Source organism: Pogona vitticeps, chromosome 2 (genome assembly GCF_051106095.1).
Source record: "Pogona vitticeps strain Pit_001003342236 chromosome 2, PviZW2.1, whole genome shotgun sequence".
NCBI classification, from domain to species: Eukaryota; Metazoa; Chordata; class Lepidosauria; order Squamata; family Agamidae; genus Pogona; species Pogona vitticeps.
The window spans coordinates 11,867,341-11,934,228 of record NC_135784.1 but is presented as its reverse complement, the minus strand read 5'-3'; the positions used below and the strand labels follow the sequence as shown (position 1 = coordinate 11,934,228).

At 43.6% G+C, this 66,888-nt stretch overlaps 2 protein-coding genes across 9 annotated transcripts; both read right to left on the bottom strand.

Moving 5' to 3' along the window:
• Positions 1-7,324: 7,324 nt before the first annotated feature.
• LOC140703821 (uncharacterized) lies at positions 7,325-22,471 on the bottom strand. The gene is given in 4 exon segments (XM_078387908.1): positions 7,325-9,515; positions 16,471-16,558; positions 17,007-17,125; positions 19,000-22,471. A coding segment is annotated over 1 exon segment (1,167 nt). The 5' UTR covers positions 16,471-16,558; positions 17,007-17,125; positions 19,000-22,471; the 3' UTR covers positions 7,325-8,348.
• A 14,193-nt stretch (positions 22,472-36,664) lies between these two features.
• Positions 36,665-58,616, bottom strand: LOC140703813 (uncharacterized). 8 transcript variants are annotated; one of them, XM_078387753.1, is made up of 4 exons: positions 58,379-58,609; positions 56,738-56,825; positions 55,102-55,189; positions 36,665-45,939 (listed from the first exon to the last, which is right to left on the bottom strand). In XM_078387753.1, exon 4 carries the CDS (start codon positions 45,937-45,939, stop codon positions 44,221-44,223), a length of 1,719 nt encoding a protein of 572 aa, XP_078243879.1. In that variant the 5' UTR covers positions 55,102-55,189; positions 56,738-56,825; positions 58,379-58,609; the 3' UTR covers positions 36,665-44,220. The 8 variants fall into 8 exon arrangements, with proteins under 8 accessions (XP_078243879.1, XP_078243881.1, XP_078243882.1 ...); XM_078387755.1 differs by having other exon boundaries at positions 58,495-58,607; XM_078387756.1 differs by having other exon boundaries at positions 55,102-55,185; positions 58,495-58,607.
• Positions 58,617-66,888: the final 8,272 nt, after the last annotated feature.

The following is a 66,888-nucleotide window of genomic DNA, read 5'->3' as shown; positions in this document are numbered from 1 at the left end:
ACCAGATCAAATGCTTTTGTAAGGTCTATGAAGGCCACTAAGAGTGGCTGTTGTTGTTCCCTGCATTTCTCCTGCAACTGTCGGAGGGAGAATACCATGTCAGTGGTGGATCTATTAGCTCGAAATCCACACTGTGATTCTGGATAGACTCTGTCTGCAAGCATCTGGAGCCTCTTCAGCACCACATGGGCAAGCAGCTTCCCTACAACGCTAAGAAGAGAGATGCCACGGTAGTTATTGCAGTCGCCCCTGTCTCCTTTGTTCTTGTACAATGTGACAGTGTTTGCATCCTTCATGTCCTGTGGTACTCCACCTTCCCTCCAGCAGAGACAAAAGATTTCATACAGTTCGGTGGTGATGATCTCCTTACCGCATTTCAGCACTTCAACAGGGATGTTGTCCCTTCCAGGTGCCTTGCCAGAGGCGAGGAAATCCAAGGCCGCAGTTATTTCTGCTAGGGTTGGTTCGCTGTCCAGCTCTTCCAAGACAGGCAGGCACTCAATGTTATTTAATGCTTTTTCGGTTACTACATTCTCTCTGGAATATAGCTCGGAGTAGTGCTGCACCCAGCATTCCATCTGCTGTGCTCGGTCCTGGATGATCACACCTGTAGCAGACTTCAAGGGAGCAGATTTCTTCTGTAATGGACCTAAGGCCTGCTTGATAACATCATACATTCCTTTGATGTTACCTCTGTCCACTGCTATCTGTATCTGAGAGCAGAGCTGAAGCCAATAATCATTGGATCATCTCCTGGCAGCCTGTTGGCCTAGGCTACGAGAGGCTCGAAGAGCTTGCAGGCTGTACTCGCTTGGACAGGTTTTGTATGCTGTTAGAGCTCTTCTCTGGCATTAACTCCTCCGAATGGACTTCGAACCAGTCAGCCATCTTTCTGGTCTTCTTGCCAAAGGTGGATAAGGCGGTGTTATACACAGCGGTCTTGAAGTGTTCCCATCGTTCAGGTGCATTTACATTAGCTGGACCTGGAAGGCTTTCCTCAAGTGCTTGGGAAAATTCCTTCACTTTTCTTTGATCGCGAGTCTTGCTGATGTCAATATGTGGTCTTCCTTCCTTCCTTTTTCGTGTGATACAATTTCTTTGTTCGCAGTTTTACTCTACTACACATCAGGGAGTGATCAGTATCGCAATCAGCACTCTGGTAGCTGCGTTTGATCGTAACACTAGGAAGGCTAGAACGTCTAATGAGGATCAAATCGAGCTGATGCCAATGCTTGGATCGTGGATGTCTCCAGGAAACTCTGTGTTGCAGCTTCGTATTAAAGAATGTGTTGCTCACACAAAAACCATAATAACAGCAAAACTCCAGTACGCGTTGGCCATGGTAAGAGGCACAGAAGAGTGGACTAAAATGGGTTGCCTGCTTTTGCTTGTGTCGGGAGTGATACTGTTTCACTGGTTATTGGACCAGGAACACATGGTAACGCATGAATGAGACATGCACACCACATGTTTAAAACAATGGGGAAGGATGTGACTTTGATATATGAGTCTCCAGCCTCTATAAGAACCATGTGTTTGGTGCCAGAAATGATAAATGATACCTCTTTAATAGTAAGTTCATTACAGTACATAAGTGAGGGGGACAGAAAGGAAATATTATTTCAAAGAATACCTGAACATCCGGATAATAATAATAATAATAATAATAATAATAATAATAATAATAATAATAATAATAATAATAATAATAATAATAATAATAATAATAATAATAATAATAATAATAATAATAATAATAATAATATATGGTTAAGGTATACCAAAAACACTAAAGGAATGTGTTTCTGTTGTACCCATCAAGGTACCTGGAATAAAAGAGTGCCAGGATTTAACAAGACTATGGAAAGATATGAACAATTGAAAAACTATGCATATTATAGTAACCACTTTTAGCTTTCTAGTAAGGGGACGATCTTGTTTAGTAATGATAATGGATCAAGTACACATGGCGTGGTGGGGGTGGATGCAAGTAATAGCACTTTGGCTGACATATATCCTGCCTTTCCCCTTTTATAAGCAGATTACTCAGGAACAGGGGGCATTTGTGGACACATGCCACTTAAAGATCCCAGTCTTTGGTTTTTCTTTTCTGGACGGTCCACCAACTATCGTCCAGGGTTTCAAAGGGCGCTTGTGTAGGTATAGGGTTTCTGACTTTCCCAGTACAGGTAATCAAGCCCCAAGAAGGGAAAAGACCAAGACAGAAGATAAATGTGAGAAAGGACCGAAGGATGGGCCCTTTGGGACCAACCTGTAGGGATGAAATGATAATTGAGGAACAATTGTCAGGATCTAGGGGAAGTAGAGAAGGTGGTGTTGCTGTAACAGGAACACTCGCCTTGGGATCTTTGGGATCTTATCCAAGGTTTATAGCACAGGAAAATAGAAGAAGTATCCTGGGCCTTACCTGTAGGTTGGAGAAAAGCATTAATGCTAGCACGCAAGTAGTTAGAGAACTACGAGAAGAAATTGGGAGTTTAAACCAAGTGCAAATGGAGCATCGCCTAGCATTGGACTATTTGTTGGCTAAGGATGGAGGATTTTGTAAATTATTAGGTTCCGGGTATAAAGTTACGTATCATCACATGAATAAATCCATAGAACACTGTGAAGGCTGCGATGATGTCACCTGCCTGTACATCTGCCTATAGCAGGACAGGAGGTGGGACTTCAGAGGGAGGAGCTAAGGAATATAAGGGGGAGTGAATGATGAGTGAGTCAGATAGGGACTTGGTTAGGGTCTGTTTAGGGACTTAGGGCATGTGCATGTTATGAGGTACTGTGTTAGTGAAGGTCTGAGGGAGAGAGTGTATGAGGGGATACTTTATTATATTGATTGCCTTATTTAGTTAATACAGTGATTTACTATTACTTATGCTGTATCAATAAATAATCATTTTTATTTTTAAAATCCATACCATTGTCTGAGGAGTCAGATATGTGTGTGGTTGGTGGCAGCGTGTAAAGTGTGTATGTAAGAGTGATGTGACACCTCCTTTGTGACGTGAGAGGAGGCTGTCACAAACACCATTTAAGGAACTTGCAAGATCTAATAGAAGATAATATGATACAAAAGGACAATCCATGGAGTTGGTTCACTTCATGGTTACCAGATATTACATGGCTGAAACAAGTATTTGCTGTTGGAATTCTGCTTATGCTAATAGGGATAATCGCATGTTGTATACAATGTAGTCCTTTAATTGTAACAGGGATAAAGAAATTATCTAAATGTCATAGAGATAATGAACCAATGGTTCAAATGATTCGTGTGGAATATATGATACCAATAGATATTAAATATAAACCCGTTGATCGGGTTGATCCTCTCCTGATAGAGGAGATAGAACTGATTGATGTCTGTATGGTGTAAGAGTTTGAAAAAAACACAAGAAAATAAAAAGGGAGGAATTGATAGAGAACAACGGGTCGCAGGCAACTTTCTTGGTTTTTCAAGACACACGAGACCAGCTGAGCAATAGATAAGGGTGGGGTGTAGGAGCTCCACCAGCAGCAGGTGGGGAAAATTGACGAGGTATATGCTAACATATATGGGGGGAATATGAACTGGCAATGTGACAGAATGTAAGCCTTCTGTCTTTGGCGACTGGCCAGAGGGACAGAGAGGAACAATTGTGTGGTGTTTACTTGAAAAACTTTAGAGACCACACCCTGCAAGGTCGTGCTCTCTCCATGTCTGCAGACATGAAATAAACGCTTGCTGTGTTCATCCAATTTCTGTGCTTCCTTGGGTGCATAAGACTAACTTTTAACTTAACGTCAGAAGAATCTACAATAACTTCAACCAGGTCAATTGGGTTAAATTTTAAAGGGGACTCAGTCCAAGGTAGGCTCAGTTCTTCCTTTAACTTCCCTTCATTCACTGGGGGACTGGTCCAAAACATTCTTGATCGAGAGGGGAAGCAAAGGACGGGGAGCGGGCGGAAGAAATGAGAGTTTGCAGATGTCATCCATCCCAGTATTTTGGCTAATGTGTTTTTTGTTTATGTTTATGCTGTGTGACCTCCTAACTGTTAGAGCAGTAAGACAGTGGCACCCAAGACCTCAAGAGGTGGTGAGCGCTCCAAACACTGGAGGCAGTCAAGAGAAATTTTGACAGCTGCCTGGTAGATATCCTTTGATTTGTGTTCCTGCACTCAGCAGGGGGTTGGACTTGATGAGTGGCAAAGGGATCGCCAGGCTGCTGTTCCACAGAGCCCGAAGGAAACACATGCGTCCTCTCGGGGTGGGGGGCACGGTGAAAATTCCTTCCCCCCGCAACTCAATGAAAAATTAATGTTTATACTTGCACACTCTGATCTCAGTGCAGCACCACGAAGGACTATGAGATAAGGGAACACATCCCAACAACCGCTGGAATCAGCTGGAGTAGACCATGGAAGGATCCCAAGCCATTTCCCTGATTAACACATCACCCACCTCTGAGTTCTCCTTGGTTCCTTGCAATTTTCCTCCACCCATTAATAAAGTCTTTCCCACATCTCACAGAGGTTTAGGGCTTTCCTTTGGATGGCCCTCTTGTTTTCAAAACAAGCGCCTTACATATACTGGAGAGTGTTGGCCCGAGAATGTAGAGAATGTAGAGAAACGGGCCTGTCTTCCATTTTGAGCTCTTTTGAAATTCTCACAGCGTGGAGATGAAACAAAAAGACGGATAGGCAACCCTCATCTGCTTTTGGGAAAAGAAGTGTGCTGGAGACAACAGGTGTTTCTCAAATGCTGCTAACAAATGTGTCTCTATTACAGCTGTGCACACCTGAGATTCTCATGGTGGGATACTGAACAGAACATAGTTCACACACCTGTATCACTTTTTCAGTCCACAATGTCAAGAAGCTTCCGTGGGTCTAAAATGGAGCAGCTAGATTGTAGACTTGGGCTAGTCACAGGGACCACCATACCCCCACTTTGAGCCTTTTAAACATTTGTAGAGTGTTGCAGTCATAGAATGAGAAGGCTGATAGTTTAGGTGATCACCAGATAATTAGGTCAGCAGATCGTCTTAGTGAGAGAAGTTAAGAAGTCTGTCACACACACAGAGTTGTCTGCCACCAGAGTTCTCCATGCCTGCTACGATGCCTTGAATCCTATGAATCTTCCAAATCCTGGCAACGCCCCCAGGAGGACTCACTTCATTTCCTTACAGATTTTTAATAGTATACAGATAGTTGGCAGAATACAGATAGGACAACGGTTACATAATGCCATTAGGATTGGCCGAAGGATGGCTTTGAAGTTAGCTCTCTATCTATGAGAAAGAGGAAAAATGGGTAGACACGCCTCCTCTCAGAAGCCACTGTGACATCATCCAGGAGAGTGTCCTCTGGGACTGTAGAATCAGCCAACAGCTTAGCAACCTTGGGTTACCCTTGATAGCTTTCAATATTATCTTTTAACGATGCAAGCCATCTTCGAGTCCTTTCAAAAGAGAAAATATTTCAAACAAACAAAAAATATAGGAGTAATATATAAGCAAGCTCTAACATATTGAACAAACCTATCCATTCTAAAGGAAATCAAGCCTGAGTGCTCACTGAAAGGACAGATCCTGAAGCTGAGGCTCCAATACTTTGGCCATCTCATGAGAAGACTTCCTGGAAAAGACCCTGATGTTGGGAAAGTGTGAAGGCAAGAGGAGAAGGGAACGACAGAGGACGAGATGGTTGGACAGTGTAATTGAAGCAACCAACATGAATTTGGCCCAGCTCCGTGAGGCAGTGGAAGACAGTATGGCCTGGCGTGCTCTGGTCCATGAGGTCACGAAGAGTCGGAAATGACTAAACGACTAAAAAATAACATATTGATGGAAATAGTTTTAAAAAATGTAAAAGTGGATTTGTAGACTTCACGATTTCTCAGCAATTTTATGAACTCTTCTAACTAATGGGTGTCTCTGTTGCTTACATCGTCAACTTTTATCCATGTAAGGAAACATGGAGTTTGCCTGTCAGTTCCTTGGGATATTATCAAATCTTGCTCCCATGGCAAGCATATGATTTGGAGGGAAGTTCCCCTTAGCTGAGTTCTTCAACTTTTCATATTTGCTCCACTGACACTCAAACCCTTTCCACACAAGACAGACTTATAAAATTGCTCCCATGTGGGTTTTTTAAAAATTAACCTTAAGTTTCTACTCAAACTGAAGCTGTTCCCACATTCTGTTCATTTCAAAGCTTTCCACTTTGTATGAGATCTTTGAATAGAAAGATGGCTGCTTTTATTGAAGGTTCTCCTATTTCTATCACCTCTCCCCTCTATGATGTCTTTGATATTTACAGGTCAGAACTTCACAGGAATCCTACAGAAATTTACAGACCTCCCAGGCAAGGAGATTCTATGATTCCTCAATGTTGATATGATTGCAGAAAAAGTGTGACTCCCACAAAGAAACCAGACTGTGGGAGTTAGGTATTCTCAGACATCTAGAGATGTGCAGTTACCTCTGTGGGCTCCAAGAAAGACAACTGACCCAGCCGGGTCCTGCCAAAAGCCCTCTCTGAGGGGCTGGTCCATCTCCCCCTTTCTCTCTTCGGCTAACTTGCCTCTCTCCTCCCTCATCTTTCTCCCCTCACTCACTCACCTCTTTCTCTCAGCAATGGGAGGGATTCACTGGTCTTGCTTCTCTCTAACTCCTTTCTGCCTCTTCATGAGGTATCATCAAGTTCTCCCACTGTTTGGTCCAGGGTTTCTCCATCCATATCCACTCTCAGCCTTGTGGTAATATCCTCTCCTTCTTGTGCCCTTCTACCTCTCCAGTTTCCATTGTCTCCCTTCTTAATTGTTCCCCAATGTACATTTCTCGTCCCTCCTCTTGTCTTATTCCTTTCTTTTTCTCTTCCACCTCTGCTGTTCCTAAGGTTCCTTTACCCGGTGGATCCTTTCCTTTTCTTAATACACTTTCTAATTCCCTCACTGGAACTTCCACCTTAGACACCCCAGGCTCTTTATTTCCAGACTCTCCCATCCTTTCATTGGTCTCAACCTTTGATTCTTCACTCGGAAGTATCTCTATATCCTCATGTTTTTCTCTGAGACCCTTCTCACCTCTCTATCTTCCCGTTCTCCCCATGGAGGTGTCACTTCTCTGACGGGTCATATGTTGTCTCTGGGGCTCTGTGGGCTTCTCCCTCCTCTCCTCAGGAAAGGACGGCAATCCAGTCAGGATGGGTTCAGCCCAAATTTCTCACTCACACAGACAACCAGTGACAAGGTGGTTGAAGCCCATCTGGGTATCTCATAAGAAGTCTTTTCATTGTTGCAATGATTCCAAGCAATTCCAAAATTTCTTAACTCTGTACAAGTTCATTTATTTACATCATTTCTTGCATCCATACTTAAATAAACTAAATCCAGAAAAGTATGTAAGGCATGAGGAAATAACTGTCAGTACAGATCTTTCAATCCAAACATCATACTGTTATACAAAAAATGCAGGCTTACTTAAAATATATCCTTTCACTTGTAAAAAGATGCAGGAATTTAATTTTAGATAATAGGGAAAACTTAATATGTGAATAAAAAATACGAACACATTAAAACACTGGAGGTCATAATCTAGAAAGACAGAGAATACATCTTCAGAAGACTTCAAATTTTCTAAGAATACAATCAAAAATGGAAATAAGTTTATAATTTTAATGAAAGACATGTAAAAGTATTTAAACATTACAAATAAATGTATACAAAGGAAAAAAGCAGTATTTGGCTCTAAGTGTGTTGCTAAAACAGAGAAAATTTTGTTCTCACCCAGGCAGGTGTAAAATCCATTGCTGGCTGTCCCTGCCTGATAGTTATCTTTCCACTCTTCCACAGACTTTCACCCGGCATCAGTTCCATCCTATGTTGTACTCCATGAAACCAAACGTCTATGGTTCTCCGTTCCTTTCTAATAACATTTTGTGTGAGAATATATATATATTTGTTCATCAAAAATAGAGAATAGAAATTCATTGGTACCCTCTTAAAAACTGTTCTTATTTATGAGGGTAAAGCTTTCTGAAACAAATGACAGCTACTCTCTATTCACTACTTGCTTTTCTTTCATCAGTTAGCCTTAGAACATCCATCTTTTCTATTTTTACACTAATTTTGAAAAGGCGCCTATTGCAAAATATATGTGCTTATTCTCATTTTTTTAGCATATGGTTCCACGTCTATTTTGTGATATCTTTCTGTCAATAAATGATGGAAGTAAAACACGTCACAAGTGGTACTTCAAAATGCACTCCATTTTTTCTCTTTTATTTGTTATTTATTCTTTAAAGTAAAACCAGCACAAAACTGAATGAGCTCCTGGTGCCTTTTTATCAGGAGCTCTGAATATAGCTCTTTCCACATTCCATGCATTTCTATGGTTTCTCCCCAGTGTGACTTCTTTCATGTTTCCTAAGGGTACCACTGCTACTAAAGCTCTTTCCACATTCCATGCATTTATGTGGTTTCTCCCCAGTGTGAGTCCTTTGATGTAACCTAAGGGTACCACTGCTACTAAAGCTCTTTCCACATTCCATGCATTTATGTGGTTTCTCCCCAGTGTGAGTTCTTTCATGTGACCTCAGGCCACCACTCTGACTAAAGCTCTTTCCACATTCCATGCATTTATGTGGTTTCTCCCCAGTGTGAGTCCTTTTATGTAACCTAAGGGCACCACTGTGAATGAAACCCTTTCCACATTCCATACATTTATGTGGTTTCTCCCCAGTGTGAGTCCTTTTATGTAACCTAAGGGCACCATTGCTACTAAAGCCCTTTCCACAGTCTATGCATTTATATGGTTTCTCTCCAGTGTGGGTCCTTTCATGTGACCTAAGGGCACTACTGCGAATGAAGCCCTTTCCACATTCCATACATTTATGCGGTTTCTCCCCAGTGTGAGTCCTTTCATGTGACCTAAGTTGACTACTCTGACTAAACTTCTTTCCACATTCCATGCATTTATATGGTTTCTCCCCAGTGTGAGTCCTTTGATGTGACCTAAGTTGACTACTCTGACTAAAGCTCTTTCCACATTCCATGCATTTATGTGGTTTCTCCCCAGTGTGAGTTCTTTCATGTTTTCTAAGGTTACCAATTGTACTAAAGCTCTTTCCACATTCCATGCATTTATGTGGTTTCTCCCCAGTGTGAGTCCTTTGATGGAACCTAAGGTTATTACTCTGACTAAAGCTCTTTCCACATTCCATGCATTTATGTGGTTTCTCCCCAGTGTGAGTCCTTTGATGTAACCTAAGGTTACCACTCCAATGGAAGCTCTTTCCGCATTCCATACATGGATACAGTCCCTTCCCTTTGTGAGTTATATGATGTCTACTGAGATTACATGCGTTTATGTGGTTTCTCCGCTGCGTGAGTTCTTTTACGTGATGTCCACTCCTGCCCACTCGGATTTTCAATTCTCTGTTTTCTTGTTTGGTTATGAGTTTCTGCCCAGGTTGCCTCAGATGTTGCTGGACAATTCTTCTCCTCTTCATCATCTGGTAGATTAGAAAAAGAAGAGAAACAACCACTTCCAAAATTTGCAGAAATAAGGTGATGTGTTCGGTCTCTGCCTGAGTCATGGAGAAGGAAGGGAAGACAGGCAAGAAGGTGAGGGAAGAGAACCAGGGAGGAGTTGAGGCCGGTCCAGAGAGTTTTACTTTGGGCTTTAGGCTGGAAGGGCTCTCCACTGAGGGACCTTTTGGAGGGAGGTGTAATGAAGGGATGGTCATTTCCACAACCAAAGAAATATGTGAAATTCAAAGTATATTGATTTCTTTTCCTTCTCAAATTCTCCCCAATGACTGTAACTTTAGTTTCCAGAAAAATAGAAGTTGATTAAAGAGGAAAGTTGATTAAAGAGGAAAGTTGATTAAAGAGCAATCAAAGTTGATTAAAGAGAAAACAAATAATTGAATTAAAGGATTGTTTAGCAAAAATGAATAATAAGGGGGAAAACAGGTCAGTGTTAGAAAGGAAAGTGGATGAATGTGATGCAGGTAGATTATTGGACTTGAGAATGGGTAAAGAGCAGTTAGTGTCAATGGCGGGAATTGACAAAGTCTGCAGAGATTATTAAGAACATATCAAGAACAACAAAGTGATGATAGTATAGTAATTAGGACTGAGAGCACAATGGGATGGAATTGTTGGTCCACTGGAAGGAGAAGCAAACAAGCAGCACTTCGTGGGGGACCGCCATATGCAGGTGCTTTTATGCAAATGCCCAAAGATGGGAGAGCTGGAACATTTGGTGGCTAGGGATAACAGTGATATAGTGGCCATAATGGAAACCTGGTGGCATTTGGAGAAACAGTGGGATGATGCAATCCCAGACTATCAACTCTATAGGAGGGATAGGGAGGGGCGTGTTGGAGGTGGGTTGGCCATCTAGGTCAAATGGAGATGGATGGTGAGTCTGACACCATCATAGAACCACTGTGGGTTAAACTACCAGGCTAAGGAGCAATGAGATAGTGTGTTGTGTGTGTGTGTTATCATCCTCCAGACCAAAAACTTCAGGTGGACCTTGAAATGCACAGAGAAATCAGGGAGGTGTCCAAAAGGGACAAGATTGTAATTATGGGGAATACAAATTCTCCTCACATGAACTGGGTCAATGTGTACTCGAGTCAAGAAAGAGTGACTGGGTTTCTTGACTTGCTAAAGGACTGTGCCTTGGAGCAATTCTTCATGGAGCCCAACAGAGGACAGGTGACTCTGGGTCTAATATCGTACAGTACTCGGGACCTGGTTAGGTACAGGAATGTCACTAAATCGCTAGGAAATAGTGACCATGCGGCCATCTCTTTCGCCCTGCATGTTGTGGGGAGAGTGTCAAGCAAATCTGACACAAAAACCCTTGATTTCCAAAGAGTGGACTTCCTTCAGATGAGTAAGGTAGAAAGAAGTTGAAAGGGAAGGTTTTTAAAAAATCTCCAGGGTGCATGGAGTCTCTTTAAAACAACAGTAGTAGAGCCCCTGTGGTAGTGTATACCGCAAAAAAGGGGGGAGGGCTCAACTAAGTTCAAGAAAGTGGCAGAATTGTTAACTACTAATGTTACAGAGATGTTAACAGGAAAGAAGGGGCCCTTCCATAAATGGAAATTCCTTCCAAATGTGGAAAATTAAAAGGTACACAAACTCTGGCAAAAGAAATATAATAAGATTATACGAAGGGCAAAGAAAGTCCTTGTGGAACATATGGCCAACAATATAAGGGGGAATAATAAAAGCTTCTTTAAATAGTTTAGAAGCAGAAAACTTGTCACAGAAGCGGCTGGCCCTCCCGATGGTGAGAGAGGGAAAGGGGACAGAGATTGCAGAGAAATTAAATGAGTTTTTTTGCATTTGTCTCAACAACATATGACTTTGGGCAGGTTCCGCCGCCCGAACAGCCCTCCTTGAATAATGAATTAAATCAGATACAAGTTATTCTTCTCCAGAGGCCTGGAAATGGTCAACAGGGACTCAAATGGGAAGGAGCCTTTTTCCAGCCATAGAGGCGACAGAAAGCTATAAGGACATTCCCATCTTGGCAGAATTTGTATATAACACTTCAGGAGCCACAGACCTCTTGGAGAATGTCACTATGGAGATACAAGCAAAATTAAAGGCTGAAGTAGTTTCCTGGAAGAATATGGCTTTGCAACAGAGGTTAGCCACTGATAGGATGCTCCTGCATTGTGACGGCCTGTGTGCGTATATAAATCAAACACGTTGTATGTACTAGGATGAGGGGGAAAAAGGGAAAAACCTTTTAATGAACCATCTCAACAACTAGTGCAAAATTTATTGATAGAGATAAGTTATCTCTGCCCCTTCTATCTAGAGGGAGGAACTTCACGACACCAAGGGAATTTCACATGAAATTCTTACCACATGGCACATTTGCATGTATGCGATTTCAAAGCTAGAAAATCCTCTCCTATCTCAGAGATATGAGCCACAAGCTCTTCTGTTAACTAGCCCAAAAATCCTCCCCCCACCAGGCCTCCCGAAACTCCCGAATTCCCTGATGAATCCCCTCAAAATGGTCTCCATCAAAACTTTTCTCCCTGCGCAACTTCTAATTCGTCTTCTTCCACCCACTCCCTCCTTTTCCCTTTCTATCCTGCTTTCCAATGCAGATGCTACAGTTTCTATTTCTCCCCACCCTTCTCCCCCTCTCTCCTGCCTTGTGACGCAACAGGCTCTATTCCCACACTCCTGGTCTCCCCCCTCAGTTCACTCCTTCCCGGCTCAGCTAGGCAATTACAGTGGTGCCTCGCATAGCGATCACTTGGTTGAGCAATGAAATCGCCTTGTGACATTGTTCTTGCGATCCCCTATGGGGAAAAATCAGTTTGCGATGATCCCGCGGAAGTGATCATCGCAAAGCCCCCGTTTTCGGCCAGCTAATCGGCGGTCCCAAAATGGCCGCCAGAAAAATAAAATGGTGACTGCTGTTTTGCCTTGCTTTAGAGGCACCCAAAATGGCCACCGCAATAGAGGATATTCGCATAAGGTCAGTTTTTAAGCCCATAGGAACACATTAAACACATTTTAAATAGTTTCTATGGGCCTTTAAAATCCATTTAGCGACGAAATCCCTTAGTGACGTTTTTCCTGGAACGGATTAACATCGCTGAGCGAGGCACCACTGTAGCTGGAACACCTGCAATTCTCCCTCTGCATGCCCCTCCAATCTTCTCTGGCAAGGCAAAGCAAAAAATGTTATCCCCTGAACACCTTGGCAGCAATTCCCAGGGTTTCGCTTTTGTTCCTCCTGGATTTTGGACCAAAGAGACATTGATAATGAGAATTCATGTTTTTAAACAGCATCCCAATTTGAGAAATTCAACTTGCTACTGTTAAAAGTACTCCTGTTGACAAAGCAACTCAGAAGTTGGCAACAGCACATTATGAACCAGGTGCTGTAGATTTCATGTTGAAAACAGACTGGCTTGAAATTTATGCTACTCAACCAGTAAAAGACAGGGAATAATCTGCTTTAACAATCCCTATGTACCACAATTCCCATTCTTCTCACCAGTAGAACGTCTTGCCACAGGAAATATGGAATGCTGGGTATCTAGTCCTAGAGACACCTTGTTTGGGAAACCTTGCATTGTTTACATGTCATTTCATGGATCAAACTTTGTTGGGAGATCAATTTCTCCCTGCTTCTATTTCTCCTTCTTTGACTGCTGTATTTTTCCATGTATAAGATGCCGCATGTATCAGATGCCCCCAATTGTTCTAATCCAAAATTAAGAAAAATAAGTGGAGCTTAGCAAGTGTAGGGGGAAAGGGATCAAAGTGCTGGGGGATTGCTTTGATCCCTGCTTTTGCCTCTGTTCTCTCATCAGCTTCCGTGTATAAGACGACCCTCAATTTTTAGTCTAAAGATTTTAGACAAAAGTATATACACGGAAAAATATGGTAATTGCTTTCGGCAAACAGGTCTTTACATGGCTTCAGAGCAGATGCACACAGCATCTCCAAATTTTTATTAGGCAAGCCAATTCCTGGAGACTACATGTTCCATGTTTTTATCAGGACTACAAACTCCATCACAATTTGCATTGCTAGAAAGGCAGTGATTTCTTGAAAATTTAAATTGGGCTCGTGCATTCATGAGCCTTAGGACACATGATTTCTAACCCCTGTTTGATGCAGTCCAGGGGCCTCAAATTCCTATAGAATCATCCGTTACTCAAATTCATGAAGGGGTTAAACAGTAGCATGGCAACTTCCTCTTTTTTTGACTCTTTGTATCTGCTTATCACACGTACAGTTCAGGCGCTTCTTCTCAAGGCCACTGTGATGCCTAAATTGCTTGACTACTTTAACACTTCTGCTGGGAACGTTTACTCTACGATTGCAGCCCATGTGACAAAGGGAAGCCAGCGTATCAAGCACTTCACAAATTTGGAGTACCTGTTTTACGTGCCTTTCCCTTGGGCCCTTCCCAAGGTTGCTAAGCTGTTGGCTGATTTTACAGTCACAGAGCACAATCTCCCGGATAATGTCACAGCTCCCTGAGAGGAGACGTGTCTACCCATCCTTCCTCTTTCTCATAGTGATAGTGAGCTAGCTTCAAAGCCTCTCTTCGGCCAATCCTAATGGCATTATGCAACCATTGTCCTATCTGTATACTGTCAACTATCTGTGAGCTTGTAAGTTTATTGAAAGAGAGAACTCCGAGAGAGCTGGATCCAGAGGTGTGTATGGAGGACTCTGCTGGCAGACATCCTTGTGTGTGTGGTTGATTTCTTTAACTTTTCTCTCTAGGACAGGGGTCTCAAACTCAATTTACCTGGGGTCCATTGGAGGCAGAGTCTGGGTGAGGGTGGGGCGCATCAGATTTTCCACCATGTGGAGCAAGGGCCTGAGGAACCGCCCATGAGTTTCCTTAGCCCGGCTGGGGCTCCGAGGAGGAGGAGCGTGCAAGCCCTCGTTGCCAGCCACAACCCTCTCCAGCTCCTTCTTCACTACCACCATCACCACCAGCAGCAGGACAAAGAAGTGGAGAAGGGTGGGAGTGCCGGTGACCGCCTATTGGGGGGGAGGAGGGCATGAGATAAAATTTTAGAAAACCCCTCACAGAATCGCCTTTCCAAAGGAGAAAAGCAACCATTAGTACCCATGAAATTAAACAGAATGGGGTGCCCCCCCACAAGTGCAAACATGCATGCACAAGAGGTCTGGCAACCTTCCTCAGAGGCCCCGCCTCAAAAAAGGCACACTCAGCAACAGCAGCTACCCCCACCATGACAGAGGAGCGAACCCAGGCAGCCTCCAGAGCTGAGGCAGCTGAAGCAGGACGAGGAGGAGGGGGAAGCACCGCCAGGCACTGAGACGGCCACTGGCCAGGCTGGTGCTGGGGGTGCCAAAAGAGAAAGAGAGCCAGAGAGTAGCTTCTCTGGAATAGGCAGCGCTGGTGGCGGCTCCTGTTGATAGCTTGGAGGCGCTCTTTGAGGATGGGCCTGGAGCGAGCTCCGCTCTCAGGCACTGCTCAGCAGCAGCTCAGATGCTTGGGGAAAACGGCCAGCAGCATGCCTTGCTCGCTGGCTCTCCCCCAAGACAGCACCTCTTGCACCCCCCATCCGGAACTGCAGCCTGCCAGCCAGCAGACAACCACCACTGCTGAAGAGGCTGAAATTGATCTATTCTATGAAGACCTACAACACCTTCTAGAACTGACCCCAAAGAAAGATGTTCTGCTCATTATAGGGAACTGGAATGCTAAAGTAGGGAGTCAAGAGATAAAAGGAACAACGGGAAAGTTTGGCCTTGCAGTTCAAAATGAAGCAGGGCAAAGGCTGATAGAGTTTTGTCACCAGAACAAGCTGGTCATCACAAACACTCTTTTCCAACAACACGAGACGTGACTCTACACTTGGACATCACCAGATGGTCAATATCAAAATCAGATTGATTATATTCTCCACATCAGCTCCTTATAACAAAATTCAAGGTTAAACTGAAGAAAGTATGAAAAACCACTGGGCTAGTAAGGTATAATCTAAACCGAATCCATTATGAATACACAGTGGAAGTGAAAAACAGATTTAAGGAACTAGATTCGATGGACAGAGTGGCTGAATACCTATGGATGGAGGCTCATAACATTGTACGGCAGACAGCAACAAAAAACATCCTAAAGAAAAAGGAAATGGAAGAAAGCAAAGTGGCTGTCTAATGAGGCCTTACAAATGGCAGAGAAGAGAAGGGAAACCAAATACATGGGAGATAGGTAAAGTTAAAGAAAACTGAATGCAGACTTCCAAAGAAAAGCAAGGAGAGACAGGAGGGCCTTCTTAAATGAGCAATGCAAAGAAATAAGAGGAAAACAATAGAAAGGGGAAGCCAGAGATTTGTTCAAGAGAACTGAAGATATTAAAGGAACATTTTGTGCAAAGATGGACATGATAAAGGACAAAAATGGTAGGGATCTTATAGAAGCAGAAGACATCAAGAACAGGTGGCAAGAACACACAGAGGAATTACACCAGAAAGATATGGATGTTTTGGACATGCCAGATAGTGTGGTTGCTGACCTTAAGCCAGACATCCTGGAGAGGGAAGTCAAGTGGGCCTTAGAAAGTGTGGCTAACAACAAGGCCAGTGGAGGTGAGGGCATTCCAGTGGGAAACCACAGGCTGGTTAGCCTAATGTCTGTTCCACGGAAGGTTTGCCTCTTATCAAGAGGACCTGCCATTGGTGACCATGGGCTTTGGGTTGAGCAGGATTGAAATCTTAAAAAAAAAGAAAACTAAATAAGATGCAAAGAAAACCATACCCCGAAAATCAACACTCTGCACATGTTCAAAGAAGAAGTGTGGTGTTGTGGATGGAGTACCAGACTGGAAACCAGGAGACCTCGATTCAAATCTCTGCTGGGCCAGGGAAATTGAGAGGACAGTGTGTGGCAAGGCTACTTAAGCCACCTCTTGAAATCCCACTTACCTTGCAAATCCTGGAGGGATGTGGGATTTGGTTCTTTGTTTTTGGTCTCCAAAACAGCAAAGACGACTCAGCTCAGTCTCACTCCTTCCTTGGAGAAAAGAAAAAGATCAGCCTGGAGGCTTTATGGATCAAGCAAATCAAAAACATTTTCTTGTGGGATGTGCCTTCGTCATGTTTCAATTGAACGGGGCTACATCCCCATCTCTCTCCCTCCTTCAGGCAGCAGAACAAGACAAACACAAAAGCAGGCAGGCAGGCAGGCGTATCTTCCCTTTGACACATGCGATGAAAAGAGTAGCATACAACATGATAAGTCTCCCACTGTTTACTGAAAATATTTTTACCCTGCCTTTCTCCTTAAAAACGACCCAAGGGAGCATATGTGCATCAGAAAAAGACTTGCTACGGGATGTGGTGACAACATCCGGCCTAGATGCCTTGAAAAGGGGGATTGGAAAGATTTTTGGAAGAAAAGTGAATCACGCGTTACCAGCCATGATGGGTCTGTATAATCTCAAGGTTTAAAAGAAAGGTACCTCAACAGGCCAGTGGTGGCACTCCTGGTTAAACTGCAGAAGGTCACAAGATCAGCAGTCGTAAGATTGAATCCTCGCGAGAGACGGAGCTCCTGTCACTTGTCCCAACTCCTACCAACCTAGCAGTTCAAAAGCATGTAAAAATGGGAGTAGATAAATAGGTACCACCTTGGTGGGAAAATAAAAGTGTTCCGTGTCTAGTCACGCTGGCCACATGATGACAGAAACTGTCTTCAGACAAACGCTGGCTCTATGGTTTGGAAATGGGGATGAGCAGCATGCCCTAGAGTTCGACACGACTGGACTAAATGTCAAGGGGACCCTTTACCTTTACTCTACCTCAAAAGGCCAAATGCAGGGAAGGGTTATCGGAAGACAGGTATCTCGTCATCTCAAAGGCATCAGATAGATCCAATGTGAAATACAGGAAGTTGGATCAGATGGGTCCTTGGTCTGATCCAGCAGGTTCTTCTATTAATTACGTTATATTATATCTTCAGAACCAACAGCCTCTCAACAGGCAGAAGCTGCCAGCCTTCCACTCCACCCCAAAGAAGAGTAAGTTCTCTGATGCCACCATGATGCCTATGGAGGGGGAGACAGCGGACGGCTGAAGGATGCTGTTTCTCAGGCTTTGACATCCTTCACCATAAAACACAAGGAAGGGAGAAGAAGCTGATGTGTGACACCTTTTCTGAAGAGAGATATGGATGTATTCTCTACACCTCTGGGGTTCATAGCCTTAAAAATAAAGGGAAAAAGTTGCCCCCTCCTTTGTGGGGTAGGGCCGATGGGCCACTTATTCACTTTCCTTCTTTGCTTTCTTTTTCAGAGGGTTAGCAGAGTGTTTTGTTTTGTTTTTAAATCGAAAAATACAGATGCCCAGTAACCCTCTTTCAAGATGATCAGAGGGACTTACTTCCAGTAAAATAGATTTAGGATTCCAACCTAAAGATCGGGTCTTTCCCTGGTTGTGCTAAAAGGAGATCGGACAAGAACGAAGGGAGTGAGTTTCTTCATTTTGTTTATTTCAACGGGTCTGATCAAAGCCTGCTCACCAAATAAAGCAGCAGCAGCAACAGAAGAAGAAGAAACCAGAATACCAGCTCAGGTCAAAGTGAAGGAGTATTTTTAACTCTCCAGCTGTTTCTTGGATCATCTGTTAGGGGGAGGCATCAAGCTGTGCTTTTCACAACTGCTCAGAATCCCAGAGGCTCAAACCCAACAAGAAACGTTATGTTGTGTTTCACTTTCCCTCTTCCCATAATCGTCTTCTCCTTCCCAAGGGCATCAGGAAACCCCCCCCCCCAGGCAAAGCCCTGCCTGCCTCCCATCATCTGACGTCTGTTTCAGGCTCGGGAATGAAGTCTTGGGAAGACCAGGCTGAAATGTCCCCCGCCCCCTTCTTACATCATTATTAATTTCTTAATCTGGAATCACTCCCCTGCTTGTCCGGCAGAGGATCCCCCTCAGAGGGAAGGTGCAGGGAGGACCCCCCTCCCTCGCAAACCCCACTGTTCCTGCTCACCCCCCAAGTCCCAGATGAGCCTCCTCCTCCTCCTCCTGCCTTCCCCCAGGGCAGGGAGGGGGGTGCCCTACGCCATTAGAGGAAGATGGGGGGGGGTCAGAGACGGGAGGCAAGTTACTTTCTCTCCCGTTCCTTTGTTTGCATCCATTCCTGTGCAGGAAGGATTCAGGGGAAGGCAGGGTCTCCCCTCCCTCCCGTCGATCAAGCCCATGGGGGTGGGATCTGGACCCCCCACAGATCCTCTCCCCCCTTTGAATTTCCCTCCCCCTTCCTCCGAAATAGAGACAGAGGGAAAACATGCCTTACAAGCAGGTCGAGCACCGCAAATCTCAGCAGGGCACCATCGGCAATACCGGGAGGAGCAGCCCCCCTCCCCCGAGACTGGGGGGGAGCTGGCAACCTCATCCCCCATGCAAATCTCTGCCCCGCACCTCACCCCCGATCTGCCCCCCCTCCGGCGCCCACCTCCGTCCAGGTCCCGATCCGGGAGGCGCCCCAAAAGCCCCGCTTCTCTCCTCCAGGCGCCTTTCTTGGGCCAAAAGGGAAGAGGCAGGCGCTGCAGATCCCCGCTTCCGGGTTGAGTCAAGGGGAGGAGCTCTTCCCTCGTTTTCGTAGCTCTATGTTCCCTTCCTTCCCCCTCCTGCACGAACACTTTGTCCTCATTAATACCCTCTGCTCTGTCCCGCCTTTAGCGCACATCTTTTTTTTTTGTTAATAAATTCCAAAACACAACATGAAACACCTCAAATTGTTTTCCATTACTGTATTTTGAATTCTATCTCCCAAAGTAGCTCAAATGGTTTTTAACATTGCCAAGGAATCTGAGTGACATTCAGAATAAGAAAATTGCAATAGACCTTTCATATAAAATTTAAAATAGTAACAGCTCAAAAACCCAGCAAGCTCAATCAGAGGGGAAGTATGTGGGGTACAGAGTGATTATTTTCCCCTTCTCAATGAATGCACTCCCACCTCCTTGGTTGCTGATTATGCTGATCACGTGACCCGTTCAGGTTTCCTTTAGCTCAAGATGCTGCGTTTCTCCTTCCACCAGAGAAGATCAGGTTGGCTGTTTTCCTCTTCTCTTTCGTCCCCAACTTTATTTTATCCCCTTTCTCCTCCTCCGACAGAATCCCGATCTCTCTTCTCTAACCTTTATACTTGCACTCACACCCTTTTCCAGACCTCCTTCCCCTGATGTATAAGTGGGTATAAACTACCAGATGTTTTTGGAGACAGGGGTTCTCCACAATGTCTTTCCATGCATGTATTTCTTGCTTGTCTTGCATGTAGCCATTGGATCAGGCCGTTTCAGAAACATCCACCCACTTTATAGCGTGGAATTTGTTGATGAATTTCTCAGGAGAGCACAAAACATCTAGACTTGAGTGACTTTAGCTCTCATTTTCACTGAAAATCTAGCACCGGTGGGTCTCACACTAGAATTCCCACAATGTCTTCCAGGAAAGTTGGTGTCAGTACAGTGCCAGCGCAAAGCATATCAGGTAAAATCCAAAGAAATGAAACAAGTTAAAAACATGTGGCCCCTTTCCGCTCAGTCAGACATATAGGAAAACTATGAAATACTGGATGAAAGACCCATTTCACAAGTCAAATGTAACACGTATTCATGGGCTCCTAAGAGTCTTGGGTCTGTGGTTACATCTCACATGCAGTGGTTTCTGGCCTATGTTTGGTGTTAGGCTCTGTCATAAACATTCCTACAGGAGACAGAGAAGAGATGACAGGCACGAGCAAAAGGGAGTGGGGAGAAGATTTGGGGGTGAAGACTATTAAAATCTCAAGGGTGAGTCAACCTTGAGCCGGCTACTTACACCGCCTAGTCTTTGTCATCATGCCAATTGTGGCAGATTTATCCCATGCTCCCTTCAAACAACAGTCTCCCCCATGGGCTGTCCCTAGTTACCTCTGCCTTACTCTGTGAAGGCTGGGCATCCCCAGCAAGGACCTGTTTCCTCTTGTTTTCCTTCTTTGAAAACTTATTCCACATCGTGGCTACCTACTTGTCTTATGGTTTCTATTCTAACAATCATTGAATGCAGCTCACACACCCCACAGAAACACTTGCGCTGTCAGTAGGGGAATCCACCCTGAAGATCGGGGTGCTGATTCTGAGATCCCGCAGTTCATCAGCCACAAAGCCTAGTTGCAGGTTCATGTCACCCTTCCCGATATCAGAATGGAAGAACTTGAGTGGTCGTAATTGACTAGATAGGCGGGATATAAATAAATAAATAAATAAATAAATAAATAAATAAATAAATAAATAAATAAATAAATAAATAACACTGGGCTACCCCAGGAAAAGGTTACGGAACACTTTCTCTCAAACTCTAGCCGCCACTGAAAGTACTCACCAGGTCACAGTCAAATCCCATTCCCTAAGTCTCAAAGGAGGTGCCAAAAAACCAAAAATCAATTGCCATGTTCTTAATCGGGGTTCTTGGAGCATGCAGGAAGAGCCCTGCTAATCGGAGAGACCGACCGAACTTAGTCAGGGTGTGCCTCCCTCCAATCAGCAGCCACCTTTCCCTACTTGCCCCAATTGCGGAACTCTCAAGTTCCCCGGCTCCAATAGAGCGACTTAAATCCCACTTCTGACACGAATTTGTAATGCACCTGTGAGTGGAGGCATGGAAGTATGCCTTTGGAGTGGCACATGTGTTTGGGAAATTGTGGGAAGAGTAGGGTTTGATAAACTCAAAGGGAAAAGCAAAGCGTGCTGCTTATATACCGCCCCATAGCGCTTCAAGCACTCTCTGGGCTGTTTACAATTTAATTATGCAGGCTACACATTGCCGCCCCAGTGAGCTGGGTACTCATTTTACCAACCTCGGAAGGATAGAAGGCTGAGTCAACCTTGAGCCGGCTACCTGGGATTTGAACCCCGGGTCGTGAGCACAGTTTTAGCTGCAGTACAGCGGTTTAACCACTGCGCCACGAGCTCACAATAATAATAATAATAATAATAATAATAATAATAAGAAGAAGAAGAAGAAAATAATAATAATAATAATAATAATAATAATAATAATAATAATAATAATAATAATAAGAAGAAGAAGAAGAAGAAGAAGAAGAAGAAGAAGAAGAAGAAGAAGAAGAAGAAGAAGAAGAAGAAGAAGAAGAAGAAGAAGAAGAAGAAAACCAGTAATGCATGTGAAATTACTGCAGCAAACCCTGAAGCATTGTCAAAGCCAGCGCAGGTGGCAGTTGTTCATGTTCCTGGCCATGTGAAAGAACCTACCATGGAAGCCATAGCAATAGGAGCACAGACACACTTGCTAAGAAGGCTGCCATCTCAGGGAAACCAATAGCACATGTTCAAATGTCATTGATACCAATAGGGAGGGATCTGCAGTATCCTTTGGTATACCAGCAAAAAGAAGTGGCTTTAGAACAGGGAGAAAAATCTGAAAAAGGGAGGTTAGTGTTGTCGGATGGCTGACTTTGGTGTCCAAAAGCACTAACTAGGGAAGTTCTGAAAGCTTTCCACAAAGGAGGTCATTGAAGAGCTGAGGCTTTAGTAGAAGCCTTCTTAGAAAAATATGTGAGCTTGGGGTTATGGACTGAAGCAAAAGGGTTGGTAAAGACGTTTGACTTGTGAAAAGACCAATAAAAGTAGGAAGGAAGCAGAAGGAGAAAGGAGATTGACCGTTAGCGATCTGCCCATTTCAGAGAATTCAAGCTGATTTTATAGAAATGCCACCGGTGGGATGTGTTAAGTATTGTTTGGTGATGGTGGACCATTTGACAGGCTGGGTGGAGGAATTTCGAAATGACAAAAGAAAATGCGGGGAATGTTACAAAATGCCTTCTGGGACAAGTTATCCTGAGGTTTGGTTTGCCAGAAGTAACAGTTTCAGACAGAAGCTCACACATAGTAGTAATAATAATAATAATAATAACAACAACAACAACAACAACAACAACAACAACAAAACAATAAGAATAAGAATAAGAATAATAATAATAATAATAATAATAATAATAATAATAATAATAAGAAGAAGAAGAAGAAGAAGAAGAAGAAGAAGAAGAAGAAGAAGAAGAAGAAGAAGAACAACAACAACAACAACAACAACAACAACAAGGACAAGGACAAGGACAAGAACTAATCAAGGAATAGTTAAGAAGTTAGGGATAAAATGGGAACTTCATACCTCTTGGCATCCACCTTCTTCTGGGAGGGATGGAGAGAATGAATGCCACTTTGAAATATACACTCAAAAGACTGATGATGGAAATTTGGTTATCATGGACTAAACTACAGTGGTGCCTCGCACAACGGTCGCTCCGTAGAGCGACGAATCCGCACAACGATGCCGTTTTTGCGATCGCAAATGCAATTGCAAAACGGCACCTACATAGGGGAAAATTCACAGAGTGAAGGTCGGTAAGCGGTTCGCTTACCGACCTACGCTTTGCGACCCGCCGATCAGCTGTTCTGCGGCTTCAAAATGGCCACCGGAATAGCCGAAAGGGGCCGGGGTGCAGCGTTTTCGCGCCCTTGGTAAGTAAGGGGAGCGCGCGAAAACGCTGCCGGAAGCCCCGAAATGGTTGCGCGCAGCCATTTCGGGGCTTCCGCAGCATTTTCGCGCGCTTCCCTTGCTTACCAAGGGCGCGAAAACGCTGCGCCCCGGCCCCTTTCGGCTGTTACGGCGGCCATTTTGGACCCGCCGGACAGCTGATCGCAGCGTTTTCGCGCCCTCATTCAGCGAGGGGAGGGCGCGAAAATGGCTGCCGGCTATACTGGAACATCGCACAACGGTGAGTATTCGGCCAAATTGGAACGCATTAAACCATGTTTAATGCGTTACAATGGCTTTTTACTTTCCGTAGTGCGATGTTTCACACAGCGAGGGTTAATCCGGAACGGATTAACCTCGCTGTGCGAGGCACCACTGTACTACCATTAGCTTTATTTGGTATTAGAACAAAAGCAAGGACAGGGCTGGGATTGTCCCCTTTTGAAATGTTGTACGGTTTCTCCATTTGGGATATAACTCCAGTAAAGCCCTGTGGGGTGATTCATGAACTAAGGGATCAGGGTTTGAGAGAGTACATACTGGCGATATTTTCTATTCTTACTGCCAACAGGAAAACAAGGGAATAACTGGAATAAAAGAGTGCCAGGTTTTAACGAGACTATGGAAAGATTTGAACAATCGAAAAACTATACATATTATAAGAACCACTTTTGGCTTTCTAGTAAGGGGACGATCTTGTTTAGTAATGGTAATGGATCAAGTATACATGGGGTGGTGGTGGGTGGATGCAACTAATAGCACTTTGGCTGATATATATCCCGCCTTTCCCCTTTTATAAGCAGATTACTCAGGAACAGGGGGCATTTGTGGACATATGCTACTAAAAGATCCCAATCTTTGGTTGTTATTTTCTGGATGGGCCACCAACTATCGCCCAGGGTTTCAAAAGGGTGCTTGAGTAGGTATAGGGTTTCTGACTTTCCCAGTACAGGTAATCAAGCCCCAAGAAGGGAAAAGCCCAAGACGGAAGACAAATGTGAGAAAGGACCGAATTAAGGGCCCTTTGGGACCAACCTGTAGGGATGAAATGATAATTGAGGAACAATTGTCACGATCTAGGGGAAGTAGAGAAGGTGGTGGTGCTGTAACAGGAACATTCACCTTGGGATCTTAGGGATCTTATCCAAGGTTTATAGCACCGGAAAATAGAAGTTGTATCCTGGGCTTTACCTGTAGGTCGGAGAAAAGCATTAATGCTACCATGCAAGTAGTTAGAGTACAAGAAAAAATTGGGAATTTTAAACCAAGTGCAAATGCAGCATCGCCTCGCATTGGACTATTTGTTGGCTAAGGATGGAGGATTTTGTAAATTAGTAGATTCTGGGTGGAAAGTTACGTATCATTACATGAATAAATCCATAGAATGCCATTTAAGGAACTTGAAAGATCCAATAGAAGATAATATGATAAAATATGGTAATATGATAAAAAAGACAGTCCATATATTGCCAACTGAGCAATAGATAAGGGTGGGGTGTAGGAGCTCCACCAACAGCAGGTAGGGAAAATTGACTAGGTATATGCTAACATATAAGGGGGGAAATATGAACTGGTGATGTAACAGAATGTAAGCCTTCCGTCTTTGGCGACTGGCCAGAAGGATAGAGAGGAATAATTGTGTGGTGTTTACTTGAAAAACTTTAGAGACCACAACCTGTGAGGTCGTGCTCTCTCCATGTCTGCAGACATGAAATAAATGCTTGCTGTGTTCTTTCAAGTTGTGTGCTTCCTTGTGTGCATAAGACTAACTTTTTATTTAACTTAACATCAGGAGAATCTACAATAAATTCAACCGGGTCAATTGGGTTTACATTTAAAGGGGACTCAGTCCAAGGTAACATCAGTTCTTCCTTTAACTTTCCTTCATTCCCTGGGAGCTGGTCCAAAACATTCTTGATTGGGAAGGGAAGCAAAGGACACGGAGCGGGGGGGAAGAAAGGAGAGTTTGCAGATGTCATCCCTCCCAGTATTTTGGTTAATATGTTTTTTGTTTATGTTTATGCTGTAGTTTAAGAAAAAAAATTAAAATCCTTTAAAAAAACCCAATTTATATTACATCATTGGACATTACATAATATTACATCATTTTTCTCCAGCTGCACAATAGGCTTTAACCTGGGAACACACCTGAATCCACTTTGTACATGACTCAGATTATAGCAGCCATTTTACTTTTTCTATACAACATTATATTTAATACAGTTTTAGACCAAAAATCTCAACAGGCAAATGAGCGATATGGCTCAGCAGACCCTGTTGAGGGACCAGGTCAGGCTGCTGCAAACTACTGGAACAATGTAAATGCAAAACTTGGACTCTCACCGAAAATCAATAAATTATGAAATGTTATTATGAGGCAAACCCAAAAGTCTGTGGTTTTCAAAAAAAAAAATTAGAAATTTGGAAAAGGCAAGATCCAAGTAATAACATAACTAAACAACGATTAATGGACCAGAGAAGGTTTATCATCCGGAGTAAAGGCAAATGGAGGGTAGAAGTAACCACAGCAGTGGAAGAAAACATATCAATAGAGCAACAGCTTGTGGACCAACCCAGAAATTATGAGTTCACAGAATGGCAAATATCTCTGAGGGGAAAAAAGAGTAATCCACATTAGTCAGAACTCAGATAGGCAAAGGCTCCCCAATTAGCACTAATTACAAAGATCTACCATATTCTGCAAATGTTGTCATCAGAACAATCCCAAACAACATGGTAAAGGAAACAAACCAGCTCATGTATAGCACAGCTACCATAGGAAAACAACAGCAACAACTATAAGAGATTGACTGTGCCTGATATTTACCACTGACTTCAAAGCAGAAAAAGCTCCCCAACTCCCTTCAGAGGAGAGCAGAAAGCAAGACGAATTACTCACGATGTACCGTTATACTTTGAGAAGAGGGAGCCGACTTCTTGTTGACATATTCAACCAAGTGTTCCCTATAGAAAGTTGAATCAGGTCATTCAAATTGATCCATACTTGATGCCGTGGATGGATATCCTCATGGAGACCCTGGGAAAGGCCTAATAGATCAGCATATTTGATCTACTCAAAGGTTATTGGCAGACACAGGTAGATAAGGATGTTTCCAAAAAATCTGCAATTGTCCTGCATGTCAGCTTGTTGAACTGCATCCGAGAGTGTTCACGGAACTGGCTGAAGAACTTTCAACCACTGATTATAAAGCGGCCACAATATAAACACCTACAAAACAAGTCAGTCATAACTAGAAGCCAGTACAAATTTATCAAGAATAAATCCTGCCAGACTAATCTGATCTCACTGTTTGATTGGGTAACCTCCCTGATAGGGGGAATGGTGTAGAGAGACATCTTACATCTTTACTTCACCAAAACTTTTGTTAAAGTGCCCCATGATATTCTGGTTAGCAAACAAATTAGGTGTGGTCTGGATTGAACAGCTGGCAGGCTACAGAACCCTACTCAGAGGGTGATTGACACCTCCTTCTCAAACTGGGAGGAGTTAACAAGTGGGGTACCCCAGGGCTCTGTCCTGGGCCCTGTAAACTCCAACATTTTAATTAATTATCTGGATCAAGAGATACTGGGAGTGCTAATCACATTTGCAGATGACACAATATTGGGTGGAATAGCTAATACCCTGCAAGAGAGAGAAAAAAGTCAAAAGGGATCTAGCAGTTTCACTTTGATCAGTGGGCTGAAAATAACAAAATGAAATATAAGAAGAATGAATGCAAAATACTGAAACTCAGAAATAGAAGCCAAACACACAGCTGCAAAATGGGGGCTATTTCAGGAGGAAGAAAGATCTTGGAATTCTTTAGATCATCAGCTGAATATCAGTTAACAGTGTGACGTGGCTACAAAAAAGGTCAACACTATTTTAGGCTACATTAACGGAAGCTTAGTCTCCAAATCTTCAACATACTAATTCCCCCTGGGTTTGGGCCCTTGTTAAGCCTTATCTAGAAGACTTTGTCCACTTCTGGACAATGTACTTCAAGAAGGATGCTGACAAAAATGAAACAAATTCAGAGAAGGGCAACAAAGATGATTAAGGGACTGGAAGCCAATCCATAAGGGGAAAAACTGGAACCAATGATCTCGAGAGGTGGTGAGCTCTCCAAACACTGGAGGCAGTCAAGAGAAATTTAGACAGCTGCCTGGTAGATATCCTTTGATTTGTGTTCCTGCACTGAGCAGGGGGCTGGACTTGATGAGTCGCAAAGGGATCGCCAGGCTGCTGTACCACAAAGCCTGAAGGAATCACATGGGTCCCCTCAGGATGAGGGCAAAGTGAAACTTCCTTGCCCCCCGAACTCAATCAAAAATTCATCTGTATACTTGCACACTCTGATCTCTGTGCAGTGCCACGAAGGACTATGAGATAAGGGAACACATCCCAACAACCAATGGAATCAGCTGGAGTAGACCCATGGAAGGCTCCCAAGCCATTTCCCTCTTTCACAGATCACCCACCTCTGAGTTCTCCTTGGTTCCCTGCCCCTTTTCCTCCACCATTTTATAAAGTCTTCTCCGCATCTCGCAGAGGTTTAGGGCTTTCCTTTGGGTGGCCCCCTTGTTTTCAAAACAAGTGCCTTACATATACCTTACATTGGAGAGTGTTGGCCCGAGAATGTAGAGAAACGGGCCTGTCTTCCATTTTGAGCTCTTTTAAAATTCTCACAACATGGAGATGAAATTAAAAGGTGGACAGGCTGCCCTCATCCCCTTTTGGGAATAGAAGTGTGCTGGAGACAACAGGTGTGTTTCTCAAATGCTGCTAACAAATGTGTCTCTATTACAGCTGTGCACACCTGAGTTTCTCATGATGGGATACTGAACGGAACATAGTTCACACACCTATATCACTTTTTCAGCCCACGAGGTCAGGAAGCTTCCGTGGGTCTAAAATGGAGCATCTAGATTGTAGGCTTGGGCTAGTCACAGGGACCACATAACCCCCTCTTTGAGCCTTTTAAACATTTGTAGAGTGTTGCGGTCACGGAATGAGAAGGCTGATAGTTTAGGTGATCACCAGATAATTAGGTCAGCAGATCGTCTTAGTGAGAGAAGTTAAGAAGTCAGTCACACAGACACAGAGTTGTCTGCCACCAGAGTCCTCCATGCCTACTACAATGCCTTGAATCCTATGAATCTTGCAAATCCTGGTGACGCCCCCAGGAGGACTCACTTTATTTCCTTACAGATTTTTGATAGTATACAGATAGTTGGCAGAATACAGATAGGACAACGGTTACATAATGCCATTAGGACTGGCCGAAGAAAGGCTTTGAAGTTAGCTCTCTATCTCTATGAGAAAGAGGAAAGATGGGAAGACACGCCTCCTCTCAGAAGCAGCTGTGAGATCATCCAAGAGAGTGTCCTCTGCGACTGTAGAATCAGCCAACAGCTTAGCAACCTTGGGGACCCCCACAGAAGAGTTACCCTTGATAGCTTTCAATATTATCTTTTAATGATGTAAGCCATCTTTGAGTCCTTTCAAAAGAGAAAATATTTCAAACAAACAAAAATATTTATTTATTTATTTATTTATTCATTCATTCATTCATTCATTTATTCATTCATTCATTCATTCATTCATTCATTTATTTATTTATTTATTTATTTATTTATTTATTTATTTATTTATTTAATTTATACCCCGCCTATCTAGTCAGTTATGACCACTCTAGGCGGCTTAGAACACACACTAAAAACTTAAACATATCATATCACATAACATAACATAATTTACATAATTAAAAGATAGAATAAAATTTTTCCCAAAGATGGCAAGGTACAGGTATATTATAACAGAAAGAAAAAGAATAATTATAGGAGCAATATATTAGAAATTTAGGAGCAATATATTAGCAAGCTCTAACATATTGAACGAACCTATCCATTCTAAAGGAAATCAACCCTGAGTGCTCACTGTAAGGACAGATCCTGAAGCTGAGGCTCCAATACTTTGGCCATCTCATGAGAAGAGAAGACTCCTTGGAGAAAACCTTGATGGTGGGAAAGTGTGACGGCAGGAGGAGAAAGGGACGACCGAGGATGAGATGGCTGGACAGTGTCTGCGAAGCAACCAACATGAATTTGACACAACTCCGGGAGGAAGTGGATGATAGGAGGGCCTGGCGTGCTCTGCTCCATGGGGTCACAAAGAGTTGGACACGACTAAACGACGAAGAAGAAGAATACAATCAAAAATGGAATAAACTTATAATTTTTTATGAAAGACATGTAAACGTATTTAAACATTAAAAATAAATGTATATAAAGGAAAAAAAGCAATATTTGGCTCTATTGTGACAGCCTCCTCACACGTCACAAAGGAGCTGCCACACATCACACTCACACTCACTTTATTTCACGCTGCCACCAACCATTCCCTCATACGACTCTTCAGACAAAAGTATGATTTTTAAAATAAAAACTTATGTTTATTGATAATAACAAAAGGAAGGGTAAATCACTATAATAATTAAAATAAAAGGCAATCAGTAATAATAAAGTACCCCCCCACACACACACACTCTCAGACCTTCACTCTAATATATAGCACAGTACTATATACAGTACTATATACAGTACAAGCCCTAACTCCCTAAGTCCCTATCAGGTCCCTATCAAGTCCCTATCTTGTCCCTATCTTGTCCCTATCTGACTCACACCTCATTCACTCCCCCTTAAATACCCTGGCACCACCCTCTTATATTCCACCTCCCGTCACGCTATTGGTAGATGACACACAGCCATAGCAATGACGGGCAGATGACATCACCGCTATTGTAACAGCTCTCTATCTAGGAGAAAGATGAAAAATGGGTAGACACGCCTCCTCTCAGAAGCCGCTGTGACATCATGCAGGAGAGTGTCCTCTGTGACTGTAGAATCAGCCAACAGCTTAGCAACCTTGGGGACCCTCACAGAAGAGTTACCCTTGATAGCTTTCAATATTATCTTTTAACGATGCAAGCCATCTTCGAGTCCTTTCAAAAGAGAAAATATTTCAAACAAACAAAAAATATAGGAGTAATATATAAGCAAGCTCTAACATATTGAACAAACCTATCCATTCTAAAGGAAATCAAGCCTGAGTGCTCACTGAAAGGGCAGATCCTGAAGCTGAGGCTTCAATACTTTGGCCATCTCATGAGAAGACTTCCTGGAAAAGACCCTGATGTTGGGAAAGTGTGAAGGCAAGAGGAGAAGGGGACGACAGAGGACGAGATGGTTGGACAGTGTAATTGAAGCGACCAACATGAATTTGGCCCAGCTCCGGGAGTAAGTGGAAGACAGGACAGCCTGGTGTGCTCTGGTCCATGGGGTCACAAAGAGTCGGACATGACTAAACGACTAAAAAACAACAACATATTGATGAAAATAGTTAAAAAAATGTAAAAGTGGCTTTGTAGACTTGACGCTTTCTCAGCCATTTTGTGAACTCTTCTAACTAATGGGTGTCTCAGTCTCTTATTTCGTCAACTTTTATCCATGTAAGGAAACATGGAGTTTGCCTGTCAGTTAATTAGGATGTTCTCAAATCTTGCTCCCAGTTTTAGCAGAGTGATTCGCAGTCCAGGCAGTCCAGAAATAACTCACACACAGTCCAGCAGCATTTCCTTCAGCAACGTGTATTTACAGCAGTATTTATTATTATTATTATTATTTATTTTATTTATATCCCGCCTATCTAGTCACTTAAGACCACTCTAGGCGGCTTACAACAAGTGTAATACAATATGATTAAAACAATTTTAAATAAGGGGACAAACTTTGGACAAGAAGGAACAGACACTAGGAGAGAGTAAAAAAGAGGGAAGATCAGGAATTGGCTGAGGGGAAGACCTGCCAAAACATCAGTGTTTTTAATTGTTTTTTAAAAATACCCAGCGAGTCTGGCAGCATGACGTGTAGAAGTGATCTTCAAGCAGGAAGATACAACTGACTGTACAACTAACACATATACAGTGGTGCCTCGCATAGCGATGTTAATCCGTTCCAGGAAAAACGTCGCTATCCGGAATCGTCGCTATACGGGGCAAAAAACTCCATAGGAACGCATTGAAACCCCCTCAATGCGTTCCTATGGGGAATAAACTCACTGCTAAGCGGAAATCCTCCATACAGCCACTATTTTCGCCACCTGGTCTGTGACAGAAAGGGCGCGAAAACGCTGCGGATGGCCATTTTTTTCTTCCGGTTGCCATTTTGGAACCGCCGATCAGCTGTTTGAAAACATCGCAATGCGAAGATTGCCATATCATGAAATCATCACAATGCGATGTTTTGCCATATAAAATTGCTCTCATGTAGGTTTTTTTACAGGTATCCTTAAGTTTCTACTCAAACTGAAGCTGTTCCCACATTCTGTTCATTTCAAAGCTTTCCACTTTGTATGAGAGCTTTGAATAGAAAGATGACTGCTTTCATTGAAGGTTCTCCTATTTATATCACCTCTCCCCTATATGATGTCTTTGATATTTACAGGTCAGAACTTCACAGGAATCCTACAGAAATTTACAGATCTTCCAGGCAAGGAGATTCTATGATTCCTCAGTGTTCATATGATTGCAGAAAAAGTGTGACTCCCTGTGAAGGTATAGGTCAGAGTGTGCCGTCCTCAGAAGAGAAAGAACAGACAGAAGAGAGTGGTTGCGCGGAAGGGATCTTAATAGAAATAGAGCAAGAAGAAGAAATACCGAGGAAGCCAACAGAGGTGTGCTTGGTTGATGAGGGAGGGGCAGAACTTGACTTGATCATGTGGAAGGAGGTAAAGGAGTCAGAAAGCGCGCGGGTTTTCAGTTGGCTGGGAGAAGGGGAGCTAGGAAGATTTCTGAGCAGAGGAGTACAGACTGACCCCTGGCTGGGATCTGAAGGTGTAACCGGGCTTCTGAAAGACTTTCCAAATCTCCAGAGAGGCAGTGGGTTACTTCTAGATCCCCTCCCACCCTGCGGGCGCGGTCGGGCTTATGATCCACTAGAATGGATTGTCTCAGTTTACCCGAGGAATTTCCTTGGTGGGGGTCGGAGAGTGATTCGTCCAGGCCCGGAATTCCAGCAGAAACCCCCAGAGAGAGATTGGGCACGGCACCCCTGTTGTGGGACCGTGTGTGTTGCCCGAAGTGCGCCACTACGTCCAATGACAGACCGAGAACAGTTCGGCCCGGCTCCCTTGTGAGGGACGAGTTGGACTCTGATGTTGTAAGATCCAAGAGGTATCATTTATTGACAGATGAAGTGTTGAAGGATCCGTTCAATCCTGTTGAGTTGAGTCATTATTCTAATAAAACTGTTAATTTTGATGAAGCTGACTCGCCTCCTTGCCTTCTTCCCGCCTTCACCACTACCCCCCCGGCTATCAATGGACCTTGTCGCAGTGGCGCCCAACGTGGGGCCGGGGGGACACAAATGGCGGGAAAGGAAGAGATGGCCAAGTTACGGGAAGCCATGGAGAGGCAAGCGAGACTCATAGAGAGTCTTATAGAGCAACAAATTTTAATGGCGAGACAAATACATAGCAAAGAGAACGAAGAAGAAAAAGGCACGAAAAACCTTGCAAGTGTACGAGGGAGTTTGGTGGCCTGGCCAGCACCTATCAGGATGCAGAAGATGACTAATACGGACGACCCTGAGGCATACTTACCCACTTTTGAGAGGGTTGCCACAGCGGCCGGATGGCCACGAGATCAATGGACTTTGGTGCTTATCCCGTCTTACTGGCTTGTTACAAGAAGTGGTGGATACTTTGGGCGTGCAAGAAGCAACTCAATATGAAACGGTCAAGAACGCCATATTGAACACCTTGAATTTGATGGAGGAGACTTATAGGAAATGCTTGAGAGAGCTTAAGTGGAAACCTGGGACGCATCCGCACACGGTAGCACAGCGGATGAGGGCCAACGCGATGAGATGGCTGAAACCGTCAGAGAATGATGGGGAAAAGATAGTCGACGCAGTGGTGTTGGAACAGCTTGTGCAATCCCTGCGGACTAACGCGAAGAACTGGATACAGAAAAACAACCCGAAGACGCTAGAAAAGGCTATTACGCTATTGGAGGACTACAGCAACACGGAAGAGGCCAATAAGGAAGTAACCGCCCCCTGGGCAGAGAAACACAAACCGCGTGGAGGAGAGGTTTCTCTTTCAACTTCTAATTCCAATGCGAAATCAGTTGCAGACATGAACGGATCGGCTCAACCACGCGGAAAAATGTTCGAGCCTTTTGCGTCTTGGCCCGTTCAACCTCTTACGGTAGATCAGCGGATTTATGCCCCGGGAACGGAATGGAGAGAGGGCAAGGACGGGCGCCCCATCTATAATCCAGGAGCGGTATGGCGAGAGAATAAAGAGGGGCAGCCCATTTGCTTTAACTGTTGGGTTCCGGGCCACGTGAAGAAAAATTGTCCTGGGACCGATTGCTTGTGGGTCAGTCATCTGGCTCAGCCTGTAGAATCTAAGACTTCCTCCACGGAATGCTGGGAAATAGACACATGGGTAAACGGGGTGAAAAAGAAGGCTCTGATAGATACGGGGTGTGGGAAAACCTTAGTGAGGGAGTTGCTGGGCGACAAGAAAGACGAAGGACTGTCGGTGAGGTGTATTCATGGGGACCTTAAAAAATACCAAACAATGTGGGCGACTGTGAAAGTGGGGACAGAAGAGAGACGTATGAACATCGGTATTGTCCCAGGACTCTCTCGGGAGATGTTACTTGGAAGGGACTGGGTTGGTTCTCGCACAGTGGGCTCCATTAAGGAGGGGCTGCAAGGGGAAAATGCGGACAATAAGAATCAGTCCATTTTTTTGCAGAAGACGTCGCGGGAACAAATGAGGGCCATGCAACAGGACGATGCCTCGTTGCAGGAGCCATTATTGGCTGCCCAACCATCGGGAACCATTGTAAGAGGACAAAAGGGGTGGGAGATGGATAATAACTTGTTGTATTATGTGCATGAGGACGGAGACAGGAGGTTGGTGGTAGCTTCGAAATGGAGAATTAAGGTTATGGAATTGGCCCATGATATTCCCTTGGCAGGACACTTAGCGGAGGAAAAAATGAGAGCATGAATCGAACAGAGGTTTTGGTGGCCTAACCTGAGGAAAGATGTGAAGGAATATTGTGTGACTTGCCCTCAATGTCAAAAAACCCAAAAGAAACCCTCTGCAGCGGCTGAGTTGATACCTCTCCCGCTTATGGACCATCCTTTCCAGAGGATTGGTTTGGATATTGTAGGACCGTTAGTCAAGTCCCAAGGAGGGCATACCCATATATTGGTATTGATAGACTATGCCACCAGGTATCCGGAAGCTATACCGCTTAGATCAACAATGGCCAAAGTACTAGCTCGTGAACTGATGCAAGTATTTTCTAGACTAGGCTTTCCAAAGGAGATTCTCACTGACCAAGGGACAAATTTCATGAGCCAAACTTTGAAAGAGCTGTGGTGCCTCCTAGAGGTAAAACTGATTCACACAGCGGTCTATCATCCTCAAAGTAATGGTTTAGTCGAGCGTTTTAATAAAACCCTGAAAGGGATGGTGAGGAAATTGGTCATGGAAAAACCAAGGTGGTGGCACTTACTGTTAGCCCCTCTGATGTTCGCCATTAGGGAAGTACCACAATCCTCTACGGGGTTTTCTCCTTTTGAATTAATGTATGGGTGGAACCCGAGGGGAATTTTAGACCTGGTGAGGGAAAGGTGGGAAGAAGGACATAATGAAGCTCAAATAACGATACAGCAGGTCATCGAAATGCGAGAGCATCTTAGGACAGTCGCAGGTCTGGCTAGAGACAATCTGAATAAGGCGCAAGCAGGACAGAAGAGGAGGTACGACCAGAACATTAAGGTTAGAGAATTTAAACCAGGACAAAAAGTGTAACTGCTGATGCCTTCTGACCAATCCAAATTGATTGCGACTTGGCAAGGTCCGTATGAGGTGGTACAAAAGATAGGCCCTGTTGACTACGAAATATACATGCCAGATAAGACTAAGAAAAAGGGGATTTTCCATGTGAAACTACTTAAAGAGTGGAAGGAGAGGGAAGCTTTATGGGGTGAGGTAGATGAGAATGAGTTCAGACCAGAGGTAGACGCTTGGATTCAAAATGAAGGCTGTTTGCCTATAGATGAAACCTTAGACGCCTCGCAACAACGAGACCTGCGGTATCTGGAAAAAGTTTCAACACCTGTTCTCGGGAATTCCAGGGGAGACGCAATTGATATACCATGACATACATACCCCTGAAGGGTTGGTTACTAGGGCCGGGAACAGAATGTGGCCCTATTACCTTAAGGATGCTATAAATAAGAGGTAGAGGAGATGTTGCAGCTGGGAATCATTGAACCCTCGCGTAGACCGTGGCGTAGATACCCGGTAATGGTACCCAAACCTGATGGGAAGATGCGGCTTTGCATAGATTTTCACCAGTTAAACGAAATCTCTAAGTTCGATGCGTTTCCCATGGCTACGGTTGACGACTTATTAGAGAAATTCGGCGGGTCAGTCTACAGATGAAGTGTTGAAGGATCCATTCAATCCTGTTGAGTTGAGTCATTATTCTAATAAAACTGTTAATTTTGATGAAGCTGACTCGCCTCCTTGCCTTCTTCCCGCCTTCACCACTAACCCCCCCCCCCCGGCTACTGATGGACCTTGTCACACTCCCACAAAGAAACCAGACTGTGGGAGTTTGGGTATTCTCAGACATCTAGAGATGTGCAGTTACCCCTGTGGGCTTCAATAAAGACAACTGACTCACCGGTGTCCTGCCAAAAGCCCTCTCTGAGGGGTTAGTCCATCTCCGCTTTCTCTCTTCGGCTAGCTTGCCTCTCTCCTCTCTGATCTTTCTCCCCCACTCTTTCACCTCTTTCTCTCAGCAATAGGAGGCTTTCTCTGGTCTTGCTTCTCTCCAACTCCTTTCTGCCTCTTCATGAGGTATCATCAAGTTCTCCCACTGTTTGGTCCAGGGTTTCTCCATCCATATCCACTCCCAGCCTTGTGGTAATATCCTCTCCTTCTTTTGCCCTTCTATATCTCCAGTTTCCACTGTCTCCCTTCTTGATTGTTCCCCAATATATATTTCTCTTCCCTCCTCTTATTCCTTTTTCTCTTGCACCTCTGCTGCTCCTAAGGTTCCTTTACCCGGTGGATCCTTTCCTTTCCTCCAATGGACCTTCTGCTTCCCTCAATGGAACTTCCACCTTAGACACCCCAGGCTCTTTATTTCCAGGCTCTCCCATTCTTTCATTGGTCTCAACCTTTGATACTTCACTCGGAAGTATCTCTATATCCTCATGTTCTTCTCTGTGACCCTTCTCACCTCTCTATCTTCCCATTCTCCCCATAGAGGTGTACTTCTCTGACGGGCCCTATGTTGTCTCTAGGGCTCTGTGGGCTTCTCCCTCCTCTCCTCAAGAAAGGACGGCAATCCAGTCAGGATGGGTTCAGCCCAAATCTCTCCCTCACACAGACAACCAGTGACAAGGTGTTTGAAGCTCATCTGGGTATCTCATAAGAAGTCTTTTCATTGTTGCAATGATTCCAGGCAATTCCAAAATTTCTTAATTCTGTACAAGTTCATTTATTTACATAATTTCTTGCATCCATACTTAAATATACTAAATCCAGAAAAGTATGCAAGGCAGTCTTACAGGCATGAGGAAAAGCCTGTCGGTACAGATCTTTAAATCCAAACATCATACTGTTATACAAAAACTACAGGCTTATTTAAAATATATCCTTGCACTTTGTAAAAAGATGCAGGAATTTAATTTTAGGTAATAGGGAAAACTTAATATGTGCTTGAATCTAAAATACAAACACATTAAAACACTGGAGGTCATAATCTAGAAAGACAGAGAATACATCTTCAGAAGACTTCATACTTTCTAAGAATACAATCAAAAATGGAAAGAAGTTTATAATTTTTAATGAAAAACATGTAAAAGTATTTAAACATTAAAAATAAATGTATACAAAGAAAAACAGCAATATTTGGCTCTGTGTTGTTAAAACAGAGAAAATTTTGTTCTCACCCAGGCATGTGTAAAATCCATTGCTGGCTGTCCCTGCCTGATAGTTATCTTTCCTCTCCTCCAAGGACTTTCACCTGGCATCATTTCCATGGTTCTGTTGTACTCCATGAAAACAAACATCTACGGTTCTCCTTTCATTTCTAAAAACAGTTTTTGTGAGGTGTCCCCCAATATTTATATTCCTTTGTTCTGCATCAGTCAGAAAAACCAAATCTTCTCAAGGCTTGGGTTTCCCAGCCTCTGAGAAGCTCAGATGTTAAGGATCAAAGGACTTGGTCACCACTGGCTCAGTGCAGTCCAGGGCCTGCAGAGACCAGAGCTTGAAAAACCAAAATTTCCACTCCTTCCAACAATCCCTGCCATTACAGAGCAATATACTCTCAATACAATAGCATTGAAACACCTAGTTCTTCATGAACAATACAGACTATATATATATTTGTTCATAAAAAATAGAGAATAGACATTAATTGGTACCCTCTTAAAAATCCATTACTGTTATTATTTAGGAGGATAAAGCCTTCTAAAACAAATGACAGCTACTCTCTCTTCACTACTTGCTTTTCTTTCATCATTTAGCCTTAGAACATCCATCCTTTTCTATTTTTACACTAATTTTGAAAAAGCGCCTATTGCAAAATATATGTGCTTACGGTATTCTCATTTTTTAGCATATGGTTCCACATCTATTTTGTTTTTTTACATATGCAAGTTTTTTTAATTCGACTACAAACAAATATCTAAAACACAGTGCAAACACCCCACACCCTCCCTCCCTTCTAGGACAGAGATTCAGACCTCATTGCATCCCAACTTTTCCAAATTCCAGAGAGCACTGAAAGAGAAAAAAGAAAAAAACAAAGCCCATCAATCATTTTGCCCTATCTTGAAGTCTGTCCCCGGGCCCAAGCATGTATTAAGTTCCAACGTTGTTTTGCATAGTCTCTTGGTTGATCTCATAGTGTTTCTGATTATATATCTAGTTCTGTAATGTCCAACAACTTCTTCAGGAGCTCCTCCATTGTAGGTATGTCTTCACTTTTCCATTTTTGGGCCCAGAGTAACCTAGCTGCTATCAATATATACATCAAACAATATTTGATTTTCTTATCAGTAATTTCTGGCATAATACTTAATAATGCTATTTCGGGTTTAAAGTTTAATTTCTTTTGAATGATTCCTTTTATCATTTCCCACAACTGTAACTAATAAACCCTGGCTTTTTCACATGACCACCACATATGGTAATAAATTCCTACTTTGTTTTACATTTCCAACAGATATTACTGCTACCTTCTGACATTTTTGTCAGTTTTATAGGCTCAAGGTTGACTCAGCCTTCCATCCTTCCGAGGTCGGTAAAATGAGTACCCAGCTTGCTGGGGGGGCAATGTGTAGCCTTTATAATTAAAAATTGTAAACCGCCCGGAGAGTGCTTGTAGCGCTAAGGGGCGGTATATAAGTCCAATAAATAAATAAAATAAATAAATAAATATAATGCCATCTATAAAACATTTTGAGGATATTTTCTCTTAAATTTACTGGCTTGATCATTTTATAACAGTCTTTCCACATCATCGTCCAGTGATCAATGTCAATATTATAGCCGAAATCCCTTGCCCATTTTATCATTGTCTCCTTTACCCTCTCATCCTCCAGTTCATATTCCAATAAGTATGTATACATTTTCTTTGTTATTTTCTCATCAGTATAGATCCAGTTTATCTACCTGTACTTCACCTTCAAAAAAGCCCAAATTTCTATCTTTTTTTTATATCTTGCTTTTAATTTATTCAATGACCACCAATCTGTTGCCACCCCTAGTTCCTCTAATTCTTGCTTACTTTTTATATTTTGTTCTCTGTTAAGTAATTCTTTGTAGGTTAACATCATCCCTTTCTGGTTCAATACTTTCATCGTAAAGGCTTCTATGGGGGCTACCCATAATGAAGTTTTCTTATGTTTGTGCTCAGAATTTATACCACTCTAGACCCAATGCTCTCCTTACACGATGTTCCATAAAGTATTATTGTACCTTATATTTCCCATATCACACATATGCATGCCAGCCCATGCTTGGGTCATACCCTTCTAGTTTCAATAATCTTTGGTTTATCAGGGTTATCCATTCTTTTATCCATGTCATCGCACACACCTTATAATATAATAGCCAGTTTGGAAGTCCTACACCTCCCCTTTCTTTCAAGTCCTGTAATAGCTTAAGTTTTATTCTTGGTTTCTTAGTCTTCCATATAAATTTGGTTGTCAGTCGATTCAATTCTTTAAAATATTTGAAGTTTAATAATATTGGTAGATTTTGGAAAAGAAATAGTAGTTTAGGCAAAATCATCATCTTTATCGTTGCAATTCTTCCCATCAATGATAGCTGTAGCTTACTCCAATCTTCCAGGTTCTTCTGAATTTCCTTCTGTATTCTGAGATAATTCTCTTTCATTAGGTTGCTGGTTTTTTTAGTGATGATGACTCCTAAATATTTTATTTTTTGTAGTACTTCAAAATTAATTTCCCTCAACAGTTTTCCAACTTCTTCTTTATGTTTTTAATCATAACTTTTGTTTCTTGATGATTAATTTGGAGACCTGACACTTCTCCATAATCTTCTATGATTCTCATTACTTCCTCTAGGTCTCCCTGAGGGTTCTCAAGTATTATTACCAGATCATCAGCATAAGCTTGTACCTTAAATTCTTTGCCTCTAATTTTTATTCCTTTAACTTTCATTAGCTCTTATCTGTCTATTTAGGATTTCCAGCGTTAATATAAATAAAAGAGGAGATAACGGACAACCCTGTCTTGTGCCTTGTTCAATCGATATACTCTCCGTTAAATTCCCATTGACCTTGATCTTGGCTTCTTGCTTAGAGTATACTGCTTTGATTATTTGTAGAAATTTTCCTTCCACTCCCATTTCCTTTAGTTATAACATCATAAACTCCCAGTTGACATTATCGAAGGCTTTCTTTGCATCTAGAAAGATTAACATCATCTGCTTTCCTGGATGTAGTTCATAATATTCTAAAATGTCTATCATTGTCCTTATGTTTGATGACAATTTCCTTTTGGGAAGGAAACGTGTTTGGTCTTTGTGTATTATTTCTCCTAATATTTCCTTTAATCTTGAAGCCCAGATGGCTGTGAAGATCTTATAATCAACATTTAGTAGAGAGATTGGTCTGTAATTCTTGATTTTGTTCTTTTCGGTCCCCTCTTTATGTATTAATGAGATGTGTGCCTCTATCCATGTATTTGGTATTACCCCCTTGGACTCAATGACTTTAGTTAACTTCTTAAATTGCGGACTTAAGATTTCTTCAAACGTCTTATAATATTCAGATGGTAATCCATCTGGTCCTGGGGATTTGCCATTTTCCTGTTTTTTCCAAGCCTCTTGAATCTCCTCCATTGTGATTGGTTTGTTTAATTTCTCAAGTTGCTGGGGGTCAAGCTTCCATTTGGAGATTTATTCAAGTATTCCAATTGCTTCTCTTGCTCTACTTCTCTTTTCTTATAAAGGCCAGCATCAACTTTTACTATTTCTTTTTCGATCTCATTTTGTGTATAGATTTCCTTCTCTTGCTTATCCAATATTTCCGCAATTCTTGTTTTTTCTATCTCTCTTTTTATTCTATATGCTAACCATCTTCCTGGCTTATCTGCATTCTCAAAGAAGTTCTGTCTCGCAAATTTTACTTTTTTCTCCATCTCTTCTTGTTCTAACAGATTGATTTTATGCTGTAAAATATTTATCTTATTCAATAAACTCTTTTTAGTTGGTGAATTTTTTAGTTCCGTTTTGTCCCTTTTTAAGGACATTACCAAAGTGTGATATTGTTTGTTCCTCTCCTTTTTTCTTTGTATATCATATTCTATTGCCCAGCCACGAAAAAATGCTTTCGCGGCGTCCCATATCACTGTCATCTCTGTGTCTTGGGGTTTATTTATTTCAAAGAAGAATTTTAATTCCTTTCTAATTTTATTCAAAAATTGTTCTTCTCTCAATAGATGGCTATTCAACTTCCATGAGCCTCTTCTTGACGTTTGTCCTAAGCTCATCCATATTGGATTGTGATCTGCATATGTGTTTGGTAGAATATCAATTTCATTCACTTGATGAGTTCCGCTGAAATCCAACAGTTATCTATTCTTGATCAGGAATTGTGTCAATTGGAATAAAATGTGTAATCTTTTCTTTTTGGATTTCTGGTTCTCCATATGTCGATTAGGCTTAGTTCTTCTGCCATTTCCAAAAATACTTTGGGTATGATGTTCCTTGTTTTTTCCTTCCATTTCCATTGCTCATAGATGTATCCTTTTCTTTGCTCACTACTGCATTAAAGTCACCCATGATGCATATTTTCTGTTCTGCCTTCAGAGTTAGTTGATTCTTCAGTTGAAGAAAAAAATTGTGCTGAGATTCGTTTGGTGCATATATATTCACCAGTAGTATCTCTTCTCTGTCATAGGAGATTTCACCATCAGTATTCTCCCATCTTCTGAGGTGAAGACCAATTTTGGCTTTAAATGCTTCTTAATGTATATTGCTACTCATTTCTTCTTCTGTCGATTTGAAGCTATAAAGGTTTCCCCTAGTCTAGGCATTACTAACAATTTTTTATCTTTTTCTTTTATGTGAGTTTCTTGAATAAAAATGATATCCGCCTTTGTTTTAACAAGTTTGTTAAATGTTTTCTTTCTCTTCTGAGGTGAGTTTAGCCCTTTGACATTCACTGAGAGAAACTTAATTTGTTCTGCCATCTGCACATTTCTTACTACCCGTTTTATCTCTCTGTTCCTTGCTTCTAGTTCTCCTTGCTACTGGGGACAACTTTGGCCTCTCTTCTTCTCCTCCTTGTTCTTCTTCTGAGTCTTCGGTCATCCACTGTAATTCCTCTTCAGTCAACTTCAGTTTTTGTTTCATTTCTATTAAGAAACTTCTGGCTTTCATTTTACTGTTCAGGTTGTGTCTTCTGGTCTCCCACGTCAAGTATATTCCTTCTGGTACTTGCCATGAGAAGGGGATTTTCCTGTCGATTAATATTTTGGTGATGAAATGATATTCTTGTCTTTTTTTTCCGCATGCTCCAAGGCACCTGTTTCAAAATATTTTTTTGTTCCTTTTATTGTCAAGTCCTTCTGTCTATTGGCTTTAAGAATCTTTTCTTTTACTGTTCTTCCCATAAATTTTATATGGATTTCCTTTAGCAGTTTGTTTTTCCTCGTATAAGCATTCCCCTGTCGAAAAATATTTTCAATCAAATTTTGTATCTCCTCTTTAGTCATTCCGAATTAATGTTATTAATTCTTGTGGGGTCTTTCCCGGCGTCTCTTCCAGATTCTGAATCCTCAGAAAATAAGAGGCTTTCTCCATCTCTAATGTAAGAAGATGTGACTGCATCTCATCTTTTTCTGTTTTGATGTCCTCTACGTCCTGTTCTGCCTTGTCTAATCTGCGCTCGACCTTCCCTACAGCCTGGTTAAAAGAGACTAACTTTTCATCAACGTTTTTGATCTTTTGGTCTATGCCTTCAATGGATACTCTCACTTCCTGGATCTGATCCGAAAATTGTTTGATGATGTTAGATTGCAAATCTTGCATCGCACTTCTAAAAGGGTCTGGGGTCATTAATTTGGCTGCCCCTGAAGTGGTGTAACCCAGCGAGTCTTCCTTCTTTCTTGATGCCATGTTGTTTCCCTTCCGCTTTAGTTCCCACTTTCTTCTTCTTTTTCCCCCCTTCCTTCTTTCTATTAGGAAAAAACTAGAAAATAGGGAGAAGAACAAAAAAAGAACAACAACAACAATCTACTTTCTTGTTTCTGGCAAAAGAGCCCTTTCCACCCCTTGAAAACTGTACCACAGCTCAGGAAAAATTATTCAGACATAAAATCAAATACACCCACCACAGTATAATAAACAACTCTGTTGCAGTTTCCCAGCCAGTCACTAGAGGTCTCTAGTTACTCATTAAAAAGTGATGGTTATTCTAGAAGATTTCAGCCTGCTGGAAAAAAGTTCCAATCAGCCACAAAAGGTCCTCAGCGTGATCAAAAAGTCTTAGTTCTTGCAGTATAGCCTCCTTATCAAGCGAAGTGTACAGCAATACCCGAAAACAGAAAGAAGAGAGCCCAAATCTTCATGTTAAAATGGGTGACTAAAACAGTCAAAACCATTTTAACACCTTTTATAATCCAAATGGTTTTTTTATAATCCAAGTGTGTCCTTCTGTGCGTTTCTTAAATGGCAATCTTGGCTAGTCTGACTGTGTCCGGTAATAAAAATGGAGTCCTCCTATCTGAAGGCTTCTCAGTCCTCTTTTACTTTTGACGCTCTCCAGACGACACTGATATATTATCAGGCCAATTAAACTGTCTCAGGGAGATTCTTTATTGTCACAACTCAGCTTTGTAAAGCAATCACTCTTCATGGGAGTTGATGGTCAGGGCTTGGAAAACTTTAAAAGTCTGTTTACATCAGGCCCCATCCGATTCCCCCACAACTGTCTGCAGGCATTCCAGTCCGCTTCTACAGCACCCAAAGTTTCTTTCCTTTACAATTAAAGTCTCTTATCACTTTTCGTCTGGAGTTCTTTTATTTTCTTAAAAGATCTTCGCTTTTAAGCTTGCTTGCTTGCTCCCCTCCTTTCCTCAATGGGAAGCAGCCTCTGTGGAGATGTAATACAAGTACGGATGTGGTTCCGTGCTTAACTAACCTCACAGTTATGTCTCTCCCATTGGCTATAAACCTTCGGTCGTTTGCTTCCAATTTCAGTAACTCACTTTTTCAAAGTTCTTCAAAGGTCTGATCCCTGTGTCCTACCAGCGGAGGATACAGCTGCAGCAACATCCAAAGATGGCGTCTAAGGAATCCTCTGTCTTTGGAAGAGAAAACTCTAGGGGAGACATTGCTTTCTGCTCCCCCAGATCTGAGTTCCATGCAACTAGGGGTGACCTTCTCCGAAGCCACCCACCCCTAATAATAATTATGTGGTTTCTCCCCAGTATGAGTCCTTTGATGTGACCTAAATGTACCACTGCTACTAAAGCTCTTTCCACATTCCATTCATTTATGTGGTTTCTCCCCAATGTGAGCACTTTGATGTGTCCCAAGATTAAAACTCAGACTAAAGCTCTTTCCACATTCCATGCATTTATGTGGTTTCTCCCCAGTGTGAGTCCTTTGATGTAACCTAAGGGTACCACTGTGCCTAAAGCTCTTTCCACATTCTATACATTTATGTGGTTTCAACCCAGTGTGAGTCCTTTGATGTAACCTAAGGTGAACATTTTCTCTGAAGCTCTTTCCACATTCCATGCACTTATATGGTTTCTCCCCAGTGTGAGTCCTTTCATGTGACCTAAGATGACCAGTCCGACTAAAGCTCTTTCCACATTCCATGCATTTATGCGGTTTCTCCCCAGTGTGAGTCCTTTGATGTAACCTAAGTGCACCACTGTGAATGAAGCTCTTTCCACATTCCATACATTTATGAGGTTTCTCCCCAGTATGAGTCCTTTGATGATACATCAGGACACCACTCTGATTAAAGCTCTTTCCACATTCCATGCATTTATGTGGTTTCTCCCCAGTATGAGTTCTTTCATGTGACTTCAGGACACCACTCTGACTAAAGCTCTTTCCACATTCCACACATTTATGAGGTTTCTCCCCAGTGTGAGTCCTTTGATGCAACCTAAGGTGACAATTTACAGTGAACCTCTTTCCACATTCCATGCATTTATGTGGTTTCTCCCCGGTGTGAGTCCTTTGATGTAACCTAAGGTTACTACTCTGACTAAAGCTCTTTCCACATTCCATGCATTGATGTGGTTTCTCCCCTGTGTGAGTCCTTTGATGTAACCTAAGGGCACCATTGCTACTAAAGCGCTTTCCACATTCTATGCACCTATATGGTTTCTCTCCAATGTGAGTTCTTTCATGTGACCTCAGGCCACCACTCCGACTAAAGCTCTTTCCACATTCCATGCATTTATGTGGTTTCTCCCCAGTATGAGTCCTTTGATGTAACCTAAGATCACCACTCTGACTAAAGCCCTTTCCACATTCCATGCATTTATTTGGTTTCTCCCCAGTGTGAGTTCTTTCATGTGACCTCAGGCCACCACTCCGACTAAAGCTCTTTCCACATTCCATGCATTGATGTGGTTTCTCCCCTGTGTGAGTCCTTTGATGTAACTTAAGATCACCACTCTGACTAAAGCTCTTTCCACATTCCATGCATGTATGTGGTTTCTCCCCAGTGTGAGTTCTTTCATGTTTTCTAAGGTTACCAATTGTACTAAAGCTCTTTCCACATTCCTTGCATTTATGTGGTTTCTCCCCTGTGTGAGTCCTTTGATGTGACCTCAGGCCACCACTCTGACTAAATCCCTTTCCACATTCCATGCATTTATGTGGTTTCTCCCCAGTGTGAGTCCTTTGATGTAACTTAAGGTGACTACTCTGACTAAAGCTCTTTCCACATTCCATGCATTTATGTGGTTTCTTCCCAGTTTGAGTCCTTTGATATAACCTAAGGGTATCACTCCGATTGAAGCTCTTTCCGCATTCCATACATGGATACAGTTCCTTCCCTTTGTGAGTTATACGATGTCTACTGAGATTACATTTGTTTATGTGGTTTCTCCGCTGCGTGAGTTCTTTCATGTGATGTCCACTCCTGCCAACTTGGATTTTCAATTCTCTGTTTTCTTCTTTGGTTATGAGTTCCTGCCCATGTTGCCCCAGATGTTGCTGGGCAATTCTTCTTCTCTTCATCATCTGTTAGATTAGAAAAAGAAGAGAAACAACCACTTCCACAATTTGCAGAAATAAGGAATGATGTGTTCGGTCTCTGCCTGAGTCATGGAGGAGGAAGGAAAGACAGGCAAGAAGTTGAGAGAAGAGAACAAGGGAGGAGATGAGGCCGGTCCAGAGAGTTTAACTTTGGGCTTTAGGCTGGAAGGGCTCTCCACTGAGGGACCTTTTGGAGGGAGGTGTAATGAAGGGATGGTCATTTCCACAACCAAAGAGGTACGTGAAATTCAAAGTATATTGATTTCTTTTCCTTCTCAAATTGTCCCCAATGATTGTAACATTAGTTTCCAGAAAAACAGAAGTTGATTAAAGAGGAAAGTTGATTAAAGAGCAATCAAAGTTGATTAAAGAGGAAACAAACTTTTGAATTAAAGGACTGTTTAGCAAAAATGAATAATAAGGGGGAAAACAGGTCAGTGTTAGAAAGGAAGAGTGAAAGTGGATGAATGTGATGCAGCTAGAATATTGGACTTGAGAACGGGTAAAGAGCAGTTAGTGGTCAAAGGCGGGAATTGACAAAGTATACAGAGATTATTAAGAACATATCAAGAACAACAAAGTGATGATAGTATAGTAATTAGGACTGAGAGCATAATGGGATGGAATTGTTGGTCCACTGGAAGGAGAAGCAAACAAGCAGCCCTTCGTGGGGGACCGCCATATGCAGGTGCTTTTATGCAAATGCCCAAAGCATCTGAGCAAAGATGGGAGAGCTGGAACATTTGGTGGCTAGGGATAACAGTGATATAGTGTCCATAATGGAAACCTGGTGGGATTTGGAGAAACAGTGGGATGATGCAATCCCAGACTATCAACTCTATAGGAGGGATAGGGAGGGGTGTGTTGGAGGTGGGTTGGCCATCTAGGTCAAATGGAGATGGATGGTGGGTCTGACTCCATCATAGAACCACTGTGGGTTAAACTACCAGGCTAAGGAGCAATGAGATAGTGTATCGTGTGTGTGTGCTATCATGCTCCAGACCAAGAACTTGAGGTGGACCTTGAAATGCACAGAGAAATCAGGGAGGTGTCCAAAAGGGACAAGATTGTAATTATGGGGAACCCAAATTCTCCTCACATCAACAGGGTCAATGTGTGCACGAGTCAAGAAAGAGTGACTGGGTTTCTTGACTTGCTAAAGGACTGTGCCTTGGAGCAATTCTTCATGGAGCCCAACAGACGACAGGTAACTCTGGATCTAATATCGTACAGTACTCGGGACCTGGTTAGGGACAGGAATGTGACTGAATCGCTAGGGAATCATGACCATGCGGCCATGTCTTTCTCCTTGCATGTTGGGGGGAGAGTGTCAAGCAAATCTGACACAAAAACCCTTGATTTCCAAAGAGTGGACTTCCCTCAGATGAGGAAGGTAGAAAGAAGTTGTAAGGGAAGGTTTTTAAAAAAATCTCCAGAGTAAATGCAGTCTCTTTAAAACAACAGTAGTAGAGGCCCTGTGGTAGTGTATACCGCAAAAAAGGGGGGAGGGCTCAACTAAGTTCAATTGTTAACTACTAAAGTTACAGAGACATTAACAGGAAAGAAGGGGCCCTTCCATAAATGGAAATTCTTTCCAAATGTGGAAAATTAAAAGGTACACAAACTCTGGCAAAAGAAATATAATAAGATTATACGAAGGGCAAAGAAAAGACCTTGTGGAACATATGGCCAGCAATATAATGGGAAATAATAAAAGCTTCTTTAAATATGTATTCACGAAGGCTTCTTTAAATAGTTTAGAAGCATAAAACTTGCTACAGAAGCGGCTGGCCCTCCCGATGGTGAGAGAGGGAAAGGGGTCAGAGATTGCAGAGAAATTAAATGAGTTTTTTTGCATTTGTCTCCACAACATATGACTTTGGGCAGATTCCGCTGCCCGAACAGCCCTCCTTGAATAATGAATTAAATCAGATACAAGTTATTCTACTCAAGCCACAGATATCGCTAGAAGATCAGCTCCGGAGGCCTGGAAATGGTCAACAGGGACTCAAATGGGAAGGAACCTTTTTCCAGCAGTAGAGGTGACAGAAAGCTGTAAGGACATTCCCACCTTGGCAGAATTTGTATAAAACACTTCAGGAGCCATAGACCTCTTGGAGAATGTCACTATGGAGATACAAGCAAAATTAAAGGCTGAAGTAGTTTCCCGGAAGAATATGGGTTTGCAACAGAGGTTAGCCACTGATACGATGCTCCTGCATCATGGCGGCCTGTGTGCGTATGTAAATCAAACACGTTGTATATACAGTTGTGTTCAAAATTATTCAACCCCCACTGAAATTGAATGTTTTGGCCATTTTGACATTGATTTTGATCATTCAGTCATCTTGCTTACATTTACATGAAAGAGGCACTTGTAGGTCAGAGAAATATAACCTTAAGTTTATAATGAAATAACCACAAATGTCTTTTCTGTGCTCACATCATTATTAGTTTTTATTCAACCCCCAAGTGACATTCAATCTTAGTACTTAGTACAACATCCTTTTACAGTTATAACAGCTTTTAAACGTAAAGCATAGCTTGACACAAGTGTCTTGCAGCGATCTACGGGTATCTTCGCCCATTCTTCATGGGCAAAAGCCTCCAGTTCAGTCAAATTCTTAGGCTTGCGCACTGCAACTGCTTTCTTTAAGTCCCACCAGAGGTTCTCAATCGGATTTAAGTCTGGTGACTGCGATGGCCACTCCAAAATGTTCCAGCCTTTCCTCTGCAACCATGCTCTAGTGGACTTGGAGGTATGCTTGGGATCATTGTCCTGTTGAAAGGTCCAACGTCTCCCAAGCCTCAGGTGTGTGACGGACTGCATCACATTTTCATCCAATATCTCCTGGTACTGAAGAGAATTCATGGTACCTTGTACACGCTGAAGCTTCCCTGTACCTGCAGAAGCAAAACAGCCCCAAAGCATTATTGACCCTCCGCCATGCTTCACAGTAGGCAAGGTGTTCTTTTCGTCATATGCCTTGTTCTTCCTCCTCCAAACATAGCGTTGATCCATGGGCCCAAACAGTTCTAATTTTGTTTCATCAGTCCACAGAACACTATCCCACAACTTTTGTGGTTTGCCCACATGACTTTTGGCATACTGCAGTCGACTCTTCTTATTCTTGGGAGACAGCAAGGGGGTGCGCCTGGGGGTTCTGGCATGGAGACCTTCATTACGCAGTGTGCGCCTTATTGTCTGAGCTGAAACTTCTATACCCACATCTGACAAATCTTTTTTCAGTTCCTCAGCAGTCACACGGGGACTTTTCACCACTCTACGCTTTAGGTAGCGCACAGCAGTCGAAGTCAGCATCTTCTTTCTTCCACGACCAGGTAGCATTTCAACAGTGCCCTTTGCCTTGAATTTGTGAATGATGCTTCCTATGGTGTCTCTTGGTATGTTTAACTTCTTTGCAATCTTCTTATAGCCATTGCCCTTCCTGTGAAGACAAATCACCTCTTCTCTTGTCTTCCTGGACCATTCTCTTGACTTCACCATGTTTGTAACCACACCAGTAAATGTCTAGAAGGAGCTGAGTATCACAGTCATTTTAAAGCTGCCTAATTGGTGCTTATTATGCTTGATTGGTGCTCGGTGACATCCACAGGTGTTTTCAATACCTGATCGAAAACACCTGAATGAACCTCTCTTCTTCAGAGTGGTAGTCTTTAAGGGGTTGAATAATTGTGGCAATGAAGAAACCACAAAAGAAACATTTACTACTGTATTACATAAACAATTGATGTTATTTTAGTTGCATTTGGTTCTTTAAAACGTCCTTGTAGGATTTCATTCTGAATACAATTCCAAATGTACACTATAGTCCCTAAACCCCTTTACAGCATTGGGGGTTGAATAATTTTGAACACAACTGTACTAGGATGAGGGGGGAAAGGGGAAAACTTTTTAATGACCCATCTCAACAACTAGTGCAAAGTTTATTGATAGAGATAAGTTATCTCTGCCCCTTCTATCCAGAGGGAGGAACTTCACAACACCAAGGGAATTTCACATGAAATTCTTAACACATTTGCATGTATGCGATTTCAAAGCTAGAAAATCCTCTCCTATCTCAGAGAAATGAGCCACAAGCTCTTCTGTTAACTAGCCCAAAAATCCTCCCCCTGTCAGGCCTCCCAAACCTCCCAAATTCCCTGATGAATACCCTCAAAATGGTCTCCATCAAACCTTTCTCCCTGCACAGCTTCTAATGCATCTTCTTCCCCCCACTCCCTCCTTTTCTCTTTCTGTCCTGCTTGCCAATGCAGATGCTACAGTTTCTATTACTCCCCACCCTTCTCCCCCTCTCTCCTGCCTTGTGACGCAACAGTCTCTATTCCCACACTCCCTCCTGGTCTCCCCCCTCCCAGTTCACTCCTTCCCGGCTCAGCTAGGCAATTACACTGGTGTCTCGCATAGCGATCACTCGGTTGAGCAATGAAATTGCTTTCTGACACTGTTCTTGTGATCGCAAAAGCAATCGCTTTGCGATGGCCCCTATGGGGAAAAATTGGTTTGCAATGATCCCGCGGAAGTGATCATCGCAAAGCCCTCGTTTTCGACCAGCTGATCGGCAGTCCCAAAATGGCCGCCAGAAAAACAAAATGGCGACTGCTGTTTTGCCTTGCTTTAGAGGCACCCAAAATGGCCACCACAATAGAGGATATGCGCATAAGGTCAGTTTTTAAGCCCATAGGAACACATTAAACACATTTTAAAATCCATTTAGCGACGAAATCCCTTAGTGACATTTTTTCCTGGAACGGATTAAATAAATAATAATATTATGATTAATTAACGTTGCTAAGGGAAGGCACCACTGTAGCTGGAACACCTGCAATTCTCCCTCTGCATGCCCTTCCAATCTTCTCTGGGAAGGCAAAGCAAAAAATGTTATCCCCTGAACACCTTGGCAGCAATTCCCAGGGTTTCGCTTTTGTTCCTCCTGCATTTTGGACCAAAGAGACATTGATAATGAGAATTCATGTTTTTAAACAGCATCCCAATTTGAGAAATTCAACTTGCTACTGTTAAAAGTGCTCCTGTTGACAAAGCAACTCAGAAGTTGGCAACAGCACATTATGAACCAGGTGCTGTAGATTTCATATTGAAAACAGACTGGCTTGAAATTTATGCTAATCAACCAGTAAAAGACAGGGAATAATCTGCTTTAACAATCCCTATGTACCACAGTTCCCATTCTTCTCACAAGTACAACGTCTTGCCACAGGAAATGTGGAATGCTGGTTATCTAGTTCTAGAGACACCTTGTTTGGGAAACCTTGCATTGTTTACATGTCATTTCATGGATCAAACTTTGTTGGGAGATCAATTTCTCCCTGCTTCTATTTCTCCTTCTTTGACTGCTGTATTTTTCCATGTATAAGACGCCGCATGTATCAGATGCCCCCAATTTTTCTAATCCAAAATTAAGAAAAATAAGTGGAGCTTAGCAAGTGTAGGGGGAAAGGATCAAAGTGCTTGAAGATTGCTTTGATCCCTGCTTTTGCCTCTTTTCTTTCCTCAGCTTCCGTGTAATAAGATGAGCCTCAATTTTTAGTCTAAAGATTTTAGACAAAAGTATATACATGGAAAAATACGGTTTGCTTTCGGCAAACAGGTCTTTACATGGCTTCAGAGCAGGTGCACACAGCATCTCCAAATTTTTATTAGGCAAGCCAATTCCTGGAGACTACATGTTCCATGTTTTTATAAGGACTACAAACTCCATCACAATTTGCATTGCTAGAAAGGCAGCGATTTCTTGAAAATTTAAATTGGGCTCGTGTATTCATGAGCCTTAGGACACATGATTTCTAACCCCTGTTTGATGAAGTCCAGGGGCCTCAAATTCCTATAGAATCATCCGTTACTCAAATTCATGAAGGGGTTAAACAGTAGAATGGCAACTTCCTCTTTTTTTGACTCTTTGTATCTGCTTATCACACGTACAGTTCAGGCGCTTCTTCTCAAGGCCACTGCGATGCCTAAATTGCTTGACTTCTTTAATACTTCTGCTGGGAACGTTTACTCTACGATTGCAGACCATGTGACAAAGGGAAGCCAGCGTATCAAGCACTTCACAAATTTGGAGTACCGGTTTTACGTGCCTTTCCCTTGGGCCCTTCCCAAGGTTGCTAAGCTGTTGGCTGATTTTACAGTCACAGAGCACAATCTCCCGGATGATATCAGAGCTGCTTCTGAGAGGAGACATGTCTACCCATCCTTCCTCTTTCTCATAGTGATAGTGAGCTAGCTTCAAAGCCTCTCTTCGGCCAATCCTAATGGCATTATGCAACCATTGTCCTATCTGTATACTGTCAACTATCTGTGAGCTTGTAAGTTTATTGAAAGAGAGAACTCCGAGAGAGCTGGATCCAGAGGTGTGTATGGAGGACTCTGCTGGCAGACATCCTTGTGTGTGTGGTTGATTTCTTTAACTTTTCTCTCTAGGACAGGGGTCTCAAACTCAATTTACCTGGGGTCCATTGGAGGCAGAGTCTGGGTGAGGGTGGGCCGCATCAGATTTTCCACCATGTGGAGCAAGAGCCTGAGGAAGCCGCCCATGAGTTTCCTTAGCCCGGCTGGGGCTCCGAGGAGGAGGAGCGTGCAAGCCCTCGTTGCCAGCCACAACCCTCTCCAGCTCCTTCTTCACTACCACCACCACCACCAGCAGCAGGACAAAGAAGTGGAGAAGGGTGGGAGTGCCGGGGACGGCCTATTCGGGGGGAGGAGGGCATGAGATAAAATTTTAGAAAACCCCTCACAGAATCGCCTTGCCAAAGGAGAAAAGCAACCATTAGTACCCGTGAAATTAAACAGAATGGGGTGGCCCCCCACAAGTGCACACATGCATGCACAAGCATGCGTGTGCACACACAGAGGTCTGGCAACCTTCCTCTGAGGCCCCCCTCAAAAAAGGCACACTCAGCAACAGCAGCTACCCCCACCATGACAGAGGAGCAAACTTTGCGTGGTGAACCCAGGCAGCCTCCAGAGCTGAGGCAGCTGAAGCAGGACGAGGAGGAGGGGGAAGCACTGCCAGGTGCTGAGGCGGCCACTGGCCGGGTTGGTGCTGGGGGTGCCAAAAGAGAAAGAGAGCCAGAGAGTAGCTTCTCTGGAATAGGCGGTGGTGGTGGCAGCTGCTGTTGATAGCTTGGAGGCGCTCTTTGAGGACGGGCCTGGAGCAAGCTCCGCTCTCAGGCATTGCTCAGCAGCAGCTCAGACGCTTGGGGAAAAGGGCCAGCAGCATGCCTCGCTCGCTGGCTCTTCCTCAAGACAGCACCTCTTGCACCCCCTGTTACATACAACTATGACATTACCTGCCCGTCACTGCTGAAGCTGTGAGTCATCTACCAATGGCGTGACGGAGGGTGGGACGTAAGGGGTGGAGCTGTTGTATATAAGGGGAGTGAATGGTGTGAGAGTTTCAGATAGGGCTTTGAGATAGGGTTGTGAGATAGGGCTTTGAGATAGGGACGGTTAGGGCTTGGAGATACTGTGAGATAAGAACTGTGCTACATAGTGAGGGTCTGTGAGAGCGTGTGTGTGAAAGTTATAATATTATAGTGATTAAAGTATTTATATTCAAGTGATTTACCATTCCTTTTTGTTTGTACATAATAAACCTAAGTTTTTATTTTGAAATCATACTTTGGCCTGAAGCTTCATTTGAGGGAATGGTTGGTGGCAGTGGGAACAAGAGTGATTGAGTGTGACGTAACGGCCCCTTTGTGAGGTGTAAGGAGGCTGTTACACCCCCCCATCCGGAACTGCAGCCTGCCAGCCAGCAGACAACCACCACTGCTGAAGAGGCTGAAACTGATCTATTCTATGAAGACCTACAACACCTTCTAGAACTGACACCAAAGAAAGATGTTCTTCTCATTCTAGGGGACTGGAATGCTAAAGTAGGGAGCCAAGAGATAGAAGGAACAACAGGGAAGTTTGGCCTTGGAGTTCAGAACGAAGCAGGACAAAGGCTAATAGAGTTTTGTCAAGAGAACAAGCTGGTCATCACAAATACACTTTTCCAACAACATGAGAGGTGACTCTACACATGGACATCACCAGATGGTCAATATCCAAATCAGATTGATTATATTCTCCACATCAGCTCCTTATAACAAAATTCAAGGTTAAACTGAAGAAAGTATGAAAAACCACTGGGCTAGTAAGGTATAATCTAAACCGAATCCATTATGAATACACAGTGGAAGTGAAAAACAGATTTAAGGAACTAGATTCGATGGACAGAGTGGCTGAATACCTATGGATGGAGGCTCATAACATTGTACAGCAGACAGCAACAAAAAACATCCTAAAGAAAAAGGAAATGGAAGAAAGCAAAGTGGCTGTCTAATGAGGCCTTACAAATGGCAGAGAAGAGAAGGGAAACCAAATACATGGGAGATAGGTAAAGTTAAAGAAACCTGAATGCAGACTTCCAAAGAAATGCAAGGAGAGACAGGAGGGCCTTCTTAAATGAGCAATGCAAAGAAATAAGAGGAAAACAATAGAAAGGGGAAAACCAGAGATCTGTTCAAGAGAACTGAAGATATTAAAGGAACATTTTGTGCAAAGATGGACATGATAAAGGACAAAAATGGTAGGGATCTTACAGAAGCAGAAGACATCAAGAACAGGTGGCAAGAATACACAGAGGAATTACACCAGAAAGATATGGATGTTTTGGACATGCCAGATAGTGTGGTTGCTGACCTTAAGCCAGACATCCTGGAGAGGGAAGTCAAGTGGGCCTGAGAAAGCCTGGCTAACAACAAGGCCAGTGGAGGTGATGGCATTCCAGTAGGAAACCACAGGCCGGTTAGCCTAATGTCTGTTCCACGGAAGGTTTGCCTCTTATCAAGAGGAACTGCCATTGGTGACCATGGGGTTTGGGGTGAGTAGGATTGAAATCTTAAAAAAAAAAAAAAAAAACAACTAAATAAGATGCAAAGAAAACCATACCCCGAAAACCAACACTCTGCACAGGTTCAAAGAAGAAGTGTGGTGTTGTGGATGGAGTACCAGACTGGAAACCAGGAGACCTTGATTCAAATCTCTGCTGGGCCAGGGAAATTGAGAGGACAGTGTGTGGCAAGGCTACTTAAGCCACCTCTTGAAATCCCACTTACCTTGCAAATCCTGAAGGGATGTGGGATTTGGTTCTTTGTTTTTGGTCCCCAAAACAGCAAAGACGACTCAGCTCAGTCTCACCCCTTCCTCGGAGAAAAGAAAAAGATCAGACTGGAGGCTTCATGGATCAAGCAAATCAAAAACATTTCCTTGCAGCATGTGCCTTCGTCATGTTTCAATTGAATGGGGCACCGTCCCCATCTCTCTCCCTCCTTCAGGCAGCAGAACAAGAAAAAAACACAAAAGCAGGCAGGCAGGCAGGCGTATCTTCCCTCTGACACATGTGATGAAAACAGTAGCATACAACATGGTATGTCTCCCACTGTTTACTGAAAATATTTTTACCCTGCCTTTCTCCTTAAAAACGACCCAAGGAGCATATGTGCATCAGAAAAAGGCAATATTTCACAGTGAAAAACAGCAAGACTACAAACATTAAAATGAATCAAACTAAAGCTACACTAAAGATGGTAAACAAAATCAGCATTTAGAAAACAGCAGAGCCCGTGTGATGGAGTGGACCGAGGGATGGACCGGACCCTCTGTTGTCATGGCACCATTTGTAATTGAAATTGTGGTTCTTATTGGTTTGGGATTATTTGTATGTGCTATATCTAGACTTTTGTCTCTGTGTGTTGGTTTGTGTTCAGGAAAGGCCAAACAAAGAGGAGCAGATTTAAATTCAGCATTGTTTCTATTGTTAGAATTTAAAAAGGGGTGAGGGATATACGAATATGGCCAAAATTAGTTTTATTTCTGGTCTTGGGGTAGAAAATGTTACTCTACAGATTCTGTTTCTTCCAACATTACTTCTCTCTTGGGATTTGTATTAAGTCAAATGCCTATATTGCACACTTTCCACCCTTTCACCTTTCAATTAGTAGAGGGTCCATCTAGGAATGCTGCCTGGAGGCCAAATACAGATAGAGGTCAGAATAATAATAATAAGAAATAATAAATAAGAAGAGAATAAGATATTGCTAGAAGGGTGGGAAGGTTTCTGGATGGAGAAAGCATGGATTCATATCTCGGAGAGCATGATAATACCAAGAGAAGAGGCAGGAAGGGGAAGGAACCGTCACTCAGCCAGAAAACCTCTGTACTTGGACAAACGGGAGAGAAGAGGATGGAGCCGAAAGATAAGGGGAGACTGGGCGCAAACAGGAAAAGAGAAAAGAGAGCATGTGGAACGGAAGAACCTTCACCCACGCGGGGGTGTGGAATCTCCTTCCCAGAGGATACGACCGGAGGGGGAGAGCGGTGGACTGAGGAAACGCTGCCCCTCTTGCATCTGCTGGTATCAGCCTCAAGGGAAGCCCCACATAAAGAGAATTACGGTAGTCTATTCTTGAGACTATCTGTGCGTGGACCAATCTGGGGAGTGACATTGAAAGAGAAGGTGGGAACAGAAATGACTTTACCTGTTAATCAATTATCATCAGAGTCCGAAGTAAATGGTGTAAAGCAAAATTCCCCACACCAACACTCTTCACATGTTCAAAGAAGGAGTGTGGTGTTGTGGATGGAGTACCAGACAGGAAACCAGGAGAGCTGGATTCAAATCCCTGCTGGGTCGGGGAAACTGAGAGTGTTTGTGGGAAGGCTACTTAAGCCACCTCTTGAAATCTCACTCACCTTGCAAATCCTGGAGGGATGTGGGATTTGTCTTTTTGCTTTTCGTCTCAAAAACAACAAAGAAAACTCAGCTCAGTCTCGCCCCTTCCTAGAAGGAAAGAAAAGGAAAAGATCAGCCTGGAGGCTTCATGGATAAAGCAAAGCAAAATGTTTCCTTCCTGGATGTGACTTTGTCATGTTTATATTGAATGGGGCTCCATCCCCTCTCTTTCTCTTCTTCAGGCAGCAGAACAAGAGGAACAGAAAGGCAGCCAACAAAGAAACCACAGGAAGGAAGGAAGGAAGGAAGGAAGGAGCATCTCTTGCTGGGCTCTGAGATAAAATCTCCTCCGTCCCAGTGAGGTGGGGGCAACAGCAGGGAACCAGAGAGCAACAGGACCTGCTTCCTACTGACACTTGTGATGAAAGCAGCAGCAAACAAGAATGTATATTTCCCACTATTTATTTAAAATGTTTTTACCCCACCTTTCTCCTTTAAAACGGCCCAAGGCAGCTTATGTAAATTTTTAAAGCAGAAAATCAACATTTAGAAAACACCAGAGCCTGTGTGATGTAGTGGACTGACGGTTGCACCAGGCCCTCTGTTCTCAGGGGTGCATTTGTTATTTTTGTCACTTCAAGGATCCCAACACAGGGGGCGTCTCCAAAGGCACTCCTTGGCCTCGGGGAGAGTTCAGGTCTCCGGACTTTTCTCCCCTCCTGTCTTCCAACCCCCAACCTTGCTTAGGCTTCGCTCTTCCCTTTGAGCTCACTGGATACCTCAGGGGGGCTTATAGGGGCAGCAACTGAGGGAGAGGGTTGGAGGTAAGAGGGCGAATTCCCTAGGAAGCAGGAGCGAGGGGCAGGTCTTTTGCACAGCCAATGACCCTGAATTGTGCCTTCAGGACCCAAAGACCATAACAGTTTTGGCCCTGTGGGAAGAAGAACAACGTCCACCAGGAGACCCTTCCTGGGGAGATCTCCCTTTCAGCCTCCGCTAGGAAACATCCCAGGGAGGAAAATCCACCCCCTTCTCTCTCCTGCTTTCTCTCCTGACTGACTTCCGTAAAAAGAGTCTCTGTTCACAAACAACACAACAAGGAGGCCGCCAAGAAGGGGGTGGAAATCATCCCCGCTTCCTAAAATTGATCCTCAGCTCATGATCTGGTCTTGAGATGGACTGGAGTAGCCCTTCTCTCTGCTGGATCATCCAGGAAAATACAAATACACACTCACACAACACACAGAGAGACTCACAGAAACAAACACACAGTGTGCAAAAGAGCAAGAGGTCCGGCAGAACCGGAAACAATCATGATGTCTGGCAGATGTTCCCCCTCAGAAGGAAAGAGCAGGGAGGACCCCGTTCCCTCCCAAACCCCACTTCTCCTGCCAGCCCCCCCAAGTCCTCCACTTCCCCCCTAACCCCAGCACAGCCCCTTTGCCTCTCCTGCCCCACCTGGGACTTTGAGCCTTTAAAATAGGGAGGGGGGTCCTAAGTCATTAAAGGGGGGGGAAGAGGAGATGGAAGGCATCCACCGGCAGGATTCAGGGGAAGGTAGGGTCTCCTTAACCCCCCTCCCCCCCACACACGCACGCGATGAATCCCCCTTCCCCCCCTCTGGAGGAGACCCAGAGGAAAAAACTGCCTTGCAACAATACCTGGAGAAGCAGCTCCCCTCCTTCCGTCGAGACTGGCGGTAATCTGGATATATCTTTCCTTCCCCTTGAAAATCTCATCCCGCCTCCCGCGATCTGCCACCCCTTCCAGCGCCCACCTCCGTCCAGGTCCCGATCCGGGAGGCGCCCCCAAAAGCCCCGCTTCTCTCCTCCAGACGCCTTTCTTGGGCCGAAGGGGAAGAGGCAGGCGCTGCAGGATCCCCGCTTCCGGCTCCCGTTCAAAGGGCGTCAAGGGGAGGGGCTCTTCCTTCGTTTTCGTACCTCTAGGTTCCTCCTCTTCCCCCCTTCCTGCAGGAAAGGGTGTTTGTGTGTGTGTGTGTGTGTATGTGTATGGAAGGGAAGGATCAAGGCGGGGGGGGGGCGTTGAAGGGCAGGAAAGCTTCAAAGAGGAGGAAAATGGCGGGAGTGCGGAGCTTCCTCCGGGCGGCCCAAGTTCTTCCACTTCTGCTGGAAGGAAAGTCTCAGATGAGACACAAGAGTTCCCCTCACCAGAGTCTATTCACAAATACCTGAGGAGAGAGAAAAGCTTCTTTCATCATCTGCCTTCACAGCAGGACTCTCCACCTTGCCCTCATTCATTCCATCTGCTCTGTTTGGCTTTTACCGCACATCTCTTTTTCTGTTAATAAATTCCAACTCCATTACAATTTCAAAACCTTGACCAGTTCGTCCTTCATGGTCACTGTCAGCCCAGGGCAGACCTGTCCTGTTTGGCTCATGAAACTTTTGGGGGTGGGGTGGGGGATAAGGCACTTCAATCCTGGCAGCTGGACTTCTTCTCCACTTAATCAGGATGAGGCCCATTTTCCAGGACTCACCTGCCCGAGAACCTCACCTGGAAGATGGAGAATCTTCCCCGATCGATGGGGGTCTGGACCCTGACAGGGCACTCGACTTGGGAGAGAAAAGGAGACAAATGGGCAGAGCCTTTCTTGCATCTTGAGTTCAAGATCGCTCAGAGCAGGGAGTTCAGGCTCTCGGACCAACCCAGATTGTGCGTCTCTCCTTCCAAAGGGAGGCTCACAACAGCCAAGGAGAAATGACGTAACACCACCTTCCATCATCTGCCTGTGTTAGTAGACCGACAGACATAATATATTTAACATGCTCAGAGGCTACAAATATATCTAAATGCATTCCTGCACATCGTGTACATCCCAGAATCCTCTGTATTGCCTTTTACTAATATGTATGTAATGCTAACTTTTGATGCATGTACCTTGTAAGCAATGTAATACTTTACTTTTGATCATTGCAACAGAAATGTAACATCCCAGAATCCTCTGTATTGCCTTTTACTAATATGTATGTAATGCTAACTTTTGATGCATGTACCTTGTAAGCAATGTAATACTTTACTTTTGATCATTGCAACAGAAATGTAACATTTTATTCTTGAAATGCATATCCTGAGGATTGGCCAGAGAAACGAACAGAGTAGAAGGAGAAGGGGATAGTCTACACTTCAAAAGCTACAACATGCTTCACTTGTGAGATAAGCCAGACTACAAGAGGAAACAATATAAGAGTAATATAAGGCCATATCCTCAGCTATCTTCCTCCCCAAAAGAACAACAGAGGGGCCATCTGACCCAGAGGCAGAGTCATCAAGGACATTTATGAAGACAAATACCCTAGATAATTGACTCTAATGTGCGAGGAGAGGAAAACAAAACACCACTAAATCTAGCAACTTGGGTTATTTTACATATACAAAGAAAGTAACATCAACATGGGGAAGGGAGATAAAAATAATTCAGATGCATTCCTTGCAGACATCTTGACTCCTCAAGAGAACATCTCAATCCTAGGTCAACTGGACACGAGGGCATAACATGGACATTGTAGTCCGACCAATTAGAATAACCTCTGGAACTTCTTTGGCCAATAATCAGGAAGATCCTATGTCAAAGACCCAAAGAACCAATCAGGTCAAAACCCCTATATCCCCAACGCTGTATCTCAAAACCTATATAATGTTTATGCTCCTATTGTTCAGGGTCCATCTCTGCCTTTAAGAGGTTGGGCCCTGGCTGTGTATTTTAATAAATTGGCATAATAGACAGCTGGTCTTTGCATCTTGGTCTGTGTTCTTCGCCGGAGATAAAGAACCCATTTTCAGGGGTAACACCTGCACAGCAGGACTCTGCACTTTGCCCTCATTTATTCCAGCTCCTGAAGCTTACAGTACATGTCTTTTTTGTTGTTAATAAATTCCAACTGCATTACAATATCTAAACCTTGACTGGCTCTTCCTTCACGGTCCTCATCGGTCCCACGCAGACCTGTTTGGTTTATGAAACTTCAGAGGGTGTGTGTGTGGATCGGGTACTTCGATCCTGGGAGCTGGACTTCTTCTCCACTGAATCAGGATGAGACCTATTTGCCAGGACTCACCTGCCTGAGAATCTCACCTGGAGGACGGCGAATCTTCCCCAATCGATGGGGGTCTGGACCCTGACGGGGCGCTTGACCCGGGTGGGGCCTCAAAGTGCTCTTGCAATGGGGCACCTGGTCTGTTCCCAAAGGGAGCGGCCGTAAGGAAGGGACAATGGGTTTTTGGGGAAGGAAGGAAAAAAGTTCGCTTTGCCATGATTCTAGAAAAGGGTTGGGATCATTAGCCCACGGTCTACCAGTGTAGCTACATATTTACTCTGCCCTGTTTCATGAAACCAGGAAACTCGGTTCAAGGAAACTTCATCTGGTGTCTCTTACATGACACGGAAGAGGTTAGGAGAAAGGACTAAATGCACCATATAGGGGAAAGAATTGGAGAACCCTCAGGCGGTGGTGGAGAAGTCACCTCCTCCATGCAAGTCCCTCCTGTTCCACGCAGAGTCTGAAGGTCTCCCTGTCAGGGATGCTGGAGCAGCAGGAGCTTTCTGCCAATGGGAAGAGGGTTGGACTAGATCAGTGGTTCTTAACCTTTTTGAAAGAAACGCCCCCTTGAGCCATTGAGGAAGTTATCATCGCCCCCCCTCCCCCGCGGTGATGATATCTTATTTATTTATTTATTTATCTATTTATCTATTTATCTATTTATTTATTTAAGACACTTAAATCCAATGACCCCTGAAAACAAAATTAAATTCCAAGAAAATGAAATGCCCCCAAAAAGTAACATTTAATGATTTAGTTGCAAGTGAATTTTAAGATGCAAAAAGAAATATAAAAAGGGCATAAAAACAAATGCAGGAACTAAAAATTTCAAGACAAAAAGTCTGAAACTAAATTAAAATTGGAGGAAAATATATATTCATGCACACTGTAAAAAGGCTACAGCCATCTTTACAGGTTTGGCTTGCTCCAGCGCCCCCCTACCGCCCCCCTTCTGCTCCAGCGCCCCCACGCCGCCCCTTTTCGTTCTACCGCCCCTCTGAAAAATGAAATTGCCCCCTGGGGGGCATTATCGCCCACGTTAAGAACCACTGGACTAGATGACCTTTGGATTCCCTGACGGTTCTCTTGGTGGTGGTTCTCCACCTTGGGGAACCCAGGAGTTCCTGGATGGCTCTTCCCAAAAACCCAAGCTAGCAGAGCTGGTTGGGAAGGCTTTTGGGAATTGCTGTCCAAGAACACCGGGTGACCCAAGGTGGGGGAGAGGACTGACTGCTTATGGGGAAGGGCCTGTCCCTCCAACCCTTCAAGACCTTGAGCGTCCCCTTGGATTCAGCCTTGGATGAAGCTGATGGTGTTTGTTCCCTTTGGGATTCATCGGACCTTCCTCCTGAGATATAAGAGGCATAAAAGATAAAACATTGGCACAATACTCACATCTTAGTTGTTTAAAATGTGTTTATATATTTCATGCATCTCTATACTACTGACTTAGCGCTACTGTCAGTGTTTTACCGCAGCATGATATACGCAAAACGATCATCCAAACACACAATGTGAACCACCTCAAATTGTTTTTCCCTATTTTGATTTGTATCCCACCCGATGTAGCTCAAATTGTTTTTAACACTGCATTGGGAAATGCAGATTTTTCTCAGAAATCTAAGGAACAACATCAAAATAAAATTGCAATGCACCTTTTCTATAAACTCTAAAATATTAGCAGCTCACAACCCCAGCAAGCTCAATAACAGGGGAAGCTGGTGGGGGACAGAGTGATTTTTTTTTCTTTTTCAGTGAATGCTCTCTGTCCTGCTTGGTTGCTGATTATGCTGATCACATGACCCATTCAGGTTTCCTTTAGCCAAAGATGCTGCATTTCTCCTACCCCCTACTGAAGATAATGTTGGCTGTTTTCCTCTTCGCTTTCTTCCCCACCTTTATTTATTCGCTTTCTTCCCCACCTTGGCTGTTTTCCTCTTCGCTTTCTTCCCCACCTTTATTTATTCCCTTTCTGGTAGGCTGACCCTTTGACCGCATGGTCTGAGGGGACGTGGCTTTGCCTTTAAATTAGTGCCAGCAGAAGTTCTAAGCCCCTCTCCTGAAGAGGAAGCAGAGGCAGGAGGGAGCTGTGCTTGGGGGCCATTTTAGTTGGTGAGATCTTTTCTGGTAGGCTGACCCTTTGACCGCATGGTCTGAGGGGACGTGGCTTTGCCTTTAAATTAGTGCCAGCAGAAGCTCTAAGCCCCTTTCCTGAAGAGGAAGCGGAGGCAGGAGGGAGCTGTGCTTGGGGGCCATTTTAGTTGGTGAGATCTTTTCTGGTAGGCTGACTCTTTGACCGCATGGTCTGAGGGGGCATGGCTTTGCCTTTAAATTAGTGCCAGCAGAAGCGCACGCCTAACGGCGCGCGAAATCCTCTCATTCTATTTTTTACTCTAATCTGCTAAATGGGATAGCCAAATAGCATTTCATACACCTGGCGGCAGGAATGTTTCAGGAGTAGGGTCATACCTCCACACTATTAGGGAGCACAGCGGGTAGGTGGACTCGTCAGCCATGTAAGGCAGCCCATCTAGGAGAAGTAAAACTCTGATTTCAAACCTCCACTGCCTTGTGGCTATATCCACTGATGGAAAAGGCTTCAGGAGATAACCTCGAGGCAAAATCCGGAGCTGGAGTCCCATAGACAGTTCGTGTTGTTCTGCCAACTCCTGCGACACCGCTGGAACCAGTTGTATTGGCTCTTGCCTCTCCATTGGACTATTTCACTGACGTGGAGAGGGGGGATTTGCTGCTTGGGTAACAGCGTATCCTCCATATTATTCTACCCAGGCTTCGTGCTCTGGAGAGGACACTCCAGCTTTGCATACAGTGTCGAAATAACACAGGAACTAGCAGTTACTGGTTATACGTTTTGCTCGATTGGCATAGAGCATGATGCCAGGGGCTACTTCTGATGGTGGGAGAGCCGAAAAACAGATCAATAACCCTGCACCATGCAATAATCAGAAGAAAACATCTGCCCTAAAGTTGGGAACCTGGAATGTTCGGACAATGACCCCTGGCTTTTCTGACAACCTGCAGGAAATAGACGACGTGCGCAAGACAGCTGTTATCGACATTGAACTGAGTAGACTGCGGATGGACATTGTTGCCCTGCAAGAGACGAGATTGCCAGACATGGGATCTGTCAAGGAAAAAAACTTCTCATTCTTCTGGCAGGGAAAACCATTGAACGAGACCAGGGAATATGGTGTTGGCTTTGCGGTCAGAAATACTCTGCTGAGATCCATTGTTCCACCTACTGTGGGGAGTGAAAGAATCCTGTCTCTGCAGCTCCAGTCATCAGCGGGACTGGTCACCCTCATCAGTGCATATGCACCAACACTGTCATCCACAACAGAAGTCAAAGACAAATTCTATGACGATTTGGCAGCTGCTATCAAAAAAGTCCCTGAGAGAGAACCGCTGTTCATTCTCGGAGACTTTAACGCTAGAGTTGGTGCTGATCACAACTCTTGGCCCACCTGTCTAGGCCGTTTTGGCATTGGGAAGATGAATGAAAATGGCCAACGCTTGCTGGAGTTTTGCTGTTATTATGGTCTTTGTGTCACCAACACGTTCTTTAATACAAAGCCTCAACACAAAGTTTCCTGGAGACATCCAAGATCGAAGCATTGGCATCAGCTTGATTTGATCCTCACTAGACGTTCTAGCCTATCTAGTACTACGATCACACACAGTTACCAGAGTGCTGATTGTGATACTGATCATTCCCTGGTGTGTAGCAGAATAAAACTGCAAACAAAGAGATTGTATCACACTAAAAAGGAAGGAAGGCCACCTATAGATATCAACAAGATTCACAATCAAAGAAAAGTGGAGGAATTTGCCCAAGCGCTTCAGGAAACCCTTCCAGGCCCGGCTGATGCAAATGCACCTGAACGATGGGAACACTTCAAGAACGCTTTTTATAACACTGCCTTGTCCACATTTGGCAAGAAGACCAAAAAGACGGCTGACTGGTTCGAAGCCCATTCGGAGGATCTGATTCCAGCCATCAAGGATAAGAGGAGAGCTCTAGCAGCATACAAAGCCTGTCCTAGTGAGTACAACTTGCAGGCTCTTCGAGCTGCTCGTAGCCAAGTCCAAGAGACTGCCAGGAGATGTTCCAATGATTATTGGCTTCAGCTCTGCTCTCAGATACAGATAGCAGTGGACACAGGTAACATCAAGGGAATGTATGACGGTATCAAGCAGGCTTTAGGTCCAATACAGAAGAAATCTGCTCCCTTGAAGTCTACTACAGGTGTGATCATCCAGGACCGAGCACAGCAGATGGAATGCTGGGTGCAGCACTACTCTGAGCTATATTCTAAAGAGAATGTAGTAACAGAAGAGGCACTAAATAACATTGAGTGCCTGCCTCTCTTGGAAGAGCTGGACAGTGAACCAACTTTAGCAGAAATAAAAGCGGCCTTGGATTCCCTTGCCTCTGGCAAGGCACCTGGAAAGGACAACATCCCCGTTGAAGTTTTCAAGTGCTGTAAAGAGATCATCACCACTGAGCTGTATGAACTCTTTTGTCTTTGCTGGAGAGAAGGTGGAGTACCACAGGACATGAAGGACACAAACATCATCACATTGTATAAGAACAAAGGCGACAGGGGCGACTGCAATAACTACCGTGGTATCTCTCTTCTCAGCGTTGTAGGGAAGCTGCTGGCCCGTGTTGTGCTGAAGAGACTTCAGGTGCTTGCAGACAGAGTGTATCCAGAATCACAGTGTGGTTTTCGAGCTAATAGATCCACCACCAACATGATATTTTCCCTCAGACAGTTGCAGGAGAAATGCAGGGAACAACAACAGCCACTCTTTGTGGCCTTCATAGATCTCACAAAGGCCTTTGACTTGGTTAGCAGGGATGGACTTTTTAAAATACTTCCCAAGATTGGATGTCCACCTCAACTCCTTAATATCATCAGGTCCTTTCATGAGGAAATGAAGGGCACTGTAGTTTTTGATGGCTCAACATCAGATCCCTTTGACATCCGAAGCGGAGTAAAACAAGGCTGTGTCCTTGCGCCGACCCTGTTTGGGATCTTCTTTGCTGTCATGCTGAAGCAGGCCTTTGGAACTGCAACAGAAGGTGTCTATCTCCGAACTAGATCAGATGGAAAGCTCTTTAATCTTACTAGATTGAGAGCGAAGACCAAAGTCCAACTGAATTGCATGTGGGACTTCCTCTTTGCTGATGATGCAGCCATTGTTGCCCACTCTGCTGAAGACCTCCAACAACTCATAAATCATTTTAGCAAGCCCTGCCAAGACTTTGGACTAACTATCAGCCTGAAGAAAACACAAGTCATGTGCCAGGGCGTGGACTCACCTCCCTCTATTACTATCTCCATGCAAGAACTGGAGGTTGTTCATGAATTTGTGTACCTTGGCTCAACAATCTCTGACACTCTCTCCCTAGATGTCGAGCTGGATAAACGCATTGGGAAAGCAGCTACCATGTTCTCTAGACTCACAAAGAGAGTATGGCTTAATAAGAAGTTGACGGCATACACCAAAATACAGGTCTATAGAGCCTGTGTCCTGAGCACACTCCTATACTGCAGCGAGTCCTGGACCCTTTGTGCACGGCAGGAGAGGAAGCTGAACACCTTCCATATGCGTTGTCTCCGACGCATTTTTGGTATCACCTGGCAGGACAAAGTTCCAAATAGAGTAGTCCTAGAACGAGCTGGAATTTTCAGCATGTATACAGTATTGAAACAGCGCCGTCTACGTTGGCTTGGGCACGTCGTGAGAATGGCTGATGGTCGGATTCCAAAAGATCTCCTGTATGGAGAATTAGTGAAGGGAAGCCGCCCCCGAGGGAGACCACAGCTGCGTTACAAGGACATCTGCAAGCGGGATCTGAAGGCCTTAGGAATTGACCTCAACAGTTGGGAAACCTTGACATCTGAGCGTTCAGCCTGGAGGCAGGCGGTGCATCATGGCCTCTCCCAATTTGAAGAGACACTTGTACAGCAGACCGAGGCAAAGAGGCAGTCCCGAAACAAGCAAAACCAGGGAGCTGGACAGGGGACAGATTGGATTTGTCTCCAGTTTGGAAGGGATTGTCACTCTCGAATTGGCCTTCTCAG

Excerpts from the sequence above, each read along its gene's own strand:
- LOC140703813 (XM_078387758.1), bottom strand. The coding sequence starts at position 45,939 with ATGATGAAGAGAAGAAGAATTGCCCAGCAACATCTGGGGCAACATGGG.